The sequence below is a fragment of the Dreissena polymorpha genome, chromosome 2, assembly GCF_020536995.1.
Source record: "Dreissena polymorpha isolate Duluth1 chromosome 2, UMN_Dpol_1.0, whole genome shotgun sequence".
In the NCBI taxonomy this organism is placed as follows: domain Eukaryota; kingdom Metazoa; phylum Mollusca; class Bivalvia; order Myida; family Dreissenidae; genus Dreissena; species Dreissena polymorpha.
The window spans coordinates 123,265,668-123,337,756 of record NC_068356.1 but is presented as its reverse complement, the minus strand read 5'-3'; the positions used below and the strand labels follow the sequence as shown (position 1 = coordinate 123,337,756).

At 35.7% G+C, this 72,089-nt stretch overlaps 3 protein-coding genes across 4 annotated transcripts in view; 2 read left to right on the top strand and 1 right to left on the bottom strand.

Moving 5' to 3' along the window:
* The window catches only part of LOC127870041 (uncharacterized), a 4,112-nt gene extending 1,883 nt beyond the window's left edge, over positions 1–2,229 (top strand). The window contains exons 2-3 of the mRNA XM_052412702.1: positions 1–850; positions 919–2,229. The exon at positions 1–850 is cut by the window's left edge and continues 553 nt beyond it. Coding sequence (XP_052268662.1) covers positions 1–850; positions 919–2,229 — 2,161 coding nt within the window. The remainder of the gene's footprint in view (positions 851–918) is intronic.
* A 27,618-nt stretch (positions 2,230–29,847) lies between these two features.
* LOC127868841 (uncharacterized) lies at positions 29,848–48,003 on the bottom strand. The gene is made up of 12 exons (XM_052410926.1): positions 47,845–48,003; positions 44,756–44,891; positions 43,994–44,175; positions 43,427–43,591; positions 41,147–41,369; positions 40,363–40,455; positions 36,575–36,842; positions 34,438–34,579; positions 33,855–33,931; positions 32,589–32,769; positions 31,173–31,345; positions 29,848–30,671 (listed from the first exon to the last, which is right to left on the bottom strand). The coding sequence occupies exons 1-12, from the start codon at positions 47,963–47,965 to the stop codon at positions 29,907–29,909; spliced, it is 2,526 nt and encodes an 841-aa protein (XP_052266886.1). The 5' UTR covers positions 47,966–48,003; the 3' UTR covers positions 29,848–29,906.
* Positions 48,004–48,317: 314 nt separating this feature from the next.
* Positions 48,318–59,428, top strand: LOC127868842 (uncharacterized). 2 transcript variants are annotated; one of them, XM_052410927.1, is made up of 8 exons: positions 48,318–48,618; positions 50,893–51,004; positions 51,948–52,677; positions 53,235–53,329; positions 53,764–54,043; positions 55,306–55,430; positions 58,431–58,536; positions 58,982–59,428. In XM_052410927.1, exons 1-8 carry the CDS (start codon positions 48,590–48,592, stop codon positions 59,161–59,163), a joined length of 1,659 nt encoding a protein of 552 aa, XP_052266887.1. In that variant the 5' UTR covers positions 48,318–48,589; the 3' UTR covers positions 59,164–59,428. The 2 variants fall into 2 exon arrangements, with proteins under 2 accessions (XP_052266887.1, XP_052266888.1); XM_052410928.1 differs by lacking the exon at positions 58,982–59,428 and adding an exon at positions 56,471–56,511.
* Positions 59,429–72,089: the final 12,661 nt, after the last annotated feature.

Below are 72,089 nucleotides of genomic sequence, written 5' to 3'. Positions count from 1 at the left end.
CATCCTGGAAACAACACTCCAAGGGCCAGTAGAGAAGAAACTGAAGTCTCTGACCAACCTTGTCCACTCTATCGGCAAAGAACGATTTGGTGAGGTGAAACGGAAACCCACCAGAACCCCTGCACAGCCAAATAGAAGACAACGACAGATCACAGAGATTAGGAAAGAGCTGAAGTCACTGAGGAAATCCTACCAAAAAGCAAATATAGAGGAAAGACCCGGACTTCAGCAGCTTAGAGATGAACTCAGACAGAAACTGACCGATCTTCGTAAGGCAGAACAACTCCGAGACAAGCGGAAGAAGCGAGCCAAGAGGCGAGCTGAGTTCATAGCCAATCCATACAAGTTTTCCAAAGGACTCCTAGACAAAGAAAAATCTGGGAAGCTTGAAAGCAGTATGGAAGAGATACAACAGCATCTAAAGGACACACACTCCGATCCAGCAAGAGATAATCCATTAGGAAGCTGTCCAAGAATTGAACCAGTCCCAGAACCCACAATTCCACTAAACATAAAAGAACCCACAATGAAGGAAGTATCTGATGTAGTGAAGAAAGCAAGAAGCGGCTCCGCACCAGGACCAAACGGTATACCCTATAAAGTATACAAGATGTGCCCGATGCTACTACGAAGACTATGGACCCTACTTAAGGTGATATGGAGGAAAGGAAAAGTCCCAGATTGTTGGCAACAGGCAGAGGGAATATTTACTCCAAAGGAAAAGGGCTCCAAACATGTGACCGAATTCCGAACCATTTCACTGTTGAATGTGGAGGGGAAAATATTCTTCGCTGACCTGGCAAGACGAATGACCACGTTCCTGACAACCAATCAGTACATTGACACATCAGTACAGAAAGGGGGGGGGGGGTTCCGGGCTTCTCTGGCTGCATTGAACACTCCAGTGCCATCAGTCAGATCATCCGTGAAGCAAAGGTGAACGCCAATGACCTCACAGTCGTCTGGTTAGACCTCGCCAACGCCTATGGCTCCATACCACACAAGCTTATTGAAGAAGCAATGAAGCACTATCATATCCCAGAGCATATACAGGGTATCATAAATGGCTACTTTGATGGCATACAGCCTCGATTCTCAATCGGTGACCAGACAACGCCATGGCAGAGGTTAGAGAAGGGGATAGTAACTGGCTGCACCATCTCAGTGGTACTATTCGTGATGGGCATGAACTTGATCATCAATGCCGCGAAGAGGGAAACCAGAGGACCAAAAACAGCGTCAGGTATACACCTCCCATCCAGCAGGGGGTTCATGGATGACCTGACCATCACTACCACCACACATGTACAGGCCCGCTGGGTACTAACAGCCCTACAGGACACGGTCACATGGGCACGAATGAAGTTCAAACCCAAGAAGTCAAGGAGCCTGATTATCAAGAAGGGAAAGGTCACCAAAAGATTCACTCTACAGGTGCAAGGGGAAGACATTCCATCCATTATTGACAGTCCAGTCAAGTGCCTCGGCAAGTGGTACGACGCCAGCCTGAAGGACACTAATAACATCACTAGAGTCAAAAACCAGCTCCAAGATGGCCTGAAGCTTATAGACCAGACAGGACTCCCGGGCAAGTTTGAGGCATGGCTCTACCAACATGGGTTACTACCTAGGCTTATGTGGCCCCTTATGCTGTACGAGATAGCTACAACCACTGTAGAAGGATTCGAGAGAGTGATCAACCGGCATCTCCGGAGATGGCTTGGTGTCCCTCCTAGTTTCACCAGCATTGGACTGTATGGCAGAACCAAACAACTTCAACTCCCAATGACCTCACTAGTTGAAGAGTTCAAGGTTGCCAAAGGAAGACTGGTGGTAACCCTCAAAGAGTCATCAGATGACATGATATGGAAGGCAGGCATCGAGACACGCACAGGGCGAAAGTGGTCAGCAAGCCAGGCAGTCGCTCAGGCAGAAAGCAGGCTACGACACAAAGACATCGTAGGCACCACAGCTATAGGAAGACAAGGCCTAGGCAGTTCAAAACCACAACGCTGGAGCACTGCCGGTAAGAAAGAAAGAAGCCAAATGGTCCAGTATGAGATAAGGCTTTCAGAAGAGGAAGACCAAGAGGAAGCGCGCCAGAGCAGTCGGGATGGGAGAGCAGTGCGCATGGACACAACGGCAGACCACAGAAAGACACCTGACATGGGTAGACATTTGGCACTACGAACCACTACGACTCAAATTCCTACTGAGATCCGTATATGATCTGCTGCCATCTCCAGTCAATCTACACAGATGGGGTTAGTGGAAGACCCAAAGTGTCAGCTGTGCGACAAACCAGGCACCATGCAGCACACCCTCTCATCTTGCCAGACAGCGCTAACACAAGGCCGCTACAGATGGAGGCACGACACAGTCCTCAAGGAGCTAGCAGACATACTAGAGCGGGAGAGAAGGAAGACAAGACCTACCAACAAGAAGGCAGTACCAACAATCAAATTCGTCAAGGAAGGACAAACTGCCAAGAAGGCAAGAACCGCAGCAACATCTATCCTTGATGAATCAGAGCGTTGGGAGATGAAGGTCGACCTAGGAAAACAGCTGGTATTCCCAGACATAGTCCATACCACACAGAGACCAGACATAGTTATATGGTCTCCCAAGGACAAGAAACTGGTGATGATAGAACTCACTGTACCCTGGGAGACTAGGTGTGATGAGGCCTACGAGCGGAAAATGGGAAAGTACACTGAGCTACAAGAACAGTGTAAAAGTCGCGGTTGGAGTGCCTGGCTGTTCCCCGTTGAAATAGGGTGCAGAGGATTTCCAGCCCAATCAGTATGGAGAATGCTCAGCAACATTGGGATCAAGGGAGGTGACAGGAAGAGGGCTGTAGGCAGACTTGGACAAGCTGCAGAAAAAGCATCCAACTGGCTGTGGATGATGCGAGAGGAGAAGAGCTGGACGCTAAACCACTGACCCGTAGTGTTTGGCCAACACTACGGATCCACTGCCCGGAGAGTGTCCTGGGATTAAAGGATAGAAACACTTGATGATAGGCAGTTTCCAGCTGATGAGTCAGTGGTTTGTGCAGTAGTATCTGTATTCTACACAATTTAATGAACGAACACAAATAAGGATGAAAACAAACAACCAATTAATTTTAAATATATGCAACATATAGTAGCTGATTTGAACCTCTATATTTGTTACCTTATTACCTTGTTACGTATTAAATAAATTCTCATGATAAATGTTATTGTTTTTATTTAATTCACACCAATTTCGACACTTTTTGTTTCCGCATGTTAGGTATTTGAATGCCCCTTTCTTCATCACAAACCGATTATCTCGTTATGATCGGATACTGTCCAGACAAAGAAAACACGGTGTCATAAAGCCAGCTGGGGACCTATACTTGGGGCTCTGCATAAACCACATGTGGTCATTAAACACAATTTATGATACCTCTATGTCATCTCTTGTCATACTGAGGAGTCATTTAAGCCAAATTTTTAATGCCGAAATAATTTAATATTCAGTTGCTTTATAAAACACGTTGACACCTTAAATAAACATTTAATTAAATTAAATGCAATATTTTTCATTTGATTGTTTGCATCAGTCTTAAAATCGTGTAAGCTTTTGTATTCTGGTGTTTAATTGCCCCTTTGTTTTGCATAATCCAATTATCTCGTTTTGATCAAATATTGTCCAAACTTAACTGACAAAAAGGTTTCATAAAACACACTGGGTGGTCCAGACAGCATTTTTAACCACCCATTGTTTAATTGCCCCTTTGTTCATCACAAACCGATTATCTCGATATGATCGGATACTGTCCAGACAATTACTAAGAAAACAGGGTGTCATAAACCCAGGGACCTATATTTGTATGACTCAGTATGGGGTCATTAACCACATGTGTCTGGTCATTAAACAAAATTTATGATACCTCCGTGTCATCTCTTGGCATATTAAGCCAAAAACAGCTGCTTTAATAACACATTTGAACATATTTAAAAAATAGGCGTACATTTGTCCGAAATGGATTAACAGGAACTATTAAGTATATATATTAACCAGTTTAAACATAACACTTAAGTGTTTTATAATGAAAATACATTAAAATATTGTAGAAATTTACTGCTACACAATTATCGTATTTAACGGGTACCCGCAAATGTAAACTCCGATGTAATAACGTGTAAAGATCGTGCGTTTTTGCAGTGTTCGAAACATCATCGTGAAAACAAGCAATCGCGTTTGATCATAATACGGATATAAAATACTTGGGTAAAATAAATGTATAGATTTATGGTATAATAAAATGCCAGAATTTTATCGCTCATTATCACTACAAAAGAGTTTTCAATATACATGTACATTCAAAGACAGTTTAATTCGCAAAATATGCATGTGTTTGTTTCCATTTGAATGCTAAAATTTATTAATATTTTCATTAAATGAAAACGAAACGAAAATTCATTCAATGTAAAAGAAAGTTACAATTTCATTTGAAGATTGTAATGTATTGCGCTAATTTAGGGTTTTATTTTATAACTGATTCAATGCACCTCTTACACTAAATTTAGATCGCTAATGAAAAATAACACTATCGCATCCACACCACTTATAATTATAATAGAACTATTATAGGTTTTATTATTTTTGAAATATCTATAAATATTTAAGTCTTAATCTAAAAAAGAATACGGGTATTTATAGTTTTGTATAATGAAATTGTCAGTATTTAGTCTTTCGACGACCTTTCCTCTGATACAATATTGTTATTCGCGATTTCCTCCATCAAAATCGCAATCAATTTTCTGGGAGCCGCCATCTTGAAACGTTCGCGCCGAACTTATCGTTCAATAAGACCGAATCGGAAACGAACGATCATTGGCGAACGTTCGCTGTAACTGAACGCACTACTGGTTAACATGTTCGGACATTTTCACCTGCATTTTTTAATTTTCCGAAGAAAAGGCTTTGAGAATTTCAAATGTTTAATTGATTGTCACATAATATTTAACCTAACACACGGATGACACTGACACAAACAGTTTAGATCATATTTTTAATAAAAAATTCGCAAATTCATTACACCTTTAATTTCAAGGCAAGAAAAAAAACGAGACTGAAACGAAGCGGTCATTTGGGTTAAAAGTACACCAACAAAGACTTAACTTAGTTACACATGTACCTAGTTTTCGACTCGACTTGATCAAGATTCAAGACTGGACTATACATTGCCAATATTAATATTCTGATCATGTTTCATTAAGATTGAGTAATTTATGTCGCTTCTTGAATGGTAACACAAATATTGTCAAGAGAAACATTCTGACCGAGTTTCTAGATTTATTTATACAAGTGGCATCCATATTGTAACGTTGTAAGATGTAACATGGTGACATATGATATATCATATTAGAACTCGGCCTTAATATTGTGGCACAGTGTTATCAACAGAAAAGCAGTGGTCTTATTCTTAAATCTAACTTTGTAAATATACGAGAAATATCCAGAGAAATGTATTCATTATTGTTTTATGGTAAAATAAATCAAATGCATTTTTTATTAATTCATAATGACCATTGAACCCCGATACCGGCGCATTTAGCTGCATATTTTGTAGGACCAAACAGAATATACAAGTATGTATATGTGTATATTACACCGCAACAAACTCCAAGCAGAGTTTTCGTTCCTTGCTCTCACATACAATCCCTGCAATCACACGAAAATTCTGATTTGGTAGGATTTTATTTTATTGGTTTAAGCACTATATTATGAAAAGAAGTATCTTTTTTTTACATAAAAGAATATGAAAATATTTGAAAATATTGTATAAGTGTAGGTTCTTAATAATAACAAATAAACCTAAAAACCTAAAATAAAATACGAACGGTAAAATTATTGTACCACGTGGCTAGACTATCATCACGTGGTTGGTTTTTAAGACAGAGATTTGATCCAGCTATTCTGGTTCCCGTCAAATATCTGCGCGGAGGTTGACTACGCAAAAAAAAACATTACTACAGTAAAGTGGCGATTTTCTTTTATACCCGCCTGAAATAAAATGCAATCTTAATTATCTTAATTAAGGATCGTGTATTCTTTAAATATAATCCATGCTTAATATTGTTTTCATGTTGAATAAAAACCAGACGTAGTTTCTGCAAATATTGAGCGGACACGTTAGTGAATGAAAGTAAGTAATTTAAAGTTACAAAGGAAAATATAAGAAAATGGGAGTTTCTTACTTGTCACAAAGGAAAGAACATAATTATAAGATAAGATAAACACACTATTCTGTCACAAAACATCTATGAGAAATTCGAAAAAAATAATATTACAAAATCAACATTAAAAAACGCAAATGTAAGCTTAGTGAATATGTGATTATCTTTATTCTTTAAAATACTTTTATTGAAAGAAAAACACCAATCGTTTATAAAGACGTTTACTTGCTTAACTGTTGACTATTATGTGTGTATAAATATATTCCATGTGATAAAGAAACCTATACAGAAATAAATTAATATTGTTAGCTATTTAAAATTCAAGTAAGAGCAATACCGAACAATATGTAAACGTTTAAAATGATTCAAACAGAACATACAGATATGCGTTGCATTAACCAATTACAGTTAATTGGCCCACTCTTGGCTCGTCCCAGTATAAAGGCATGGATTTGCGTAGCTCTTTTTGCAGCGAATCGATGTTTGCCAACATGTCTCGCGACGAGTAACCGTTATTGACCATTAATGTAGCAGCCATACCAGCAGCCTCTCCGGTGGCGAACTCGGTCGGGTGCGTTCTCGTTGCAGCGTTGGCCATGAACGTCTGAGACATCGTCTTACCGGCTACTAGCAAATTACTATAGCGTTGATTCGTTAGCGCGCGAAACGGCACGTGGAACGGCAGCGTTTTGTAATTATTTATATAACTCGGCCAGGCGCAGTTCGCAACCCCATGGATGTCAGCCAGGTAGTTTCCAATGGCAACGCTATCGGGAAAACGTGTGGCGTATTGGTTGCAATTTAAAGCGTGTGGATTAACATTTGGACTGACTTGCGAAATGTTAGGCGAAAAGCAAACCGGGGTGTCCATATCGGATTTCCTGAGAACGAATCCGTCAAGACCAACACTACGCCTGGTGTCTCTGATGTAAGGCAACTTTGCCAGACCAGTCTGCGTTCCAGCAGAGTGTTGAGTGTCCAACCCTATATATTCCTTTATAGACCCAGACTGGTTTTTGTAAAAATGATACCAGCCGTATGCCCTCGCTTCCCCGAGCGATAGAACGGATACATCGATACCACCCATCCAGTTACTTAACTGACCGGTTGTTTCACTTTTGGAAAGAAGAATATACGAATCCAGAAAATCATTTCCGGTTCCCCAGTTTTGGTTTGAAATTTCCCCGATGTGTGCCTGATGGAACACTAGTCCAGGCATACTTTTGGATCTCCGATAACTCCAAATGTTTCCCCATGGAGAAGCACCCATGCTGTAATCTCCGTGACTTTGTAAAGACGCGCTATCATTTAAGCGTACGTTGTTATAGTTCATATAGAAAGGAATTGTGAATCTTTGTCCACAGCGTTCATTTGTTGCAGAAGAGTTTTCGATTGGGTACTCCACTCCCTGTCGATAGCCGGCTTTTCCGAGCGCGAGGACGTCTCCGAACTCGGATGCATCAATGATCACCGGTGTACCGCCATTGGATCTTTGGAGCGTAATGACAGATTTGGTGAACATGGCAGAGTCTGCTGGAGAATACCAGTCGCGTATCGTGTCTGACAATAAGCGTCCCCATTGGTCGATCCCGTCTTTCGAAGACCGTTGTATTGCATACACAGAGCTAACAGCGTCATTGTCAGTGGTGACACTCTTAACAACGGTGTTGTAGAAAACCTTCAAGTTCGGAAGTCTGGCAACGTTGTCGTTAATCCACACCAAAATATCTTTCGGAAGGTAGCAAACCGTGCTTACCCAACAGGCGCCATGATTCGAGCCCAATGAATTGATCATCGCTTGGAAAGTAGTGGACTGAAACCACCAATTACGATTCAGTGTTCCGAAATCAATCGCACTTACAGCAGATGACGTCAGTTGTCCTCCAAGCCAATCAGAAGGTTCCGTCAGACAAACAACTAAATTAGCATCCGCACGCGCAGCGGATAACGCTGCACCCAGCGCAGCAGTACTTCCGCCTGCAATTATAACGTCACAGGTGTACGCCATGTCACCAAGCACTAGATAATTCATACACAACACTGTCACCAAAAGTCCTATTTGAAAATTCAAGAATTTCATTTTTTTTTTACTCTTCTACCGTTATTGTTCACACTGACATATCACACTTTCGTCAGTTTACAAAACAGATTGATTTTCTGTTGAATTCAAGATAAACACTCTCGACGTGGAAACTCGCTTCATGTTGACGTCTACAGATCAAAATTTGGAACTAGATTCTTTATCGGACTGCGATAGATGCCAGGGCCGTACGAAGGGTTTTTTGATTGGAGGCCAACAGGGGAGGGTGCGGGAGGGGTCGCCCCTCATTTTTTTTTTAATTTGGATCTTTTCAAGGTGAATTTTAATACTTAAAAACTTATTTTTTATATGAATTGATGTAATACAACAAGTAAAACCTTTCTGAAGCCTAAAGCTTTAAACATTTGATTGAATTACACACCAATGTTTAAAGCTTTTACATTTTAGTAATGTATGATGTTTGATAAAGAAGGAAAGCAAACTTTGAAAATCAAAAATCTTGATTAACTATGTATCATAAAGTATGACTGAATACCATAATAGTATTTCCTCTTTGAATCCAAACCTCCTCAAAGTTTCAAAGTAAATTCCTAATGAAATATTAATCATCTACTACATATTTTTACTTTCACCATCATCAACACAGATAAACCTTCACAATCGTCTACAGCTCTGACATAAGATTGCACTTAGACATTTTCTCAATATTAACCTTTTTCCGGAGCTGATTTTTGGTGCGTGTCTACCTAGATGACATGCAGATGAAGTGTAAAATGTGTTCCGGTTCATAGATTTTTGGCGATGTTATGGGCATTGGAATTATATTTTTCCGTAATAACCGTTTAACGGTGGTATTTTACTCAACTCTGATCAGATATGAAGCCGATTTGTATGCCCCCGGTCGGATGGCATGTAGCAGTCCGTTCGTCTGCCCATCCAGCATTTCATTTTTCGGATTATTTTTTCAGAACGCTTTAAGATATTGACCTGGGGGCCGTTTCTGGTACAATGCGTAACTTTACGGACGAAAATGTACGTATACGTATAAAGTTAGTACGCTTTTCTGAATGCGTAAGTGCGTTTCTATAAACCGAACGTAGCGTAAAATTTAGTTGCTATGTTTGAATAATCTCTAAACAGAAGTCTGGTGATTGCGCGGACCTTATAGAGAACATTTGAAGAAATTCATAAAGTAGATTTAATCAAAGACCTATCAACCTTTGATTTAATTTGCTTTCTCTAACAAACTTTCGGTAGAATAAATATTTATACATTTATCCTTAACAAGTACCGTATAAAGAGCAAAGTTCTTTCCCTTGTTTGCGAAATTGCGACGAAAAAAGGGGTCAACTGTACAAAAAGTTCAATCTCTTGATTCTTTTAAAATTAAGTGTGGCCATTCTTTGTTGTGCAGGATATGCTCTTTGTTTAAACAGAAGAGATGATTCTTACTGAAGCAAATCTTTTACGAAGGTTAGTCAGACATATTTCAAACTGGAATTGCTGGAGCAAACTGGAAAAAATGGATGGATAATACTGAGAAGACAGGCATGTGTATTCAGTATTGTAGCTTCCACATCTGAATTTACAGAAACATAATCAAGGAGTTTCCTGACAGGAATTCAATTTACTGGAAGAGTATCTTTGATTATGTTTAGTGAGTCACTGAATTACAAATGGAATGTCCTATAATGAGATGAACATCAGCAATGGCCTCTGTAAAGAAGGTAGTTTTTGTTTTAATTTCATTTACTGATCAATGATAATGTACAGTAGTACAGTATGGTTTTAGAAGAATTAACGAACTCTGTAGCTTGTATTCACTTGTTGCACTTCTAGATAATTTTATAACAATCAACATCATGTTTTTACCATGTTTATATTTATACTTGTGTGCAGCGCTATAGATAACAAGCGTATTTGCGTTATTACGCAATTAAAATAACCAAAAACGTAATTAAATTCATAATAAAGCGTACAAAAACGCAAATACAAATTCAGTGCTCACACTGGCCTTCAGAAAATAATAGCCATAATTTTTTTCCTTAAAAAAATAATAGCCAAAACAGAGGCGGACTTTTTCAGCAAATCGGTACTGAAGGCAAAAAGAAAAATACAATCTATCTCATTTTATCTATGTTTTATTAAATGTATATCTATTGAATTTAAGTTATAATATATATATATATCTTTTTTTATTAAATGTATATCTATTGAATTTAAGTTATAATATATATATATATATATATATATATATATATATATATATATATATATATATATATATATATATATATATAACAAGCATAATATCAGCGTGTCATTTTCTTATAAAATATTATCATGGCTTTACAATAAAGAATACAATCAAGGTTTGTGTGTCACTTAACAAACCAGATATCAGCTACAGTTACATACACATGAGAATCAAGGGCAGAGCCCCCACCCCACCCACAGCCCTTACTAATTATACTGTTTTATTATAGCTTTTCCAATTGCAATTTCTGGTGAATACAATTCGAAATATTATAAACCACACCTTCCGTATCACCGCATGTGTATTCGTCATTCTAATTTTTTCTATTATGAAATTCGAAAATAAATCATAATCGATGACAAAAATACAGTATCCGAAAACGGCAATCCGAAAAATTGTATCCGAAAAATTGTAATTAAATAAAAGGTGCATATCGTTCGACTGCTTTATCTCTTAATACGACGTTTGCCATCGGCCGCTATATTCAGAGACGTCTCTGATATTGTAGGCAGAGGCCAATATCAAATGCAAATGATTTATTCCAACAAGAACACATTCGCAATGACGATCATGTTTACATCAAATAACGTCACAGCGCGTGATTTAAAATACACCACCTCAGTGTAATTCCAAACACGTGTTTCGTTAAAATTAGCTGGCCATGGCATATGCCGGGTCCCTTTGAATTCGGATAAATTCGCAGCGTTTTGACTAAAATTGGGGGATTTGTGTTGTTGCTGTTTTGCTAAAAATGCTTCAAATGGAGAAAAGAAGTGTTTTTCAGTATTATTTTTAACCAGGTTACCTGGCTAAAAATTGAAATCATTATCAATTTATCACACATCAAGAAAAGTTAAAGCAGACGACAAACAGCGGTAATTACGAGGATAATTCGTTGATGGCGATTTAATAATTATTTCATCAAGCAATTTTCAACGGCGTGAAAAACAAAACCAGCCGAAAATATTCGCGGCGATTTTCAATAATGACAAATTATAAATGGCGAAAAATTAATAGATCTAACAGTTACCGATAATTGGTAAAGCACAGGAAGATTAACGACGTTTTTTCCCCGAAATATGTCACTTCTGTCGGACACTGAGAAAAACGCTCTAGGCCACGATTTCGCAGAAGTTATTGACGCGTTTATGACAATACACAGGGTCGAGTGTGTACACGGGTAATCTCGTTATCGATTTTTCCTGCTTAATGGCCCGATTTACAGGCGTTTCGCACTCGCCGGACAACTTTTAGAGGCAATTATTTTTTGATGAAGGCGGATAAAATAATCGCCATTTTTCTAGACAATTTTAAGAAATAATAGCCAGTTGGTTAAAATAATCGCCATTGGCGACAATGTCTGGCAGCAGCGTGAGCACTGCAAATTTAATAACGTAATTCCCGTAAAAAACCTTGCGTCACGAAACGCAATTCTTACGAACACCGGACGTATTTTTTAGACTGGTTATTTTCCGTACACAAATGTACCGGATGGTTAAATGCCGTCCTATGAAGAAAATAATGCAGTCTTTTCAGCGGTTATCAATCTTTGGGGTAGTATTGTAATTATTTGTAGACCCGTCCGATTTCTACTTTAATTTTCTGAAATAATCAAAATGGCCACTCGTGGACGTAAAAAGAGAGTCGTTACACAAACAAACACGTTAGACAGGTATTTACCCCAGAATATTGGAGAAACCGAAAACTTATGTGCTACTTTGCAGAAAGATCTGTTGCGAGATGTGATTATTTCTCCCGAGAATGTAGTTCGCCTGTTATTATCGGAGATTTTGCTACAAATGTTGATTTATTTTTCACATGCATTTGTGATCAGATAGATCTTGTAGTGTACAATTTAAGCCTAAGGACCAGACTTTGATCAGAAATTCAGTAATTGTTTGTTGTTATGTACAGGTACCTTTTTTAAATTCCATTTGTATAAATAATATAGTAACCTAAGTAGATTTTTATTATATTATATATGTCATTCCCTAAATTACCCAATTGAGTTAAAAAATCGGGGGTGAAAAACCCAATTAAGCTAAAAAGTAGGGGGTGACATTTTTTGCTAAAACTCTATTGAATTTACAAAAACCCTATTGTTGTCAAAAACAGGGGGTGATTACCCAATATACCCCAAAAGTTATCTATAGCGCTGCTTGTGTGCAAAATATTTAAAAAAAAACAACAGATTTTTACTCATGAATTCATTTAAAATGAGAATCTTTTTTCTGTGATAAATTAACATTGTCCATGAATGCTTCTATTAATTTGAGACAATAGGCATTTGCAATTATCATTAAGTATGCTTTTTCACATATATAATTATATTTTATTTTTTGTTTAATATTTAAAAAAAATGCATGGATTGGTAAAATATATGTCAGGTAATATCAGTTGTGATTAGTTCTAAATACAAAATTTAGGAAATTGGGATCCATCCTGGGTCATTGGTATGGGGTAATTGGTATGACAAGCGGGCACTTGCGTAAACCTGAATCACTTTACATGCTTTACCAACACAATGACTGAAATATTTTTGAAAAAGTTTAGTCACTCATAATATACTGCAGGGCTCACGCAACTGGGCGACTCGGGCGATTATATCGCCGCGGCTTCCCTGTAATCGCCCTGATCAAAAGCACCGGCGATAACCACTTCGCCCTAAAATCTGGCAATTATCATATCCGCAGCGCTATCAAAGTTGCTTCTGTTTATTACCGAATACACGCCGACGTCAATCAACTGACCGAATCGACGAAACTCCGCCTCCGGCGTAGTACATTACCTATTAAAAATTGATAAGCAACCATTCACAGCGCTCGTCATACAGGTATTTGGTAGGGTTGTCTCCTGACTAATCAGAGCGTGGGTTACAAACTCCATTTCGGCTAATAGATACATGCCGACACCGGGCTAGACACTTTGTTAATTTATGACAATTATCGCATTCAATGTCCCCAAAACAATGTGGATTAAAAGAATGTCGGTCTCTATGTATTAATTGGTATCTTTTCTTGGTAGACAGGTATGTATATTTTATGCTCCTCGCCCGTATTGTCCGTTTTTCAAACCGTGAAAACTTGCTTTTCGCGAGTAGTAGATGGCTTAAAATGGTCCAGGACGGGAAAAGATGAGTTGATGCCGACGAAAAGTGCGAACAATTAACGTATGTCCCCAGTTATGACGAATTTTTATACTCATTATCTTGGTCATGATCATTCTTAATCGAGAACTCGGACTGTTAACACAAAATATATGTTTATAGGTGTCTATCGCAACCGGTGTTTATTTTTGGTGTTATCACTTCATATACACTTATATTTGTTAATGCAGCATCAACATACTAAAACAATATCCCGGAGAGAGAAAAATAATGCATTTAATATCAAGCGTACTTTCGTTTGACAACTGATCATGTACTATGTAAATTTAGTTTTAGTGCAGATTCGTTCATACGACACACGAACACTAACTCCGATCCTTAATAAAAAAGACAGTTACTCTCGGCTTAGAGGGCTGGGGCAGTAATGTGAAATATCGAATATAATACTTTAAGATACGCTGGCCGAAACGCTTGGAGTGATGTTATGCGCATATAACAGTATATGCTATGTTTATAGGTGTCTATCGCAACCGTAAATTTAGTTTTAGTGCAGATTCGTTCATACGACACACGAACACATATCGAATATAATACTTTAAGATACTGGCCTAAACGCATAAAACCAATTTTCGCATGACGCGGCTATGAAAGAGTGATTTAAATGTGTCGAAAAAAAATCTAGGTAGATCAATTCCCGCGTCGTTGCGGTAATGTTTGTTAAAGTTGTTATTGTCATGCAAACTCGTTGATTTAATCCAATGTTTAATGTTAGCAAGTGTTTGTTTTTTAATTGAATTGTAAACAAAGAGTCGGTTAAAGTCTTCGGAAAATTTGCACTCCGTGTGAATTGACAGTTTGACGTCATCAAAGGATAGTCGCTTCCTGTCTGAAGCAATAATGCGACAAATTTCTCGCCGTCAAAATTTTGTCTAGCAATCAACATGCCGAACTAATCGTGTGTTTGTTCCTCATTGGTAATCGTCCAATTAAATAATAGCACGTTCATAGCTCCGCCTTCGATTTTTTTTGCAGAGAACGAAGGTGGAGTTTAACGGTTAATTGAGCAAGTGTTTTACGCAAGTTGAGTTCCGATGTGCCGAAATTATTATGGCGGACGCCCGTGTTTACAAAATTCCTAAACGCATATATCGTAAATAACGGCAGTGTTTTATTAGATTATTTATACTATTTTATCTACTTTAATATCGGGTTTGTTTAATATAATTAACATGTTAAACAATATTAATGCGTCACAGACTCGGAAATAAATTTGATGGGGTCGCAATTTTACTGACGCTGATTTTCCTATTGTCTGTAATTTTTACCCGAAATAAATCTTGAGAAGTCCTTGAAAGTCCGCAAGCTGTACTATTAGTAAAAAGTGCTTTTTGTACTGAGCTGAAGTGCTCAAATTCAAACATACATGTATATATTGAGTTTTATGCTGTGCTCTTGTGTCATATGTATGAACTGATAAATTAGTGCTTATAAAACTGATTTTTCAACATTATTTTCTTATGTTTTTATGCTTATATTTTTGTCAGTAATAAATTTATTAAAAGGAATGATTATATTACTTTAGTTCATACACATTAACAGGTCATGGTTCACAATGGTCCATCGGTGATCGCAAAAGATCCACTTCTCCCTAACACTGCCCCACTTCTCCCACTCCAGAGCTTTGGGAGAAGTGACTTCTCCCAAAAATTGGAGTCTAGCTTGAGCCCTGAATACTTAAACATAATGCCATTCACTAATGGAAACTAATGCATCAATTTAAACTCATGGAAAAGTTTTACACATCTGGCTTAATGTACATATGAACAAAACACAGGGAGAAAGCAAACCATTTTTAAATGTTCCTATTTTTATGAAGTTAAATTTTACTGGTTGAATCATGTCAGGATGACACAATTTATTCTTGCAAGTTCCTAATAATTATGCTATTAACAAATATGTGTCCATATACTTGACAGGGGTGGCGAAATCAAATGTCCGAGTTGCCCGAGTCGTACATTTGCTTGTCTGGGCAACTGATTTTTTTCAATTAAGTTGTCCGTGGACAACAAGTTTTTTAAAAGTCGGGTCCAGGTATACAAAAAAAATACATTGTATTAAAGCTGTAATTAAGTTTTACAAAACCGGATTTTGACATGCGATTACATTGTCAGTGCTATTTGCGGAGCAATCAAGTTTTAATACGGGCACTCTCCTGCGCAGTGAGCTCCCTAATTCTATAAGAGACCAGGAGCATGCCGCATTTTAAACATTCGGCCCGACTGTTAGACAGTGTACAGACTGGTTTCTTTATTTTTACAATCAGACGGAAATAAAAAGTATCAAAGTAAGATAATCAAAACACGGTCTACCTTGTTATTTAAGACGACTTTAATGGTAAAAAATGGAACTTTTTTTTTTCAATCTTCAACAACGGAGCAGAAACCCGAAGCTTTGAGCAGTCCACCTCCCCAAAAAACTAAGAAAGATTATGATAAAAAATATTATCTAAGTAAACGCACCAGAACTTTTCAAGAAACTTGGCTAACAGATTTTCAATGATTACACATGTACCAGTTGATGATAATCAAATTGCTACCAGTAGCGGAGCCTCAGTCTGATGAGGTCCACATATTGGACTTGTTTAATTTGTTAAGATTACGATGTACTATGTTCAACACATGTTTTAATTACACTAGCTTTGCAAGATTAAAAGTTTTAAAAAGTCTTTATATTGTTTATAATATACTGCTATAATGAATGTACTATTGAAATACAACTATAAACAAAACTAGAAAATCATACTCATTTTGGTATATTCCACAGTGTTTTACATTAATCAATAAATGCGTTTATAATTTATATAAACATTAACGGACAAGTGTTGTTCAGCAACGGACAAGTTAAATTTCCTAAATGGTTGTCCGTGGACAAGTTTAGTTTTTTGAGATTTCGCCACCCCTGCTTGATATTAAATTTCTATTACATTTAAAAAAAAATCTGTAAAAATTGTGCTATTCAAATGTTTTTTCATGTGTTTGGGAAAGATACATACTTATGAGAATATGTTAAATCTGTTTTTTTTTCAGTTCAAATCGGTAATAGTTCTTTTTCAATTGATTTTTGAACACATACACTGATAACATACATGTCCGCAAAAAGCTTTATTTAGTGCAAACCAAACAACTTCTTTTGAATTTATATTGTCTTATAAGTTATGTTTTTGACAAATAACTTAATGTGAATAATATGCATAACTATGGTGTTAAAAGTGAAGAAACAAAAATGGTATAATTTAAATTATTTGATTGCAATGGTAGTAAATGCTCTACACAACACAAACATTGTCTATTTTGTTTCTTATTTATTTGTACAAGTTAATGGATTTAAAACATTAAAAAAATACATTACTTATAATAATAAAGACAGTATACCATATTCTAATATTTCCCAACAAAAAATGGTATAAAATAACTGAATGTAAAAAATGAGAAAATTCGCAGCATTGCTTTTCGCAATATAAGATTAAATAAAGTGGGTTTTGCAATGTTTACAGCATTATTACAGAACTTTAAATGGTATAAATGGACATTACAGTATGTACAAAAACACAGTATAGAGTTTCAAGAAATGTGTTCAAAGATATTGGAAAAAAAATAGTTTGTTGATAGTTTTCTGTCAATCTGTGTGACCACCTATAAAGAAAAAAGGTTCTAAATAACTTCTTATGACATAACAATTTTATTTGAACATATCAAACAAACTGCATTTAATGTGTCCATATGGTTTATAGGAAACTAAAAAATTATCTTAAAATTAGTAATTAAATATTTCAGACAGTAAAGATTAACAATGGCCTTAGTTAAAGTTTGACACTGCTTGATCATGGCAACTGCATTTATAATAATAAAATTAAAAATTTTGAATGTTGATGATACCATAACAAAATGAAATGATTTTGTATTGTTCCCATGGTTTGTGTTCTAAAATTTCTTTGTAAAAAACCTAAAAACTCAGAAAAATGATTGTAAAGCATACAGCAACAACAAGGTTTTGCCATCAATATGATATTAATATGATTGATAACCGATGAAATCTGATAATAAACAAGAGCATCGCATATCTGGTGCCACGCTGGACTGTGAAAGCTTGTCAGAATTTTATATTTTTGTAGAGGTCACAGTGACATTGACCTGTAACCTAGTGACCCAAAATGGGTGTGGCGTTTAGAACTCATCAAAGTGCATCTACATATGAAGTTTTAAAGTTGAAAGTGGAAGCACTTTGATTTTAGAGCCTAATGTTAAGGTTTAAGCACATTGCCTACAGCGGCAGGCGGACGTTGGACAACTAGCTGGCTATGACAATAGCTCGGGTTTTCTCTCTCCGAAAACAGCCTCGCTAAAAATACAACTTTGAGCATCTTACAACTGTAACTTACCAAAAACAAATCTCATTGGTTTAAAAGTCATAGTGTTTTGACAGTTTTTGTATAAAATGACATATTTGGTACATTTCAATACATGTTTTCAGTAAATTTACTTCAACAGTGAAAACTTTTTAAACCTACTTTAAAATTAGCCATTACTAATATTCAGATAACTGAAGTTTAAGTTGTTACAATAACCATTGCGCAAAGTTAGCCAAGTGTGTGAGCCTTGACCTTTACTTCCAGTTAATAATTGCAGCGCTTAAACAACTGAAGCTTGATTGGTCATTGTTGGCCCCGTACTACTTTAAAATATACGGGGTACTCTTAAAGGGGCCTTTTCACAGATTTTGGCATTTTTTAACTTATTCATTAAATGCTTTATATTGATAAATGTAAACATTGGATCGTAAAAGCTTCAGTAAAAAATCAAGCATAAAATTTAAAAAAGGAAAAGAACATTGCCCGGAGCAGCTTTCTAACCAGTGACCCCTGGAGTCCTGCCAGAGTCCTGAAGTAAAAACGCTTTAGCCTACTGAGCTATTCCGCCGAGTACACATACTTGATGTATTTTATACCTTATATAAGCAATCTTCGTAGTTTCACAAAATTTAACGACAAAAACAGAACTCTCCAAATTATTCAATCGTTTCGCGTTGCAACGCTTTATAATTTTTAGGTTTTCAAATCGTCAAAAGATGCATATAATGGCTATATTAGACCATGGTAAATGTTCAGTATTACTGTTTCCTCACAAATATCATAACTAAAACGAAAATTTGCGAATCTGAAACAACTTTTTTCAATTTTGTCAATTTACCAAAGCGTGAAAAGATCCCTTTAAGTACACTTCAATGTACCTTGGGTACAGAGTTTTATTCCTGCCTAAAAGCTGATGTCATCAAACGCACTTCCGAATACGAAAAAAAATCCTCTTTGAACAAAACCTAACGCAATATGCTTTTTTGAGTACGAGTTTCGATAATATCATCGCGGAGGCCATTTCACAGAAAGTAAACAGAAACATTATTAATTTGAAAATAGAGCCAACAACAGCAGATTTAGCCGAAGTATTCCTGTGTACAGTATGTTTAAGTATATTTTCTGTACCCAGGGTATATTGTAGCATACATAAGAGTACCCAGGGAACTTTCAAGTAGTACCAGAGCTGACAAAGACCAATCTAACTCAACTGAGCTAACATGTCGACAGGTTGTATCTCACAGTCTCTACAGTATATTTTATTTTACGCAGTTTTGACAAAATGATACATGCATGATATTATTTCCAAAGAAATGGATCTTGATGCAGAATTTCTGCTTAAACTGTAAATGTGCCAAATTCAACAATAAAGTGACAACCGTATACACATAAGAAGCGCTGTTGACATATCAACTAAAATTGTATACAGTAATCTACGTTTTTGTAAATAGTTGCATTTATATTATACTGCTGTGTCAATGAATGACAATTATACAGTAATCTGTGCTAAAATTAATTGAATTAATATTAACACAGATTACTGTATAATTGTCATTCATTGACACAGAGGTATAATATAAATGCAACTATTTACAAAAACGTAGATTATACCATTCTTTTGCATAATTCTTACAGAAAAAAGTAGACTTTTACCCATGTTTACAATCATAACAATGTATCAATTCTATCACTCAGCAAACGTCGCATTCGTTGAGTTCAACTTGACGTCTTGTGATGGATAAAGCCTTGTTCAAAACAAAAGTTGAATGAATTGTCAAAAGGAAAATCGAACAAATCATAACAACAATCGATTCGAACATGTAAAATTTCCTCTTAGCAAAACTCCAATCCACAATTGACCTTTCGACAGCCGATTGATTGACAGGCTTATTAACCAATCAGATTACTGCATAGATTAGGCCCGTTTCTATCCGCCATTTTGTCCGTCAAACTCGCCGTTGTTCGTCACATAAGCTTATACGTAATGCTGCGTTTTAAACAAAGAAAATGGTTAAAAGGTGCTGTTATGGCACTTGTTATTCAGACACAATGTATCCAGAACGGTTAAAAGATGGAACTACGTTTTTTCCGTTCCATTAACCGGGTACTAATCTTAAAAAATGCAAACGTTGGATTCGTCTTTGTAGTCGTCTCAACGAACAGCTTAATCTCAACATATTAAGCTATCGCCCGAAAGCAAAACACCTCGACGTTTGTTCTAAGGTCGTCATAATAAGATACTACGCGAAAATAGAATATGTAAGTTTTGCACCGGACACGCTATAGAAAACGAGTATCACTTTTTACTTGTTTTTCCTCTATATAGAGAAATTAGAAAGGAACATTTAAAACCATATTTTCAAAGGTGGCTAACGTTAAATAAATTTGACATTCTAATGCAGTCGGCTAATAAAAAAATATTCTAAACTTTGCTAACTAGATTATTAATGCTAATGAAATGCGTAATAATAAAGACAATCAGTTATAATTTTTAATAATATCACATAAAATAGAGCATTTTTATTTCTTTCGGTTTAAATCTTCCGAATTTAATGTAGCTAGTTGTATATCGTTAAAAGTTAAGAAACTATTTTAAAATGCGCATGTAATTATCAATAGTTGCCAATAAATGTCATTTTACACCATATGTGGGCTTTCTACTAATCCGTTATCAAAACAGATGCCGCAAACTGTGAATGACCCTTGACACTTTGATAGCCAGTCTGATTAGCGAGTTTTTTTTTGTACATGAAAATTTTTTCAACTTCTTATATTTTAAACATTGCAAAAAATAGTTTAAGAGGAAATTAATAATATATTGTGTATGTTACTTTTTTGACGACATTGACTATGTTACACGATTATAACAATGCTCATGGGTCATTTTGACCAAACGCATTATAGATATGTGTTATATCGGATTTCAATATAACGTTCTTTGTCTTCTTATATAATAAATTTAATTACCTTTGCCACATTTGCAATATTGCCATCGGTTGCAAAATTAACGGCTTTTAATTAAAAAACTGAAACATCTATTACTCAATGAAAAGTATTGTGACAGACGACAATGCATACTGTATGTGATAATTTGCGATAATTGGCCGACTTTGACTATAGATTAACGACTTTTAAGTAGACTTATAAAAAAGTTATGACTATTTCATAGATATGATAATTATATTCAGCATAACTGCCAGGATCGCCATCCTGTGTCAGTAAACTATACAGTTCACTTATTAACAAGAGGCTCACACATTATCTAGACGATAACGACATTCTTGCCGAAGAGCAAAACGGATTCAGAAGCGGCCGCTCATGCGAGGATCACGTTTTCACATTAGACAGTATTGTAAGGGACAATAACTCTGTATTCGCTGCATTTATAGATCTACGCAAATGTTTTGATTTTATCGACCGTGAGATGCTTTTGTACAAACTTTTGCTAAACGGAGTTGACGGAAAACTCTATAACTCTATAAAAAGTATATATAGCCAAACAGTATCGTGCGTGCGGGTTAATGGTCGTTTAACAGAGTGGTTCCAGTGTGACAAGGGCGTGAAACAGGGAGACAACTTATCGCCGACGCTCTTCTCTGTCTTCGTGAATGACCTAGTAGCGGAAATAAACAACCTTGACCTTGGGGTCAAGATCGATGAAAGCTCTGTATCGATGTTACTATACGCCGATGATATAGTCCTTATCGCCAACTCGGAGGCCGATCTTCAGATTATGCTTAACCAAATGCATGACTGGTGTAAACGATGGAGGGTACTCATCAATACAGAAAAATCTAAAGTCGTGCATTTTAGAAAGGGGCGCTCACAACGAACAGATACTGAATTCAAAATTGGATTAAATGTGCTGGAAATTGTAGACAAATATAAGTATCTGGGTGTAGTTATGCACGAAAAGCGTGATTATAGTTTTCATTGTGAAATGCTCGCAAAAAGTGCCGGGAGAGCTCTCGGGTCTATTATAAATAAAATCCATAATATGAAACAAGCTGGCTTTAAAACCTATGAAAAACTATACAATTCGTGTGTGATACCTATATCGGATTACTGTGCATCCATTTGGGGATTTAAACACTTTCAATCAGCAGAAAATGTTCACCACCGGGCAATACGGTACTTTTTAGGTGTACATAGATTTACGCCTATATTAGCGTTACTAGGTGAAATTGGGTGGTTACCGAGCATTTACCGTAGATGGCTTGCAGTGATTAGGTTTTGGAATAGACTTGTAAAACTTGACGAATATAGATTAACCAAACGAGCATTTGAAAGGGATTACAGTTCATCAAATAACAATAACTGGTGTAGTGAATTTAAAACGGTAATGTCTAGTCTTAACCTTACGGATTATTATAACCGTAAACGCCCCATTCCAATGGATTTAGCTAAAGAAAGCATGACTCAGTTTTATTCAATAATTTGGTCTAGAGACTATGAACGTGTTTCAAAGTTAAGAACATATAGAACCTTCAAAACTGAATTTGTTTGTGAAGAATATCTGACACTGAACTTAAAAAGAAATGAACGCGCCTTATTTGCGCAATTCAGAACCGGAATTCTACCACTTAGGGTCGAAACCGGAAGGTATGTGGGTGAAGCCCCCGAGCAAAGACGGTGTAAGCTGTGTCACAGTGGACTGGTCGAAGATGAAACTCATTTTCTTGTTGAATGTGCTCTTTATGAAAACACAAGATCAGTTATATTTGGGAACATTTTGAACTCTGAAGAATATGCTACCTGTCAATCAAATAAAGATAAATTAGTTCTCTTGGTTAAATGTCATCCAAGAAAGTGTGCGAAATTTGTTGTAAATGCTTTTTATATCAGAAGCAGTATTTTATATAAGTAACAATATCGGTTGTATGATGTTGTGTCAGTTAAAACTTTAAAATAATATAATTATGTAAATGGGCTTCTAAGTATCAACTACGAATTACTCATTTTTCAGGCATATGTCTTCTTACTTATGATAAAATTGTACATATCACATTATCATTTAACTCTTGCTATGTTCTTATACATATATTATATAGAAGATGCTAACTTATTCATTGAACTAAGTATGTTGCTCAAATATTTCATTGTCTATTTGTATAATAATGATCACGTTATATTTTACACTGTTGTTAAGGTGACTTATAGGCCTATTAGGCCGGGTGTTCTTGTATGCATTGTATATATGTCTGTTAATCTCCTGTACGTAAACACATGTCACTATAATAAAAGATTATCTTATCTTATCTTATCTTATAACTATTCAATGATAATAAAAAATATTGTATGGCCTTTCTGGTATACCATGAGGCGTTTTTGGTTCACTGATGCGGACTTTTCGGGAAGCCTTTTTGGTAAACGGCCTTTCTGGTACTATATCTTTGAGGGGAGCTAAACACCTATTTGATACATTACATTTAACATATTTTAAATAAAACATGATAGCAATAGAAACATTTCATGTAATTTGGACCGAAATCTTTGTGAATATCTTCCAACGTACCGATTCGCGTAGCCAGTTTTATGACTGACTTCGGCGGAGTGACCTCCCTTGAAATCGGGGGGCGTGGCTTCACTCTCGCTGTCGAAAGGTCAATCGTACACAATAGACCAGTTCACGCGTGACGTCACGCGCACCTGCGTGTTTACATCCGGGCTATATTGGTAGTCAAAAGAAAGATACAATCAATGGTGAGAAATAGAGCGTGATCGGTTAAATTTAAACGATTATATTTAGATTTTATTTTTCAACATGCCAACAAGTTGTTCTACGTTTCTGAAACAAATAAGATTGAACACAATGAATAAATAGATCAAATTCAAATAAAAAACATTTACAAATTAACCATAATGGTATTTGTCTGGGCAGGGACCTTTACCCTGGTCCGGGAAAACTAACATGTTGACACATTAAATAAACATTTAATTAAATTATTAAAATGCAATAGTTTTCATTTGATTGTTTGCATCAATCTTAAAATCGTTTAAGCCTTTGTATTCCGGTGTTTAATTGCCCCTTTGTTCTGCCTAATCCGATTATCTCGTTTTGATCAGATATTGTCCAGACCTAACTAACAACATGGCGTCATAAATCACACTAGATGGCAGATGACAGTCTGGTCATTAAACGCAATTCTGGTAGTATTAAGTAACTAGGCATTTGGTTGAATAAATTTACCACCGAAATACTTAACAATTGCTTAAATTGGTATAATAGGTATCCGGAGAAGCGCCCCCCCCCCCCCCGGAGAACTGCCCCCTTATTTTAAAGGTGGCGGAGAGGTGCCCCCCCCCCCCCATCAAATCGGTAGGGGCGGAGAACTGCCCCCTGTCAGAATTTAGTAGGCGGATATCTGCCCCCCATCAAATCTGTAGGGGCGGAGAACTGCCCCCCCCCCCCCCCGGTGTCATATTAGTTATTAGTTACGTGGTGAAAACAATACTTACGGGTAATTTTACGTTATCTCCGTACACATTTTATCCGTTAACAATTTAATTTCAGTACAAGTATATTACCATTTATCGAACTGAATAACACAAATTGTCTAGAGGCATGTGATAATACTGTTTAAGGCCCTTGGTACGCATCTGCACTACTCACTATACATGAATGCCATGTAAAAGTCGTGTTTTAATAAGAGCGCGAAACATAGTCGAGATCCACACTGGCCATGTGTCGCAACTAAATATAGACGTGCAACTCAGTACTTATGGAGGAAAAGTTACATCGGAATTAATTTACATTATAAAGATAGTATTGACCCATTGAAAAAAAACGTAACTTAACGTATAAAAAAGTAAATTAATAGGCAAAGCAAAGGCAATAATTTAGCTGACTTGAAGAAAAAAGTGAAGTGAAGTCGAATTTATAATCAATGTATTTATGTTGATTAGTTAATTCATGTGACATACAAAATAACATACATAAATACACACATTACATGCATACATACATTCACAGTTACAATCATACATACATACATTCAGACATACATTAAAAAATATATACATGCTTACATAAACGTTCAAAACATACATTCATACATACATGTACATACATTCATACATACAATCTGCAACAGTTTGCATTTTGAGCAGATCATGTCGACATGCCAAACAAACAAAATCGGTAACAGTTGCTTTAATTAGCAGCTAATTAGGCAGGCAGAGAACTTGTTACCGTTAACGATAAGCACCGCGATCTTTTAATCTTTTAATTGGTAGACCGGACCGACCTTAATTGTTAAGAACTTGTTAGCTTTGAATAAAGCCGCATACGGGTTTATTATAATATACCGTCCAAATCCGTAATTGGCGAAAACAAACAAATAAATTATTGTTTTCAGCTTGCATATGGATGGATTAAATTGCATGCTAATTGTTTGTTTTAATTACGGGGAAAATATCAACATAAGCCGCGAAAACTTTTTATTAGCAAAAAGTGATTTGTTTTTCTTTGTTCACATAGACGAAAATCACGTGATTATCAAGATGGCGACGTCCATGCCGAGGCAGATATTTTTTTGCCGTTTTATAACTTTTATTACTTGAACGACTTTATATTACTTTTAAAATTTCACTCAATTTCCAGACATAATAGCAAGAAAGTTACTGGCGTTATTGTCATTATAATACTCGCTTTATATATAGCCGCGAAATTTCTTTAATTAGGGGGCACTTCTCCGGGTCATCAATTCTGACAGGGGGGCAGTTCACCGCCCTATAAAAAAACAGTGAGGGGGCAGTTCTCCGCCCAGTGAAAAATCTTTGGGGGGGGGGGGGGCAGTTCTCCGGGGGGCACTTCTCCTAGAGTCGCTTAAATTAGATATGTTACATAATTATTGTACAAATTTAAAGTCTATAGATTATAGGAAATTGAACACGGTAAAGATACAAGCCCGTTTTATTTATATAAAAATAAAGTATTTATGAATTATAAAATGTAAATAAAAAATATTTAACGTATTTAGCGGGCATCGGTTAATTATAAATACGTCATTCCGTATGAAGATGTAATGTTACGGCAATGCACGAAATACATCATAAAAACAAGAAATTACGTTTGACATCAATGGGGGTAAATAATAATGAAACAATGTGTATATATTATATTATATATGTATATATATTATGTTGTGTGTGTGTGTGTGTGTTTGTGCGTGTGTGTTAAATGTTAGATAGTTGTCCCTCATACTCGATCACTAGTAACGAGTTTACAAAATACATGAATACACAGTTCAATTTGCATCATGTGAGGTTGTGTTTTTCAGTTGAATGTTAATATTCCTCAAGTCATTCTCTGAACAACACCCATCCAAATTAAAACTACATGTAAATACCGTCATGAACTTCGCTTTTAATAGGGCTTTGTAGTACGTTTATTTTCAATGAAACACTGACACATTCTAGCTATCACTAATTTTTTATTATTCTAGTTTACGCATGCAATTGATAATTTTATAATTAGATGTATCATTATTTTTATTGAAGCTTTTCTGCAAATAATTATACGGCTAATGCATAGAGCTCTTTGTTTCGTCGAGTTGTCTGTCGTTCAGTCTTCAGACAATCTTAATTACTTTTATGCTAATGACGCGTTCTTTTAAAATGCAAATAAATGTGTTAATGCATTCTTTTGGCACTAAACATTATATCAACGCAGGATTTCCGTTACAGTATCTTCCCATGCCCTACCAAGATCTTAATAGATAAAGGTTTAAATTAACTAAAATGATGTTGCGCTCGTAGATTTCGTAGTCTACGTTCGGTCCTACGAAATATCGGTGCATACGCCGCCATATTTACGCTAAATTACTGAGTTACGTGAGCCTTTGAGCACACGTAACTTTACGTGCAAAAATACGGTAAACGTAACTTTACGAAGTTTATAGAAACGCTACTAACTGAACGTTTTGCACTTACGCATGGTTTTTGAACGTACGTAGTTTTAAGAAACGGTCCCCTGATATTTGGTGTGTGAGTCTGCCAACATGATTTACAGATGAAGTACGAGTTTCGTTCCGGTCCATTGATTTTTGGCGAAGTTATGGACCTTTCTTCCAACATTATTTGAAACTTGAAACTTGCTAATTTTTTTATTATTTGTTGTTAACAAATTATTAACGTCAGCAAATTTCAGACTAACTACCTCCTGTATCAGTTGCTTCCATTCGTTGCTTCTCTTTATAAAATTACTTGGACAATCAAAAGACGAGTTACACCAACCATCGATAAATGAAGCACTCAGAATAACAAGGGGTAATTGAATGATCGGGGATGTGTGTACAAGGCGATAAGAACTTATCGTCGCTGTCGTTCTCAAACCTCGTAGCTACAAAATGCCAACTTTTCAGGAGAGAGAAAAAACCGTCTCATTTTTTATAGGAAACCTCGTAGTTGCAAATAATAAAAAAATATAAAAACGTTTTTGTCAAATTTGTCCAAACGAAACGACGTACCTATAGGTGAAATGGCGTCGCTACGACTTTTCGCCGGGAAAAAAGCCAACAATCATTCTACAACAATTCGTCACGTCACGTGGCTTTTTCAAGGGCTCTGATTGGCGTAGAGCTACGAGATATAGCACAAAACACGCGCCAGACTTCATATATTCGGAAAAAACGAAAAAAATATTTTTAAAATTTTGGAGCTACGAGGTTTGAGAACGACAGCGACGATATTGCCTATGGGCTTATCTCAACTCGCGAGTAAATTAGCGCTAATCCGCTTGTTTATCAGGGACAATAAATCACATCCGCTCTTTTCTATTGAAGGAAAGTGTACCGTGGGCCCTTTAACGAAAGACACATTTGCAGTAGGACCATTATTTAAACAAGAGCACCGCCTTGCGGGTGCAGACCGCTCATCTATTTTCTTTTTAAAGGTGAAGGGACTCTCATTTTCAATCACAAAGGAGGGAGGGGTGGAGTGAAGAGGGGTGTATAGTGTGGGGTTGTGGACATTTATTACATTATCTTCCAAAAAAGCGAAAAAAAAAAAATCGGGGGCGGTGGGGGGGGTGGGGGGGGGGGGGCGATGGGGGGGGGGGGGGGGGTATTTTTTGGGTGCGATGGTTGGACGGTATTTCAAACATAACCGTTTTAAAAAAAATTGGGGGGGGGGGGGTATAGTGTGAGGGTGTGTGGTGGTAATTTGTGAGATGATCTTAAAAAATAAAAAATAAATAAAATAAAAATAAAAAAAAATTGGTGGGGTGGGGTGGGGGGGGGGGGGGGGTGGGGGTATAGTGTGAGGGTGTGGTGGTCATTTGTGAGATGATCTTAAAAAAAAAAATAATAAGGGGGGGAGGGGGGGAGGGGGGGGAGGGCACGGGGGATGGTTTGGGTGGAGTCTATTGTGGTATGTCAGGTAAGAGTAGTTTCGTCAAAGTATCAATCAAATCTAATCATAAATAAAGAAGTTATGGCAATTTTAGCAAAATTTAATAATTTGACCTTGAGAGTCAAGGTCATTCAAAGGTCAAGGTAAAATTCAACTTGCCAGGTACAGTAACCTCATGATAGCATGAAAGTATTTGAAGTTTGAAAGCAATAGCCTTGATACTTAAGAAGTAAAGTGGATCGAAACACAAAATTTAACCATATATTAAAAGTTACTAAGTCAAAAAAGGGCCATAATTCCGTAACAATGACAACCAGAGTTATGCAACTTGTCCTTTTACTGTACCCTTATGATAGTTTGTGAGTGTTCCAAGTATGAAAGCAATATCTATGATACTTTAGGGGTAAAGTGGACCAAAACATAAATCTTAACCAAATTTTCAATTTTCTAAGTATAAAGGGCCCATAATTCTGTTCAAATGCCAGTCAGAGTTACATAACTTTGCCTGCACGGTCCCCTTATGATAGTTAATAAGTGTTGCAAGTATGAAAGCAATAGCTTTGAAACTGTAGGAATAAAGTGGACCTAAACACAAAACTTAATCAAATTTTCAATTTTCTAAGTATAAAAAGGGCACATAATTCTGTCAAAATGCCAGTCAGAGTTACATTACTTTGCCTGCACAGTCCCCTTATGATAGTTAGTAACTGTTGCAAGTATGAAAGCAATAGCTTTGATGCTTAAGGAATCAAATGGACCTAAACACAAAACTTAACCAAAATTTTCAATTTTCTAAGTATAAAAAGGGCACATAATTCTGTCAAATGCACGCCAGAGTTATCTAACTTTGCCTGCCCAGTCCCCTCATTATAGTAAGTAAGTGTACCAAGTTTGAATGCAATAGCATTGATACTTACTGAGAAAAGTGGACCTAAACGCAAAACTTAACAAAAATTTTCAATTTTCTAAGTATAAAAAGGGCACATAATTCTGTCAAAATGCACGCCAGAGTTATCTAACTTTGCCTGCCCAGTCCCCTCATGATAGTAAGTAAGTGTACCAAGTTTGAATGCAATAGCATTGATACTTTCTGAGAAAAGTGGACCTAAACGCAAAACTTAACCGGACGCACAAGCCAACGCCGACGCCAAGGTGATGACAATAGCTCATAATTTTTTTTCAAAAAATAGATGAGCTAAAAATTCCTAACTCGACAGCCACCTGGGAGGGGGCGGGCACCTAGGCCCAGGAACTAGGTACGGGTCTGGATACCTAGTGTCAACAATGCAAAGCATTTTGCTTAATTAGCGTTATTATATACATGTAAACAGTTCTTAATTAATGCTGTATATTTTATTATATTAAAAAAAGGTGTTTTATACGAATGAAATGTAACTCTTATATACATATATTTGAACAGGAATACCTGTACAACAAGAACAATTGGCAAATAAAAAAATAATGCACAACTCATTAAAAATAATATTTTATTTAACTACAAACCGACTACTAAACTACAATGTCGATAACTAGTAGCAATCAACCGCATTATTCTCATCATCACTATCGTTCGCAGTTCTGTCTAAAGAAGATATAATGTCATCAACAATGCTGAGTAAGTGCTCCTTTGGATCCGCCTGATGTTTTGTAGCAGCAATTGACAAATATGCCCCCAGTAATTGTTTCCAGAGATCGGGATAATTTGAAGCAGACAAACCCGTCTTGGCGTCAACTCGTTGTTTTGTTTGCTCATTTGCTGCATTCTCATTTGTAGTTGCCTTAACGTGCCTTATGTCATCCCCACCTGTGATATCTGTTACTCCGCCCAACACTTCAATGTCGAGATTCGAAATATCGCACGCTATGCTAGATACAAGTTTATTGATCAACAATGAAGCCTTTTCAGTTACTTTATCGTCATAGTCTTTCAAGCAGTGAATCAAAACATCAACGAGGCCATCTTCACACATTCTGTCAAACTGACCAATGCTTACAAAACAACGCTCCACATCTTGATCAAATGAAATGACCCTCGCAACGCCTGGTAGATGTTCATTTAGCCAACCAAGCGTCTCAGATGCTAACCAATTATCTACATAGTCCAACAACGAACATTTTACCTCCCAATCGAAGTCGTCTTTTGCTCTTAATATGTAGGTTCTTATTTCAGATTTGGCATCAGCAGAGAACCATGTTAACTTTGACCAATCCACAAAGCATTTCACTGCCGCTCTTCTTGCAAATCCTTCACTGTCTGTGTGAAGAACCTCTGCAACCTTTGCTATTATATCTTCCTGTAATTATAGGGATAGTTGCATGAGCAGGGGACGAATTGCGCAATCGGTGAGAGCTCCTTTATATATGACAAGAAACCAAACAATAGCTCGAATATGTTTAATTCAATATAATATAGAGTATATAAATTAAAAAACAAGAGCTGTCTCCATAGGATGACAAAAGCCCCCCGAAAAACGCTTTGATAGAAGTTATGAGCATTTTTCGAAACCTAAACGCAGATTTCGAAATCTAAACACTGACCCTAAGTTCAAGGTCAAGGTCAAAGGGGTCAAAATGTGTATGCGTATGGTGTGCCTTGTACATATACACATGCATACCAAATATGAAGGCTACATCTGGAGCGACATAGAAGTTATGAGCATTTTTCGAAACCTAAACGCAAAGTGTGACAGACAGACAGACGGACAGACAGGCGGACAGTGTAATCACTATATGCCCTCCTTCGGGGGCATAAAAATGTCAGAAACCACTTAATCCATTCTGTAGCTTCTACCTACCAAACTAAGTCCAAGCTGACTGCGTAGAGAGGAGCAAATGTTGTCAATTTGGACAATTTGTGACAACGACGTAAGGGCTGCTCCGCGCACATAACTTTCTCCGTCTTCTAGTGACAGCCACACTTGTGTGTGCAGGCAATGACTCGTCAACCAGTCATGGATATTGGAGTCTTCTGTTGACACACAAACAGTAGAACAAAGTTGAAAACATTACAGAAAATGAAACTGTGGGATTGCGTATTGATTTTCTATCCGATTCAGTGGATACACAATCATTTTCAGACTGTGACGTCTTCACACTGTAATCTGTATTATAGCTCTCCTTGGAAGGTGAATACGTTTGAAGTTGTATTTACCTAAAATGCCAATAATTGATAAACACACAGACACACAAACACAAGCTCTGTGGTCATAGACATATGCCCTCCCCCCAGGGTTTCAAACTAGTGACCCCAATTTCAAAAGGGGTCATCTACTGTCCAATGCAAATGCATATGTGAAGTATCAAGTCAATTGGTCAATTTGTTTACGAATAATTGATTAAAAACTTATTTCACACTTATTGTGACACTGACCCTGACCTTTGACCTAGTAACCCCTATTTCAAAAGTGGCCATCTACTGTCCAAGGCCTATTCACATGGCTGGTATCAAGCCAATCAGTGAATCAGTTGACAAGTTATTCATCAAAAACACTTTCACACTTAGTGTGACAGTGACTTTGACCTTTGACTTAGTGACCTCAATTTCAATAGGGGCCATCTTCCTCCAACTCCAAAGCACATGGGGAGTATCAAGCCAATCAGTTCCTCTGTTCACAAGTTATTGATCGGAAACAATTTTCACTCTAAGTGTGACAGTGACCTTCACCTTTGACCTAGTGACCCCAATTTCACTAGGGATCATCTAATGGCAAAGGCCAATGTACATGGGAAGTATCAAGTCAATTGTTCAATCTGTTCACAAGTTATTGATGGGAAAAATTTTCACTCTAAGAGTGACAGTGACGTTGACTTTTGACCTATATTTTAATATATTTTAATAGGGGTAATTTAATGGCAAAGGCAAATGCACATGGTTATTATCAAGCCAAATGGTCTATCCGTTCACAAGTTATTGATCGGAAATGAACTGGCCTACAGACAGACCAACAGACCGACCGACATCCAGGAAAACAAAACAATAAAACTCGGGCATACAATGTAGATTATATCACCACCAAATCATTTGTAACAGCCAATAGATTATAAACCTGCCCATATAATCGAGTTGAATGAAAGAATGTATAAAAACTAAAGCCTCGCACTTGTTAAATCTTCGATTAATACCAAACTTGTCCAATGACTTTATTTTAATACAGATTTGGAATGGAAATCCATAAGCAATTTTCATGCTGAAATATCTAGCTAAAACGAACCAGGGTATTCCTGAAGTAGACGTCCGATGAATTCCAGCGCGGTGTCTCTGACTTCCCAGCAGACAGCCGATAGATGACACTGCAAATGACCCGAGATGCTGTCCAAGGCTTCTTGATTTTCTGTCTTTGCAAGGACTTCCGGTAGCCATTTTGTAAGGCAATCCATGCATGCTTTGTGTACCTTCAACATGCGTCGCATTACTCTCACAACACATAAATACGCGGGTAATTTTGATCAATAGGAACATCATGGACTACATCGCTCATTTTATGAGGATTTATATAACTCGACTGTTAAGAAGTTTATACTATAGCCATATAAGGAAAAATGCCTCCTTGGCTGCTATGTTTTTCTACAGACCAGAACCATTTTCAAACTCAGCAGCCATGTTTTTCAACCAACCTAAACCAATTTCAAACTCCTCCAAGATTTTGTTAGGACAAATCAAGATTCACGATGATCGGACAATAAATGTGGCCTCTAGAGTGTTAACAAGGTTTTACTATAGCCATATTAGGAATACATGCCCCGTCCCTTGGCTGCAATAATTTTTAACCAACCAGAACCATTTTCGAACTCGTCCAAAATATAACCTGCAAAAATCTTCTGACCAAATTTAATAAAGATCGGACAATAAATGTGGCATCTAGAGTCATGAGAGTGTTAACAAGCCAAATGTTGACACAGCACAACGCACGACAGACAATAGGCGATCACAAAAGTTCACCATGAGCACATTGTGCACAGCAAAGCTAAAAAGAGTACAGCAAAACGTGTCCCTTTGAACAATTGATATTAACAAACATTACAATATTAATTAGAACCGAAGAACTAATTTGTCTTTTTTCAATACATTAGGTTGCTGTTGCTAATGAAAAGAATTAACTGGCGTCAATCCCGGCTTAACACCGATTGTGATGGACCGAGTCCATTACAGAAAAATGTGACCAGTTGGTATTTATTTGGTATTTATGAAAAACCCAAGATGTTAAAATGAAATGATCAACATGGCCATGCGCAGAACTCTGTAAGACTTGCATTTCATTAAACCTTACATTTAAACAGAATGCATATTAAGCAGAATGTGCTCCTTGTACGCTACTTCCAACATTTTTAAAGCAGTTTAAATTGAAAATAAAATCTATCATAGTACATCGAATATCAAATTTACTCTCGAATAAATTGACTGATATCATGGCCAAATGGAATATTTACAATTTAACTGATGATAATGTATGGCATTTATTAGTGCACGCTCTACATACCACTGTGTCCAGCCGCCCACTTTGCAGAATGGTCTCGACGGAAGATACCAAATCCAAGAAAAAAGGCAAACCGAGAGCTAAAAAATGAGTGAACCATATATTCTGGTGACATATTTTTACTGTTTGATAAAAGCAACGAAATGCATACTTCAAAATGTGACCAACAAAAATTGACGTTAAAATGATGCAGACTCCAAAACATGACCAACACACAATGGAAGTTTTATTGTTAAATTCGAACAAACTACAGAATGTGTTCAACACTAAATAGCAGTACATGTATTAATGTTTAATTCATGCATACTACAGAATGTGACCAACATGAAATAGCAGCGTTATTGTAAAGTAAATGATAACAACAGAATGTGACCAACACGAAGTAGCAGAATTAAATTGTAAAGTTCATGATAATGACAGAATGTGACCAACACGAAATAGCATTTTAGTCATCATTATTATTATAAAAATGTCATGACTTGATCACCGGTAATTTGTATACTAATGTATCTAAAATTGCAAATAAATAGTTGAACAAACAAAAATATGACACAAAATAGAACGAAATAATTTTAATGATATGTACCTTTCTTGTTGTGGAGGAAGTACTTCAGGCATTCAGACTGCAGCTTCTCGTTGTTAACAAAACACCGCTGACTGGCGAGAGTCTCTGTGGAAAAAGGCTTTACCGTTCTCTTTAACAGCTTGCCAATTTCTTTATGCAAATCCTGAAGCCAAGTTAATGAAGTTCCATTTGTTGAAGCTTAAAATAAGCAGTTATTTATAATACAAAGGGTATTGGTAACAACAAACGTATCAATTTACCAAAATTATTTTCAGTTGCTCAAGTATAATAAAAAAGAGTTGTCACCAAAGGATGACTTATGCCCCCTATAAACGCTTGATAGAAGTTATGAGCTTTTTTTCGAAACCTAAACACAGATTTCGAAACCTAAACGTGGACCCTAAGTTCAAGGTCAAGGTAACAGGGGTCAAAATATGTGTGCGTATGGAAAGGCCTTGTCCATATACACATGCATGCCAAATATGAAATTGCTATCTGAAGCGACAAAGAAGTTATGAGCATTTTTCTAAACCTAAACGCAAAGTGTGACGGACAGACGGACAGTCCGATCACTATATGCCCTCCTTCGGGGGCATAAAAATTTGAAAAGAAGCCGTATTTCACATTATAGTTGACGTTGACTGCTTTGTTTTTACCAATGTACTAAGTTTCGTAAACTATCTGGTTTTATTCTTGATTTAGAGAGAAGTCTAAAAATTAACAAGATGAACATCATGGCCCTTTAGCGCTCACCTGAGTTCACGAAAAAACAATTGTTGAAAACAATATCTAGTTGTTTATCACACTTGACCCAAATACACATTGGGCCTTTATATTATCGAGATAATCATTTTGACCAAGTTTTAGTGAGACTGAGTAAACAATGTGGGATCTAGATTGGTAACAAGGCTTTTAAGATTTGACCTGGTAACCTAGTTTTTAGAAGCACTCGACCAAGATTCAAACATTACCTTGATATTGGCAAGATAAACATTCTGACAAAGTTTCAAAAAGACTGCCTCTAGAATGGAAAGATTTTGTAACACGAGCATCGCATAACAGGTGCCACGCTCGGCTGCGAAAGCTTGTCAGAATTTTTTTTTTTTTTAGAGGTCACAGTGAACAGCCTATGTTAAAGTTTTATACTAGAGGTCACAGTGACCTTGACCTTTGACCTAGTGACCAAAAAAGTGGCGTGTAGAACTCATCAAGGTGCATCTACATGTACATATGAAGTTTCAAAGTTGTAGGTGGAAGCACTTTGACTTTAGAGCCTATGTTAAAGTTTTATATTAGAGGTCACAGTGACCTTGACCTTTGACCTAGTGACCCAAAAATGGGTGTGGCGTGTAGAACTCATCAAGGTGCATCTACATATGAAGTTTCAAAGTTGTAGGCGGAAGCACTTTGATTTTAAAGCCAATGTTAAGGTTTTAGCACGACGCCTACGGCGGACGGCTGACGGCGGACGACAAGCTGGCTATGACAATATCTCGGGTTTTCTCCGAAAACAGCCGAGCTAAAAATACTTGACTTGTGACCTACTTTTTAGACGTACGTGACTCAGATTCGAACTTATCCTATATAATTTCAATATTAACATTCTTGCTTCATCCAGATTGAGTCATTAATAAAGCCTCTGGAGTGTTTTTTTCCCCAAAGATTCGACCTGGTTGATCAGGTGACCCATATCCCAACTCGGCTTTGCCCAGATAAACATTCTGACGAAGTTGTTTCAAGATTGGACAAAAAATGTTGCTGTTAGAGTGGTAACGAGCAAAAAGTTGACAACGTAAGCCACATGACGACGGATCCCAGAAATAAGGCGCTCACAAAAGTTAAAGCAGACATTAACTTTATAATTGTTTACTGCATAAAGACAGCCTTTAAGCACTGCTATTGTTTTTAATAAAATCAATCAAGCTAAAAATTCAGGGCATAGCTTCAACGTTTGGAAATTATAAAAGAATGGAGGCCATAAGTAATTATATTTTTGTTACACTTTAGCATCATACATGTTAACAATCACTATTGACGCACAGTAGTAATCTTCAATACAAATTTGAAATATGACATGGACTATACCAATTTAGGAATTTTTTATAAGCCATCAGCAAAAATAGCCACTTGTAGCTCTAACAGAGCTAAAAGTACTTACAACTTCATAATTGGCTGCTTTTCCAATACAAACACACATAAGGTGAGACCATAATGTCTTCTTATTCAGAAGAGAGATCAGAAAATCATTCTTGAAACATGGCAAAATAGTGCCATTTTCTGAATTTTCCATCTCATCACACTGCGGCTTTTTCTCATTCACTGCCGGCCCAAATGTCTTCATCCATTCTTCATTAGCAAAGAACCTTAATGGTTGCATGAATACGGATTTAGCAGATAAGGAAAGGTGAGATTGTCTATTTCCAATGCTGCAAATATGAAAAAAAAAACATGGGTTACAATTATTATACAAATATACCGCTTTTATTCCCTAGAGTATAAATTAATTCATATACAACTAGAAACATGTGTTAAGATAAGGACTAAACTAGAAAACTGCCAGTAAGAAACGGATTCTCCAACTAAATGCTACAGACAACAATAAAAATAGATGAATTTAAATATATTTCAAATCCCTGAAAAGGTAAATTCAAGTTTAATGAAAGGCGTTTATAAAGTTCTCTAACATTGCACGTTTTTTAGCTTTATTAAGTTTGAAAATTGACCTTGATGGAAACAAGTCGATTAATGCAACATGTGGTACAAATATGGTGATCACATTAGTTCTAATTATTTTGGAATTCAATAACGCATGATTAAGAAATGGGTCAGAAACATCTAATCCGCTATATACATATATAACGGGTCAGAAACATCTAATCCACTTTATACATATATTACGAAAGGAATATTCACACAATTCAAGTGATCATTGAAAACTTTACGTTAAAGCAAACAAATTAATTCCTTTGGTCCAATTGGATTTTTTGTTGTTGCTACAACTTGTTTCAAAATACCATCACCAACAAATTGTGACAATACATATGGGCCGGACAAAAAATTTCACAAATTTACTTTCACTGTGCCCATACCACGAATATGCAAAATACTCGGTCTGCAAACTCATAAACAACCAAATTGTGCACATTTGGTGGAATCCGAAACAGATTGGGAGGTAACCTAGACAAGATTGGAAGTAAACCTAGACCAAATTGGGTAGTAACATGGATAAGATTGGGAGGTAACCTGGACCAGATTGGGAGGTAACCTTGACAAGATTGGGAGGTAACCTGGACCAGATTGGGAGGTTACCTAGACAAGATAGGGAGGTAACCTGGAGCAGATGGGGAGTTAACTTGGACAAGATTGGGTGGAAATCTGGACAAGATTGGGAGGTAACCTGGACCAGAATTAGAGATAACCTGGACAAGATTGGGAGGTAACCTGGACCAGATTTGGAGGTAACCTGGACAAGATAGGGAGGTAACCTGGACAAGATTGGGAGGTAACCTGGACCAGATTGGGAGTTAACCTGGACAAGATTGGGAGGTACCCTTGACCAGACTGGGAGGTAACCTGGACAAGATTGGGAGGTAACCTGGACCAGATTGATGTTAACCTGGAAAAGATTGGGAGGTAACACGGACCTGATTGGGAGGTAACCTGGACCAAATTGGGAGGTAACCTAGACAAGATTGGGAGGTAACCTGGACAAGATTGTGAGATAAGCTGGACTACTTTGGGAGTTAAACCAGGACAAGATTGGTAGGTAACCTGACCAGAATGGAGTTAACATGGAAAAGATTGGGAGGTACCCTTAACCAGATTGGGAGGTAACCTGGACAAGATTGGGAGGTATGCTGGGCCAGATTGGTAGGTAGCCTGGAAGAGATTGGGAGGTAACCAGGACCAGATTTGGAGGTAACCTGGATCAGATTGGAATGTAACCAGGACCAGATTGGGAGTTAACCTGGACAAGATTGGGAGATAACCTTGACAAGATTGGGAGATAAACCGGACCTGATTGACAGGTACCCTTGACCAGATTGGAAGGTAACCTGGACCAATTTGGGAGGTAACCTAGACAAGATTGGAGGTAACATGGACAAAATTGGGAAGTAACCTGGACTGATTGGGAGATAACCTGGACAAGATTGGTAGGTAACCTGGGCCATATTTGGAGGCAATCTGGACCAGATTGGGAGGTAACCATGACGAGATGGGGAGGTAACCTGGATCAGATTGGGAGTTAACCTGGGCCAGATTGGGAGGAAACCTGGGCCAGATTGGGAGGTAACCTGGACCAGATTGGGAGGGTAGCCTGGACAGGATTGGGAATTAACCTTGGCCCAGATTGGGAGGTAACCTAGGCCAGATTGGGAGGTAACCTGGACCAGATTAGTAGAGCTGCAACGATTCACCAACAGCTCGATTCGATTCGATTTCGATGTCAGACACTCCGATACCGATTTTTTCGATTCGATTCGTCTCCAAACCTAGTTTTATCATATATTCACTCTTATGCATCAAAACTAACATTTCTGTTCAAATGTGATTTCAATAAAACACATAAAAAAGAATAGCAAATTAGGACTCAATTTTAATATAAAAACTTCTGACTAGAAGATTGTGTTGATTACACAATAATATAAAAAATAAATAAATAATCATAAGAACGTATCTGGAATCAGTTGAATGGTAGTACTATCACTATTACACCTTTACCCAAAACCGCTATAAGCATGTCTACCACTGTGCCATGACAGCATCACCTGGTACCTGTAGGACAAATCACATTCTCTAATAAACTTAACAAAACTCCAACAGAAATAGAACTAATTTTCTGGCTGGCGACTTGAGTAGTTGCACTTGTGCGACCTCTTTGTCTTGCTAAATCAACGTTATGTTTGCGTTTGACATATTGCATTAAATTAGATTAGTGGTTGAGCCGGACTTAGCGTACGCCACATCCGTGAAGCACAGTTTACACGTTGCTTTATTGGTAGGGCTACCATCCCGAAACCCAAAATACTGCCACACTTTTGATTTTAGCTTCTTAGGCGCATCTGATAATTTCAATTTGTCGGCAACAACTTGTTCAGCCATTTTGACGCTTTTTCCGAAAGTAGAACGTAACGGGCTTATTGATTGGATGACTAAAGTAATAAGCAACCAATCGCGCGCGTCGTAATTACAGGTAAAGATAAAACCTACACCTTCCTGTGTCAATAGTCAGAATACAGCGCGTTTTACGTATCAATGTATATATATATGTATAAATGTTAAAGAATCGAATCGAATTTGGTAGGTTTGGTATCGTAATCGAATCGAAGCATTTCGAATCGATTTTCGATGAATCGGATCGAATCGTTGCAGCTCTACAGATTAGGAGGTAAACTGGACCAGATTTGGGGTAACCTGGGCAAGATTGGATAGTAAGCTGCACAAGATTGGAAGGTTACCTGGACCAGATTGAGAGGTAGCCTGGGTCAGATTGAAAGTTAACCTGGGCAAGATTGGGAGGTAACCTGGGCCTAATTTGGAGGTAACCTGGACCAGATTGTGAGGTAACCTGGACCAGATTTGGAGGTAACCTTGACCAGATTGGGAGGTAACCTGGACCAGAGTGGGAGGTAACCTGGACCAGAGTGGGAGGCAAAATGGGTCAGATTGAAAGATACGGGGTTCGCATGTGTTCAATAAAAATAGTTGGTAAAGTACATGTTCATATAATAAGATCGTTTTTATTCAATAAAGATTATATACAGACTTTAAAGAATATTTTACAATGCATGTATTTAAATAAATTACGTATATTTATTACAAATAAAAATTATGCTAATAAGCATATTCAAACACATTCAATATTGAATTTAATGCTAGACTAGTGAGTCAAATATGGACGGGTATTGACAACAGGAAGCAATATAAACAAACATGTGTACCTACCAAACTTTTGCTAACAGCAAACTTTTCTGTACAGATCCTTCAATGCAGAGGTTAGACAGAAGAGCTGACACTGCTTGCTGAACCTCAGGAAGGCTGGAAATGACATAGTGGGTGAGGTAGCAGTGATTTAGCAGTGATATTTTTTCTTGTTCTGCTCAGTGATTTATTCTTTATTTAGCCTCAAAAATATATTAAAGCTCATATACAGGCTCACATTATTAAACGGTTTATAATGGTTTAACCATCAGAGACTTATCAAAACACGTCTTTATTAGACATGACATACAAGAAAACTGTTAATGAGGATTTAATTTATAATCATAAACTAACTTCAACTCAGAAAATACTACGAGTTAATAATTATATTGTTTAAGTTGTTTAGGTTTATAATAAGAAAATATAATTTACTAATAAAATTGGGTTGATCAGCAAAAGACAAAAAAAATAACACCAGGTTTATCATTAAAAAAATTGTTTTAGTTACCATCACCTTTTGTTGACCATCAAGTATTACGATAATTTAGAAAAGACTTTGTATTCATCAGATAAAAGGATTTATTAAATACAATTTGCTCATCAAAATAAGGTTAAATGGCACTTTATACTTCATGCACAGCAGCTAAGAATTCTTCAGAACAGTTTGTTCATGAGAAAACACTTCAGTTATTATTCTGTTTTATAAGCAAGTATATAATGAGACTTCTTTTTTCTTCAGCATGAAAAAATATATTGATTATATTATAACTTATTCTATTTTGTAATGATAAGCAAACAAAACAAATACTTTTTGTCTATCAGTAAAGCCAGGACATCTGATACCGCTGAAAAGCATGCCATGTTCTCTGTGAATCTCCATGACATCAGATTGGCAAGGAATGTGTCATGGCTGACAATATATGTGCATGCTGGTTCAGACCGCCCACACACAGAGGAAAGTATTGAACACATGTCCTTCAAGGATTCTGCTACCTGGGATGCGCTCTGGCCACATTTTTCAGCTTGTATCTCTTAAATCAAGAAACACTTATGCTAATGCATATCTACATTTCATGAATGTAAAGAGTTGATATAGCACAGCATAAAGGGGTATTCAATATCCATCAGGTCAAGAATGATCAATGCATCAAAAAATGAATTGTGGATAATTTTATTTAATGCTTGCTGTTGATTCAGCAAATACATTGTATTTTGTATATTACTCTTTGGAGAAGCATCTAGCTTTTGTTCTAATCCATAAAAACTTAAAAACAGAGCAATTATGATATTGGAGCGCTCACCTGAGTTCAAGTATACACAATTGTGACCTAGTGACCTTGATTTTGACCCAAATTGACTCATATTAAAACACAGCCTTGATATTGTGAAGATAAATATTCTGACAACGTTCATTAAGATTAAGTCATAAATGTGGCTTCTATAGTGATTTTCCTAAGATTTGACCTAAAGACCTTATTATTTGACACACCTAACCAAGATTCAAATTTAACCTAGATTTTGTCAATATAATGATTGTGACCAAGTTTACACTTTCATTCGAATTGAGTAATAAAGGTGGCTTCTTGAGTTGTAACAATGTTTGTCTCAAATTTGACCTCATGTTTTTGTTTTTGGAAGTACATGACCAAGAATCTATCTTGGCATAGATATTGTCACAATAAACATTCTAGCTAAAGTAAAATAAGAAGTGGCTTCTAGAATTGTGACAAGATGTGACATGATGACCCAGTTTTTGACACATTTAACCAAATTTTGATCCGGGCTTAGACATTGTCAAAACAAGGGCTTTTGTAAAACATGCATGCCACCCCCCATATGGGCTGTCAGGTGTAGTGGCAGCCATTGTGTGAATACGTTTTTTTGTCACTGTGACCTTGACTTTTGACCTAGTGACCTGAAAATCATTAGGGGTCATCTGCCAATTATGATCAATATACCTATGAAATTTTATGATCCTTGGCCTTATTATTATTGAGTTATCATAAGGAAACCATTTTACTGTTTCGAGTCACTGTGACCTTGACCTTTGACCTAGTGACCTGAAAATTAATAGAGGTCATCTGCCAGTCATGATCAATGGACCTATGAAGCTTCATGATCCTAGGCGTAAGCAATCTTGAGTATTCATCCAGAAACCATTTTACTATTTCGAGTCACTGTGACCTTGACCTTCGACCTAGTGACCTGAAAATCAATAGGGGTCATTTGCCAGTCATTATCAATGTACCTATGAAGTTTCATGATCCTAGGCGTAAGCATTCTTGAGTTATCATCGAGAAACCATTTTACTATTTCGAGTCACTGTGACCTTGACCTTTGACCTAGTGACCTGAACATCAATAGGGATAATCTGCCAGTCATGATCAATGTACCTATGAAGTTTCATGATCCTAGGCGTAAGCGTTCTTGAGTAATCATCCGGAAACCATTTCACTGTTTCGAGTCACTGTGACCTTGACCTTTGACCTAGTGACCTGAAAATCAATAGGGGTCATTTGCCAGTCATGATCAATGTACCTATGAAGTTTCATGATCCTAGGCGTAAGCATTCTTGAGTTATCATCAGAAAACCATTTTACTATTTAGAGTCACTTTGACTTTGACCTTTGACCTAGTGACCTGAAAATTAATAGGGGTCATCTGCCAGACATGATCAATGTAGCTATGAAGTTTCATGATCCTAGGCCTAAGCGTTCTTGAGTTATCATCCGGAAACCATCTGGTGGACGGACCGACCGGCGGACCGACAATACACAAAACAATATATCCCCTCTTCTTCGAAGGGGGGCATAATAAATCTAAGTTTCATCAAAGATAATGTGGCCTTAAGATTGTAAACAAGCTACAGTTTGACAGACAATGCACAGCACATACTGCACAACAACAGACGCCAGACATAGAAACATTTCAAAAGATACCCTTTCATGCTAAGGTGAGGAATAAAAAATTGACAAACTTAAATTATGGGTGTATACACTTTTATGTTTTTTTTGTTTCGGCATGTTTAGGACAGGATGAACATATTTATAAAGAGAGTTTTAGCCAATGTCAAACATGTATTCCTTACTGTTCCCACGCAGTTTGTCTACAATCTTCTCAAGCAATCTGCTTCCAAAACCACAATAATCGCTTTCTTCCATCGCGTTTACAATCAGTTCCGCTGAAAACTTGCATTTTGCACTCCTCAAAAACAGCCCTGACTCAGTTGTACTTATGCAATTCTGAATTATTTCTACAATGACAAATGTACAGTAAAAGATTATGCATACAGCCGTTTAAATACAAACAAATTGTATTTCAGAACTAACTTATTTCATAGTTACTAAAAAAACTTTCATCTTTTCTGTACATACATGTACATGTTGATACAAAATGTGTGTACTTGTGTACTATAAAAAGAACTTAAAAAAATGGAATAATTTTTTTTATAAATCATGGATAAAGGAATTTAATTTACTTTCTATATAATAAATTAACAATTCTACTTTTAATTTGTAAATAAGCAATTACAAATTGTAACATGTGGGTTTATAATATAATAACATGATTTTTTTGTACATTTAAGCAATTAAAACAAGCACAATATTCATTTTCAACCATAATGAAATCCATTTACAGCACAGTGATTATTTACCAGTCTCTTTATTTGCAAAGAACTGCAATCCATCCACATGATGGCTCATTTCCTTGCAGCAACAATATAAGGCAGTCAGTACGGAGACATCACTTGTGATACTTGGAAGCCAACTCCAAAACTTGCTAACGAGATCCACGACATGGGGCCATGCAACTGGCAAAAGAGTTTGGGAACCAGGGCTGCAATAATTTGAATGAATGTACAGTACACATATAATTGCAGGAAGCAAAACCAAATAAATGATTGTAAATTACCTTCACCTATACATGGAATATTAAGTTTAACTAACAGTTAATATTGTTTGTAATTTTAAAATTGAAAAGAATTACATGTAATCGTGCTGGTAACCTCTTTTCTAGAAACAAGTGATAAAGTTAGCAAAAATGCAAGGTAAACATAATGCAAATGCTTATGACAGTAACTGACTGCTGAATCTCAGAATAAGGGAAAATAGCCTTCAAAGCTATTGGATGGCAAGTCACATATGTTATGCCCCCAGGCTGTGATTTAAACTATTCATGATCAGCAGAGCTGCGTTCTAGGAAAACTGGGCTTAACGCATGTGCATTAAGTGTTGACCCAGAACCACCTATCCTAATCAGGAAGGACACTTACTGCACAAGCATTTGGCCTAGTTTTCATAGAATGCGGCTCAGTAGATTGACTGGCCAGCCCTCTACCAGCTGAGCATGCAGGCTTTGTTGCAATATATATATTTGTTGCAATAACATTTAATTGGAATAATGCTACACATCCTACTTTGAACTTGCCAGCCAGGTGGCAATCTGTAGAGCAACAATGGCTGCCTGTCCATCTTGACATTCTGATGTTCTGCTGGCGATGTTATTAAAAAAATTAAACAGCACCGGAAGTATTTTGTCAGTTTCTTGTGTAACTGAAATTAAAATATTCATGCTTGATTGCATAACATACTATCAGTGGGTATAGTGCAATAAGAGGTAGCAGTAAAGAGCTTTTGAAAACTGTAGCCTAATTTGAAATATGTTCATTTAAGTATGTTGATGATGAAAACATGTTTTGAACAAGGTAAGGACTGCAGGCATAGGAGGATTTACAGGGCCTGAAATGGCTTACTACACTCCTGAAATGTGCAAATTGTTATTGTGTGATTTACAGTTCACAAAACACCGCTTATAATTGGATTTTTTTTCTGTTGTTTCGGTGTGCCACAAGATTGTCTTTTAATACAAAAAAGGTATCATATTGCTTGCATCATGCATGATCAACAATTCAAGATGGTTGCCAACATTTGGCAGTCATATTTTAGATGGATTTAATAAATGATGTTGCCTCAAAGTTTTGAAATGGTGGGATTGGGTTTGTTTATTCACCCGCATGTAAGACATTTCACAGCAACTTTCAAATGACATAATCATAAGCATATTACCTCATAAAGTTAAATTTATCCCTTAATCTGTATTTGTCGGACATGTTTAAAGGGATCTTTTCACGCTTTGGTAAATTGACAAAATTGAAAAAAGTTGTTTCAGATTCGTAATTTTTCTTTTTAGTTATGATATTTGTGAGGAAACAGTAATACTGAACATTAACCATGCTCTAATATAGCCATTATATGCATCTTTTGACGATTTTAAAACCTAAAAATTATAAAGCGTTGCAACGCGAAACGATTGAATAATTTGGAGAGTTCTGTTTTTGTCGTTAAATTTTGTGAAACTACGAAGATTGCTTATATAAGGTATAAAATACATCAAAATGTGTACTCGGCGGAATAGCTCAGTAGGCTAAAGCGTTTTTACTTCAGGACTCTGGCAGGACTCCAGGGGTCACTGGTTCGAAACCTGCTCCGGGCAATGTTCTTTTGTCGCTTTTTTAGTTTTTTTCTTGATTTTTTACTGGAGCTTTTATGATCCAATGTTTACATTTATCAATATAAAGCATTTAATGAATACGTTAAAAAAATGCCAAAATCTGTGAAAAGGCCCCTTTAAAGTCTCTATAAATCAATGAAAATTTCATAAAGTATTTCGTAAAATAAAGTTAACACCTAAACAATCAGTGTTCCTTATAGCAAGAGCCACAATTTCAACGCTAGATGTGGTATGATTACATAGATTTTTGTAGATACAAAATGCTAGTTTTTATTTATTTGTGACCACAATAAATTCCATGTAAATTTCCTGCGAATATATCTATTGATACAACACACGAACACTAAAATGGTACCATGTTAAAACCATAATAAAAACAAGGGACAAAATTGTCACAAAACCAGGTTTTCATTGTGAAAAAAAAATCTGATAAAGGGAGAAAACTCAAACTGAACTTTTGAAATGACCAAAAAAAATTAACCCCCTTTATAAGTTTTTTTTTTTTTTTAATCTATTTTTAGTCGTGGCGACCTTGACATTGGAGATATTGACGTGATTCTTTCGTGGGACACACCGTCCCATGATGGTGAACAAATGTGCCAAATGATTTTAAAATCTCACAATGAATGACATAGTTATGGCCAGGACAAGCTCATTTATGGCCATTTTTGACCTTTGAACTCAAAGTGTGACCTTGACCTTGGAGATATCGACGTAATTATTTCGCGCGACACACCGTCCAATGATGGTGAACAAATGTGCCAAATGATTTTAAAATCTGACGATGAACGACATAGTTATGGCTCGGACAAGCTCATTTATGGCCATTTTTGACCTTTGAACTCAAAGTGTGACCTTGACCTTGGAGATATTGACGTAATTATTTCGCGCGACACACCGTCCAATGATGGTGAACAAATGTGCCAAATGATTTTAAAATCTGACAATGAACGACATAGTTATGGCCCGGACAAGCTTATTCCGCCAGCCCGCCAGCCAGCCCGCCCGCATTCGCCAATCTAATAACCAGTTTTTTCCTTCGGAAAACCTGGTTAACGAGCATTTTGTATCCACAAACATCTATTTTACCAGACCACATCTGGCGTTGAAATTTCGACAATGGCCATACGGAACAATGATTTTTAATTGTTTAGCTTTATATTACAAAATATTGTACGAAATTTTCGTTGATTTTGAGTAGTAATATTACTTTAACAAAATAAAAAAAAACACATACATGTACATCACGACTACAATTGCTTATCATTATCATCAATTATGTTGTGAAACTGCAAATAGATTCTTTGTTTTGATATAATGTCCAGTGTGCATTACATTTGCACAGTCACTCTATGTTCAAACCAGCTCCTGTGATTGATGTCCCAAATATTTAGTGCATTTAATTTGAAAATTAACTCAATCCACGTAATGAAGCTTTATTCAATTTTGCGTCCAGTTTTAAAAGTTTTCAACAAATAAAGGGACTTGATAATGAAACTGAAAAGGTACATTCCCAATGTGCCTACTATCGCAAATTATATCCGAGTTATTGAATTTAGTCAGTATTCAAAAAGTTCTTCTGGAATTTAGTGTTATCAAGAAGAACACTGAGCTGTATGTATGTACTCATAAAAACTCAGACCATTCAAGAAGAACTAACAAAACAGAGACCATGTAGGATTATTTGACATTGATGCTTCATTCACAGACACAGGTGTTAAAAGGATTTAAAACTGCAGTTTCTGGGTACAATTTAAGACCAAACGATTATTAACAGACATGGTTTGACAACATCAATAAAATCAGAATGCGAATTCACATTTGTTTAACACAAAAACACAAATGACACACACTGAATTGAGGCTTTTATTTGCAAATTATCATAAAATGTGACAGCGGGTCTTATGAAAAAAAATTCAAACTGTCCGAATACTACTCCAGTCCCCATAAAAATTCAATAATCAGCTTACTGCCAAGATATGTCTTGTTACTCACCATTCACTTTGAGGCTATCTATAAACATGTGTAAAATAGCGTCATCGTGAACCTCCTTTCCTTTTTCTAATAAATGCAGCAATAATTCTATTTTACTTTCCAACGTTTTGTTTGCATCCATTTCTTCTAATTGAAGAGTAAATATTCGAGATAATAGACCCAAAGAGTATTTATAGCAAAGAGGTTACACTAAACTAAGTCGGAAAATTGAATACACCGTATTACAGATAAAGGAAATGAACGAACCATTTACAATTAAGTTAGTCGCTTTCTCGATCGCACAATTCCTTGATCAATCGAGCCGCTAGGCATTTATCTTTTAATACAAGCGGCAATCGTTAATGAACTTAATCACTATCACAAACTTATTCGATTACTTTCTGTAACATTTCTCTAACATGTTACTCTCATATGTATAGTGGATACGTCATTCTATACATAGATGGTGACGTCACTACGTTATTGTCAGTAAGACCGGTGTGACACAATGGTGGATACGTGACAACATAAAGAATAATTACAAAAGGAATCAACGTTTATTACCAATGGCGAAAAAATAAAACATAAGAAACAATCAAAATTTAATAAATCAGTCAACCAATCAAAATAGAAATATCGACACGATACGGAAGATTGAACTATTGAAACCAGACTAGCTTGTGTAAATTTAAACCCTTATGTACTATTGGGTGTTTAAGTAGAACGTACACTTGATAAAGCGAAATCAACAGTGTCAATTTAAAGTATGTCGGAAAATGAGATCACTTCTATACGGTATGTTTACATGTAGAGCTTTAACGTCAATATTTGTATTTCCATGTGTTCAATTAGTTTGTCTAGAGCTTAGTTGAGTTAAACCTCGATTGAGCTTTGAGTTGTACAAATGCTAAAAAGGACCTTTTCACGTTTTGGTAAATTGACAAAATTAAAAAAAAAATGTTGACGATTCGCAAATTTTTTGAAGTTATGATATTTGTGAGAAAACACTAATTCTGAACATTTACCATGCTCTTTACTATCAGTATGTATGTATCTTTTGACGCTTTAAAAACCTGAAATTTATCAAGCGTTGCAACGTGAAACGATTGAATGATTTGGAGAGTTCTGTTGTTGTTGTTTTGTTTTGTGACACTACGAGGATTGATTATATAAAGTATAAAATACAACATTAATTTTATTAGTACGGATGGCCGAGTGGTCTAAGCATTAGACTTTTACTCCAGGGATCAGTGGTTCGAACCCAGTTGAGGGTTAGTTGTTTTTACTGAAGCTTTTTAGATCCAATTTTTACATTTATCAATATAAAGCATTAAATGACAAACTTCAATACATGCCAAAGTCTGTGAAAAGGTCCATTTAAGTCTACAGTATCTTTTAGCCAGTATGTATGTTATTCTAGTTTTGTCATTCGAACTCGAAGTTAATTTATCAAATTTACAAATATGGCTTCATCAAACAATTTTCTTCATTCATGACACAGGTGATGATGCAAAAACAACTAATATATTTAGCAAAATACTTTTAATAATATGATGATTAGTACAGCGAACATTGTTGGATGGTGTTGTCTGCCTGGCCCTGGCATGGATCAACATTTGATTTGGGTTTATTTCGCATTTTGGTTAGATTCCACACTCTGATGTTAATCCAATTACCAGAGGGATCCAATCATAGAAAATTATGATTTTCAAACCGAATTCCAACAATAACTTACTGCAATCTTTTCTGTTTCCCGTACATATGGCAGTAAATGTGGATGACATCACAAAAATACCACTTCATACGATTATATAAGTATGTATATATACGACTTTTATATCAACATTTAATTGACTCAAATAAAACATGACTACGGAAGTTTATTAAAATGTACCCGGTAATTAATACACTTTGAATGATTCCTTAAATCAATATTATTACCGATGCTTCAATGAAATTGATAACTATAAAATACTTCTTAGTTCTGCGCCGATATCAGCAAAACATTCGTATTTGTCGCGAACCAAAAATTACGTATGTTTCTCGTATGAAAGATTTCCGAACATGTTCTTTGTAATGAAAAAATATGTTTATCTGTAGATCTATAAAATCTCCATTTGTATCGGGATTCTGGCATCATTTGTAAACGATCATTTTAACGATTATTCCACTTCGTTATTACCGGTAATCAATGTTCAAACGTATAAGCAAGTAAGCTCGTATGATTACACTTTCAGACACGTCTCAACATAAAATACCGGTAATAATTCAATCGTTAGTCTAACACAGATTACTTCATTAGTATTTATGTTTTGTTCATAATACGCGAGTCATATATGCCCGATTGAAACTAGTATGGCATGAAGTAAACAGCCAACACAGTATTGAGATTGTAAAAGGGCATTTATTACAAATGCCCTAAAAGTTAGGGCATTTAAAACTGGATGCCCTAAAACAATGAATGTAATACATACAAAACATTGTATAAAATATGTACATTCATAAACAAACAAAACATATTAGTAAATGTTAACATGCAAGTTGTGTACAGAATGCCATAATGTGCGATAGATCGAGAACCTCCAACAAAACATAAATTAGTAAATGTGAGCATACAAGTTGTGTACAGAATGCCATAATGGGCGATAGAGAACCGCCTGTAAACATACATGGCAAGAATGAAATGAGAACACTGGTTGATTATAAACCTAAAATGGTATGTGGCGGAGGTAGGGGAGGTGGTGGTTTTGAAGCGTAAACTTGGCGGTACTGCACTAATTTAGCATGTAAAGAAAGGTATTGAGAATAACTTCTACTGAACAAGAACAATTATCACAATGACATAAAACAACTTTATCAGTGCATACACTTGTTTTTATAATATATTTGAGTCAAACAGAACTATTGAACACTTAAATTTGCTTATGCAGGCACGTTAAACCAATCATCATACTATCATGTGTGCCATTGTTATTGTTTCTGTTGTTTTAAGTTAGTACTTGTAATAATGTTTAGTTTATCTGTGCTTAGTGCACTGACCAATTTAACTACAACTATTTGTAATTTAAGAAGCCGGACAAGATGGTACGTGAACTTTGCAGACTTTGCAAACATGGCGAAGGCATTTATTGGGACAAATTACCTCAGTGTTGGGTTTGCCTTTGCACAGAGTGGATTGCTCGTACGTATGATTATTTAAAAGCAATTCCATAACACATTTACAGGTTGCAGGATCAAGGGGGTTCACATGGGTTTACACATGGACTTGACAGAATTCGAACTACATTTTTGCAAACGTCTCAATTTATTTAAATAAACTTGCATAAATCTTTAGTGCATAAAAGACAGTTTGTCTTGCAGTTTGTGTCGATATCGTATGATTTAAAAATAAATCATTGAATACGTCTGAAATCGGTGCGAAATTTCACGTTGCATGCAGCATATATGTGTACATAAATTAAGTGCACATTTAATTTTAAGCCAAGGACACAGGCTTATTAAGTAAAGTAATTGTGATGTATTTCACTTTGCCATAAGCAGTATTACAAACTTTCTTTTATGCACAAGTTGAATTTCTATAGAAAAATTGTTTAAATGTTAACATCCATTGACGTTTAATTGTAAACCCCACAAAGTCACGTGATGCTGCAACCTAATTTTGTAGCCCATGCATTTCTTTTTTTATAACCATCACGGCACGCCAGGATTTTAGTATATTTTGAATGTAATGAGCCAATGATCAGTTGCTTGTACAAAATAAAAGTTACGGCTACACAAATTTAATACACAAAAACGTTTTATTTCCGTTAGTTAGCCCCTCATCACACTTAGTTTCCGTTCAATATTTTCAGAACCATTCATAATTCGTACGTTTACTGGTCTTGATACGTTTAAAATTTGAGTTAAGTTGTTCAAAGGTCAAGTTCACATGTATAAATATACAAGATCTGTCTTTCCTTTGCTTTGAAAATTGATCTTTTTATAAATAAAACATTGTTCCCTTCAACATTAAAGCATAACCCTGCATAGTTGATCAGCACAACAATGAATCTAATTTTTAGATGAGATATGTTTGTTTGTCATTGCGGTCACAATTGTGTCATCATTTTATTCTGCTTGTTTAGCTCGGAGTCGGTGGATTGTTGCTCATCGCGGTTCTAACGGATCACTGTTGCCTGCTTATTGTAAAAACTAAAAATCACGCAATAAACCGGATAATAGCAAAGTACAAGAAAGATTCGAGCGATCAAAGCAAGGGCTGTAACACCTTTAACCGGACAAATCGAGGTTCGGTAAATGACGATTATATCCAATCAGAATCTGATTATTCGGCTCATTTTGGCGCCAATGATCTGGAGCGAAGAAATGTCAACAAGTCAGACCACACTGTCATGCAAGAACAGATAAGCCGTTCCATGAGTTACGGCGACGTTGGATATTATTGTTATGGAACGTTCGGCCTCGGAATAGTGAACTTTTTCATAGCGCTCACGCAGTACGGATTTTGTACGGGCTATTTCATTTTTATCGGAAATACTATTCATTCCTTGTTCCCATATAACAAGTGCGCCACAGACTCGTTGAGTCTCGCACAGACATGTACCAAGGATTACAGCATTGACATATCGAACATTGCCAACATTAGCAACGGAACAAACTCCACTGGCATCACGATAAACTATATAGATTTTTCGCCCGATTTGAGACTACTTGTGATAAGTCCTATTCTGATATTTATCCTATTTGCACTGATCCGAAATGTACGATACTTCGGAGCGATCAGTGTAATAGCAAATGTGTGCATATTGTTTGGAATAGTCTCCGTGTTTGGATACCTGGTCCTTTTCATAACAAGTAAGTTAACGTTATTGCCAATGTTATGGAAACAGCCGTTGAATTTAGAGCAAAAACGATCAGACCTCTGCTAGCACATGCATAACATTTCTTCATCTAGTTTATATGTATTTATTTAAATGCAGTGGATCCTGAGATATTGTTTATGTATAGACTATAGACAGTACAGTCATTCTTGACAAAAGTAAACACCAAGGGTTAATCAAATGAATATTAAATACACAAATTATAATTGCAAACTCATATGTGGACGAGAAGAACTAAATTTATTTAAGTATTAACATGTTAGGGCTGTTGAATTATTTCGCTTTTAGAATATTATGCAAGAGTAGTATACATAGTACATGGTGATATGTATAGTAGTTTTCATTCGCCAAGCCTGAACTATATTTCAAGATTATACTACAATAACATGAGCTTATAAACACCTGTCGAGCGATAATCTATTACCGAATATAACTTAATGACGTCGCGCGAGTCCTATGCTATAGATTTTAAGCCTTGTAAATCTGTTTAGCTAAATTTCTTCACCTAATTGTGTTATGCTCGAATTTCAGAAAATGGATTAACAGACAAATTCGAGTACTATAACTTGCAGCATTTTGCAATATTCTTTGGAATGATAACAGGGGCTTTCGAAGGCATCGGGTTGGTAAGACAATTTTATTTGGTTTAAAAGGTTTTTATCACAGTTAATTAGTTTATGTTTTAAAGTACAAAATAAATTAGTTTTCTGAAGTACCTTACATCTCAAAAATCAGTTTTGAGAATGTCTTTAAACATAGAATAAGATAGAAATTGTTTAGCACCTTAATTAGTTTCGGAAAGATTCTAAAATGTGTTTCTTTTTTTACGAACACTGTACTGTCATAGTGTTTACATTTGTGTTTCTGAAAATCCGGAAATCATGCGTCGATTTTGGGAGTAAAAGGAAAGTCCTGTATATAAGAATATAAACTGAACAGAACACATACATTTTTTATCAGAAATTGTGAAGTTTGCGCTTAATATATATTTTTTTTAATTCTAAACCTTCATGCATGTTCAATGCATACTTAAAAACCATATGATCGTGCTTCTTGTCAGGTGATTCCAATCGAGTCGAGTATGGTGGGTAATCGTCACCTTTTTACCTGGTTCCTGCATGGCGCCATATTTGCTCTCGGCCTCGTTCTGGGGACACTAGGAATTCTGGGATACCTCGCCTTTGGCAATAATATCCAGCAGATGCTTAACAAGAACTTACCATCGGGACAGTTCTTGGCATTGTTCGTCAACGTAGGGATATGCGTCGGCGTTATTTTGACATTCCCACTTCAGATATTTCCTGTGATAGAAATAATTGAAAATTACATTTTCTCAGAAGGTACGTTAATGTTATATGGTGTGTCAATGGTAGATTATGTAAGTCATTTAGGGAATACTTTACACGCTTTAATAATGATTACGAATTAAATCAAATTAATTTGGAGATAATTGAAAAGCAGACGTGTGTTACACTGTAAAGGATACAAATTCACTATCAAAGACTGGGGAAAATAATGCGTATGCAACCCTGAGTACATGAGCTCGACCTTAATAAATCAGAGGCCCTTGACCTCACGTCACTAAAACTTTGGTTTGGATATGACCTTGGAGTTGGAAGCGGCAGACAATGAGAATAAATATATGCATTTAATTTTCGACATAATCATGGCAAGCGTTTCGCACAAAATAAACAAAATGTGGTGTTCATATATTTTTAACTTTTTCTGCCAAACAAATTCAAAGCTTATATACCGCTTAAAGTTACCTGTTTATAAAATTTGGTCTAGTTTTCTCACGACCTAGGCTAGTTTTGAAAGTTTCCTCGAGTTTTGGAAATGTTTGTTTTTGTGCACTTTGTGCAGTATCTATTTGCCGCATAAAGAAAATACACGTTCGTTTTCATCAATTCAACATATTGGCCCGATATTCAAAGTACGAAGCCATGGTCAATGAAAGAATACATCTGCTGAACTATAAGTAACCATAAGTTAGTCTCAGATGAATAAGACGGAAATGACATTTTAGTTTAATAAACAACAAGAGAGCTTAATTCTGCCATTGTGTACTGTGTACTCTTTTTACGAAACATTGACAGTCTATGTCATAAGATATGTTGGCTCAAAAAACAATGTAGAAAAAACAAACAACTGATATGAAAAATGATCTGGTGAAAAAAATCCGACGGACATGTATTCGTTTCGTTGTTGCCTGATAATACAATAAAGCTAAAATATTTCTAACCCATGTATACATACGTTGTATATACAACACATATTTGCCAGATTTTTGTTAGAATGAAATTAATTTTTGTTACCAACGTTTATGTGCTAGAGCGTAATAAAATTGAAGGAAACATACATTGACCTCTTTAATGAAGGGTGTCACACCAAAATCATGTACATTGCAGTATCCGCAGGGCACATTTCCGTTGACCCACATTTCGACTATTCGACGATCGAATTTCCATAACTATGATATATATGACTTCTCTGAGTCTTCAGATACTTCTGATTCTTAACCTTTCGAGTCCTAAGGAAGGCGTTAACACAATTTAGTTGATGAATAGTTATATAAATCACAGATGTTTATAAATTATTCAAGGTCGTTTATGCGGGCCGAGCAAGCAGCAATCAACGAGTGAACACGAGGCTTTGATATCAGAAGATGTCTCCGACTCCAGAAACAGCGTGACGGGTCAGCATGTATCTATGGCTGTACCCGATAGTGTAAGTTTCAAATGTTTGTTTTATTTGTTGATTGGTGGGCGGGGGTGTGGCAGTGTTTTGCTACTCTTTTCGCAATTGCCGCTTAACCCTTTACCCCATTTTTTGTGTTAAAGCGTTCTGTGATTTTTAGGCGTGCATCTGTCGGTACTCATATAATGAACTCAGTATTATAATGATGATTACATAGCCTTCGTACGTTCCAGCTAATATAATCGAAACAGCGTATGGATTAACGCGAATTAAATCGGTCATTATTGTATAGGGATTTAAGGGCTTATTTTGGTCACACACTTTGTGCTATTCGAAATATGCTTAAAGGTATATACTCTATAATGTCCAATATATTTACTTAGTAAATACCTTATAAATGTGATCTTAATTTTTAAAAAATGAAAAAGGAAACTTCAGTTCACAATCAAGGCATTCTTTAACAACCCCTGCATTTGCCTAATAAACATTCATTTGTCAGCAGAATCATATGATATATTTTTTGTAGAAAATACAATTATATTACCGTTGTTTCTTTTTAGAAAAAAATCTGCGCTCGACATGCATAGTAACTAAATTGTCCGGAACAACCAAAGTATAGGTCCGAACAAGTTAAAAAAGAATCTTTAAGTCCGACGGGACAAGTGGGAAAATTAAGCACTTCTTTTTTCCTTAGTAAGTCGCAAGAAATTGATTTTAAATTTGCAGTTATCTGACTGGAATTTCCTTCCATAGCTTATTACTGACATTGAAGCGGAAGATCGCTAAGGAACAAATAGGTACACACACTACAAAACCGTATTAAAGACGCCATACTCGCATGCATTTATTACCCTCATTTATTTTAATATATACATTAATTGATACTCTTTAAGAAATTCTAGTCAGATTTGTACGTTTATAAACGAATTTGTTTGTTTGCAAGATAAGTTTTCAACTATGTATTCTCTTATAAAGTAGGTATTGCAACATTAAAATGCGCGACACAATGGTTAATTGATTGTTTGCAATCAGTAATTTGCATCATTTATTTGTATTATATATACTTACAGATTTTGGGACAACATAAGGGAACTCTCTTCTTCTAATTTAAGTATGCTTATTCATGATTTGTTTTTAAATAAAACGTCTGATAAAAAAGTACCATAGATAGTATCTGTGAAATAACTGAAGACGTTCATAGTATATTATGATAGTAAAATCTGGACATGTACATTGCGTAGCGATATGGAACATGTATGACACTAGTCCGACTTTAAAAGTGGATTTTAAAGTTAATGTCTAAACATGTTTTCTAAAAATTCCCCACATATAATGGCATGTATTATTTCTTAGCTGTTGCATTTTTAGCTCATCTATTTTTTGAAAAAAAAATTATGAGCCATTGTCATCACCTTGGCGTTGGCGTCGGCGTTTGCGTCGGCGTCCGGTTAAGTTTTGCGTTTAGGTCCACTTTTCTCAGAAAGTATCAATGCTATTGCATTCAAACTTGGTACACTTACTTACTATCATGAGAGGACTGGGCAGGCAAAGTTAGATAACTCTGGCGTGCATTTTGACAGAATTATGTGCCCTTTTTATACTTAAGTTTTGTGTTTAGGTCCATTTTATTCCTTAAGTATCAAAGCTATTGCTTTCATACTTGCAACACTTACTAACTATCATCAGGGGACTGTGCAGGCAAAGTTATGTAACTCTGACTGGCATTTTGACAGAATTATGTGCCCTTTTTGTACTTAGAAAATTGAAAATTTGGTTAAGTTTTGTGTTTAGGTCCACTTTATTCCTACAGTATCAAAGCTATTGCTTTCATACTTGCAACACTTATTAACTATGATAAGGGGACTGTGCAGGCAAAGTTATGTAACTCTGACTGGCATTTGGACGGAATTATGGGCCCTTTATACTTAGAAAATTGAACATTTGGTTAAGTTTTGTGTTTTGATCCACTTTACCCCTAAAGTATCATTACCCCTAAAGTATCATAGATATTGCTTTCATACTTGGAACACTCGCAAACTTTCATAAGGGTACAGTAAAAGGACAAGTTGCATAACTCTGGTTGTCATTTTTACGGAATAATGGCCCTTTTTTGACTGAGTAACTTTGAATATATGGTTAAATTTTGTGTTTCGATCCACTTTACTACTAAAGTATCAAGGCTATTGCTTTCAAACTTCAAATACTTTCATGCTATCATGAGGTTACTGTACCTGGCAAGTTGAATTTTACCTTGACCTTTAAATGACCTTGACTCTCAAGGTCAAATTATTAAATTTTGCTCAATTGCCATAACTTCTTTATTTATGATTAGATTTGATTGATACTTTGACAAAACTACTCTTACCTGACATACCACAATAGACCCCACCCAAACCATCCCCCGTGCCCCCCCCCCTTCCCCCCTCCGAATCCTCCCCCCTCCCTAATTTTTTTTTAGATCATCTCACATCTCACACTTTACCCCCACCCCCCCCCCCCCCCCCAAAAAAAAAAAAAAAAAAAAAAAAAAAAAAATTTTTATTTTTTTTGAAACGGTTAAATAAATATTTATTTTCATTATTTTATTTTTGAAATACCGTCCAACCATCGCACCGAAAGATTCCCCCCCCCTCCACCCCCACCCCCGAAAAAAAATATTTTTTTTTGCATTTTTTTTCGCATTTCTGGAAGATAATGTAATAAATGTCCACACCCCCACACTATACACCCCTCTTCACTCCACCCCTCCCTCCTTTGTGATTGAAATTGAGAGTCCCTTCACCTTTAAAAAGAAAATAGATGAGCGGTCTGCACCCGCAAGGCGGTGCTCTTGTTTTGTAATTTAAGATGGATCTAATAAACAGGATATTAACATGGTGATGCCTGTACTTCCATCTGGAACAAATTAGCATAGAAAAATAGTATAAACTTGCCTAAAATGTGTAAAGAACGAATCGGTTTTCAGTATTCTATAAAGAGGCACGTATTAAATTCTAAGAAATTTGGCTTTACTTGGTACATGTATTTCAGATTCCGTCATGGAAGCGGAACATAGTTCGGATTTTAATCGTGATGACTGCGGGCGGACTTGCCGTGCTTCTCAGGAATAGCTTTGCATATGTTGGGGGATTTGTTGGTGCGTATTTTTTTCAGTACCTAGTTGTGTTTATTATTGAAAGATGAAACTTCTGTACATACCAGCACACAATTCGTATTCACATTTTTTAAATAAATATACGTAGGGAATACTTTACTGAGCAAATATTTACCTACATAAAATTTAGGTTTACAAAACTTTCCTGATCCAAACGTAGCATGGTCCTGTCTATACTTGCGACGAGTAAAGTATTAAATTTCTTTAATTTGTGCAGTTAAAAAACAATGAGGATCGGTATGTTACTGTAAAATGACAATTCTAACATAAAAAAAATCACCATAAACAGAACAATTACATCGTTATACTGAAGATCCTATTCCGTATTCAACAAGGCAGACTACTGCAAATTGTATCCGATGTGGGGGTTTTACGTCATAGCAGCTTATATAATGCGATAATATATTTCCTTAATTCTTCTCGACAGGTGCCGTGGGAAGTACAGCTCTAGCGTTTATACTTCCATGTCTGTTCCACTTGAAGGTCTGCTGGAACGATATCGGTGTCCTTATCAAGGTCAAGGACATTGTTATCATCGTGTTTGGTGTCTTCGCAGGCGTTGTCAGCCTAATCTCTGTTGTTCAGAGCATGGCCACCAGTCACGGATAAGACTGAATTAACCACTTCCGATTTGTCCACCAGTCACCGGTTAATTTATCAGGAGTAAATGAAAGCACATTGTCAAATTAAGATTTTTCAATATTTTTCAAACTTATGCACAATATGAATTCGACAAATAGACAGGCAAAATAGACACTGTTTTTTGCAACGGGGTCAAAACACAAGTTATATACACATCATATGTGATTTCTTATTATTTATGGGATATATGCATTTTCTGTACTGTGTGATATTATAAAGCACTCATTATTTACATTGAGTTTCTTCCATAATTACTTTGCTTTCAACATTAAGTATGTAACATGTTGTGCTACTAATGTTTTCAGATAGCTGATATCACGCATATGCCAGTTGTCTGCTTTTTTTATGCAACATATGTTGCGAAATTACCTGATTTTTTGTGTTTCGATTTCCAATTAATGAAACGATAAGCATCGCCCTTAGTTTCCCTGTACGATATTGATCGTTTGCATATCCTAGTCCAGCAAAGTAAACACTTTGACTTATAAGATCAAGTCAAGGTATGATCCTATTTTTCCGTATTATGCCGTAAGTGGTTCAAATCTGTTTAGTTAACTACATGTGTGTTTTGTTTTTTAATTTCAATGTTTTAGATAGCAGCGCTGCTTCACCGCTTAGATTCCTAACACTCGTATAGATTACTTTTCCCAGCTTATGGGAAATAACCATTGCAAAAGTGATGCCTATGAGCGGAGGCATGGTAGTCTGCCTTTAACACCGCAACTAAAATGTTTTGATTTTTTAAGCAGATACTACATCAATTCGGCACGAGTTCTAGCAGTAACACTGTTACACGTAGACAATATGACTACATGTCAATAACACTGAACACGTTAACCTTAAAAACACATAAATATATGCAACGTTCAATTAATAGCACATGAACAAATTCAACTCGGGATACGAGACTAGTCGTTTAAAATGTGTACTACCAAAACAGTGTTTCTACATAATTAAAAAATCCTTCTTGGTAAATTAGTTGCGCGCTTTCTTTGTTTATTAGACGCCCGTATTCAAACTCCAGCTATATTTTTATTTATCGTATTTGTTCCATGTTTTTAGCTCACCTGATTGCTCAGGAGAGCTTTTGTTACCGGTCTTTGTCCGTCGTCCGTCCGTCGTCCACATTTGGTTTGTAAACACTCTAGAGGCCACATTTCTTGTCCGATCTTCATGAAACTTGGTCAGAAGCTTTGTCCCCATGAAATCTCGGTCGAGTTCGAAACTGGGTCTTGCCGGGTCAAAAACTAGGTCACTAGGTCAAAAAAAGAAAAAAATTGTAAACACTGTAGAAGTCACATTTCATGCTCAATCTTCATGTAACTTTGTCAAAATGTTTGTCTTAATGATATGTTGGTTGAGTTTAAAAGAAGTGGGCGGGGCAGTTTTCCTTATTTGGCTATAGAGAAACCTTGTAAACACTCTAGAAGTCACAATTTTTGCCCAATCATCATGAAAGTTGGTCAAAACATTGGTTTTATTGATATCTTGGACGAGTTCGAAAATGGTTCAGATCGGTGAAAAAACATGGCCTCCAGGGGGCGGGGCATTTTCCTCTATATGTATATAGTGAAAACATGTGAATACTGGAAGTCACATTTTTGGCCCAATTTTCATGAAATTTGGTCAGAACATTTGTTTCCTTGATATGAGAGTTGAGTTTGAAAATGGTTCCGGTCAGTTGAAAAACATGGCTGCCGGGGGGGGGGTTCCTTGCTTTTCATGATCTTTTACTTTAATCAGTTTTCCTTATTTGGCTATAGAGAAACCTTGTCAAGTTTCATCATTATCAGGATGTTTGTCTGGACAATATATGCAACGTCAAGTTTGACGTTTTGTAAAGATTTAATGAACCGACTCCTCTCAGGTGAGCGAACTAGGGCCATCTTGTTTTTAATTAGTCACAATCCTTCCAAAAATTATAATTTCGTCAGTAACTATATTTAAGGACTTTTATTTCGAAAATCTGGTAACAAATCTCTTAAAATAATACGAGTATAAGGTGAACGAAAAAGTGGATGTTGACTGCATTAACATTCGCGATATTTTTATGCCAGCACTAGAAAAATAAAAGAGGGTGTTTTACTGGATTTACTACGTTTGACACATACATGATATGATTCAAATTTCCCTCCAAATCTAAATAATAAAAATAATGTGCAAAGCCCTCCTAGCATTGCTTTTTAAGGGGGGGGGGGGAGTCAATATTTTCAGGTGGTAATCGTTTAAAAACTCATATCAAGGCGATCAGTATTAATCTACATACACTTTTTAGTTGTGAGTATTAGCTCACAACTAATGTAGAGAGGCAGTTTTGCAAGTCAGTCTGCTTTAGCTACGCTAAGAACGATAACTGAAAGTCAGTCTGCTGTGAGCTACGCTAGGAACGATAAGCACTGCCTGTCTTCACTACCTGCAGTAAAATTATGCAAACGACGAATGCTAGGAGCGTCTGTTCTACTATTGCAGTGTTTGTATTTAATCAATAGTGTTTAACAGCTTGTAAGACGACATTGGCAAGTCTTATGTTTATCATTGAAATCTGCACATTTTGGCTGCTTTCAGAGAAAACCGGGCTTAATGCATGTCAAATAAGATTAGCCTGTGCACACTGATTAGCCTGTGCAATGCACACAAGCTAATCAAGGACGATACATGATTTTATGATCTTTTCGTTTAAAGACAGGCTTTGGTACTGGGATGACAATTAATGCACATGCATTAAGCCCTGTTTTCACAAAATGAAGCTTAAAGTATCTTTTTTATTAATGATTTGAAACAAACAACACATCTCACCTGTGCTTTAAGACACACAAATTTGAATGGGGTGTGCTCATTTCAAACTTGCGATATAAAAAGCTATAATGTAATTTTGAAAACTGATTTGCGTCTAAGATTATACAACAGCGAACAACTTCAGTGCTTCAGCGCTTTGATTCTAGTTTACCAGGTTTACCAGTATTACATGTTCATGCTTACGCAAAGGTAAGGGCTAAACATATTATTTCTAGACAAATCCCCGTTTTGTGGATCGATCAGGAAACCGCAGGATCCTCCGATTTGAGACAGTTGGCGGTGCCTTTGCGCTCAACCCTTTACCACTTAGAAACGTATTTTCACGCATTTGCAGTCCCTTAGAAAGTTAAATGTTATTAAAGACCTTTCTGACTAGTTTCAAGTTTAAAAGGTTTCATTTCCAACCCTTAGATACTGATGGGCAGCAGACGGAATAAAAACTGAACAGACTGCGAGCTACTTGCAGGCTGTTCTGGCTTTATGGTGTTTGCACATAGGCATTTTCACTTTGTCTCTGAGTGGGAAAAGGTCAAGTCATATCTGCTGAACACTTGAATGAAAGTATCAAACCCGAAACTTAGATTTAAGTTTCACTAAAGGATGTGAAAATGTGTATGAACTTGACCTGAACTTCATCCAGATAAGCGGAATTCAACAAGACGGTTTTCTGGATCTCACCGCTTTGGAGGTATAAGGTATATCGACAAATGTCTGAACATGATTTAACATTTGCACCGTACTTGTTACAGAAATCATGTATGACAAACGCCCGCAAGACTTTTGGCGCATAGCAAGATTACGCTCACTATCAGTCCATATACATTTTTGAAGACACTGACGACGAAAATAAAGCATCTGAACAGCGTTTTTTTTCTAAATGACCCTATATGCAGGAACCATTTTTTATGCAAATGGCTTCGAGTAAATCGCATTGTTATTATATACATCCTGATCGGAGAAACACATCTATTGATACTTATTTTCAAACAATTTGATGATTTTCATAAGAGAAATTTCATGTACAGTTACTGATCGATAAAAGAATTACACTCAATGCGAATGCACTCGACGTCTTGATTTGTCGAACAATGTTTTTAACAATATTGACCGTTTCCAAATATCGATTTTCTTTACATATCCAGTCGTAACATAATGCAAATTGAAGGAAAGTCATTATTCTATCGTTCTTTGAAAATCCTGCGACTGGACAAATAATACGTAGAGTATCAATATTCGGACAGTGGGGGATAAAATATATGTGTATATTTGATATCATTAAACACCCTTAATTTATCGGCAAACGTTATTACGATTTTGCAAGCATCGACGTTTTCGCCACTGACAAATTTGACAAATCTAGATCTAGCTACAATAATATTGTCAATCTCGATGCACTGCAGCTTTCGTTAACACACTTGTTACACATAGATATACACGTTAATTACCTTCACACAATTGTCATAAATGTTCGGGCACGTTTAGAGATGGGTGCTAACAAAGGAAATTCTACCTTCAGAATTGACCTACGAAACAACTCGTTAGGTTATTCGTATTAAAACCAATCATAACAGGTTCTATAAACATCACAGCAGCATGAAGCCGTTCGAATTATATGTTTTTCGATTTGCAGTTGATAGGATCATGGATGCCTCATTGTTCACATAGAAACTTACTGTTGATCCTACACGCTTTAGATCGTCCTGTGCTGTAACGGCCGGATATCTTCAGTACTGGCCACAAGTGTGAGTGGTGTTATATACCGACATCGCTGGAAACTCCGATACCTTCTGTTTGTGTCTAGGAAGAGACTCTTTGATTACTGAAGATTGCCGTACTACACGCTAATAGAAAACTACATATTTGATACGTGTATTTCATATGCAGAGGACGATTTCAAATTTATTTTAGATAAAGTAATTCTAAGAGTTGAGACGGAAAAACGTTTCTATATGTCTGCATCAGCACGCCAACCATAGTAGTAGAAAGACCATCGTCAGTTTGTCACAATCCTTTATGAGGAGCAAGTGGTGCCTGTATGAACTAAACATGACGCAAAAGGAAGACCGGGCGTGTCAAGTGATTGTTATGTTTGAACGCATCCCTCATAAAAAGATGCCATTTAAAATGCTTCGATGATTCAGGAAAACAGTTATATAAAATATAGACATGAACCAGACGGTAATATAATGTATTGGGAAAGCATAAAATTGGCAATACAGTAACAATATACCGTGTTGACATTACAATTACATCGTTAGGTACTTTACCGATAAAACTACATAATGAAAACATTTACGAACACATATAACATAATTCAAGTTGCTTTTCAGGATCTTTTACTTTAATCAATATCATTAATTCTAGCTCGCATATGAATATGACTAAATATTCGATGTATGTATAACAGTTAAGGTGCAAGGCTGTTCAGCGACAGACAAAATATAACAAATGCGTGTATGTTTTTTTAATATATGACATTTGTTTGGTTTTATGGTCTGTTTAATTGACATGTAAAATTGTGATTTAAATGTGCAATATGGTTTGTTAATCATTATAAGTTCTTATTTGCGGCCCGAAACTCTCAACGAAATGCCATAAAAGGATCTCGTTGCGCTGGTACATTTTTATTTCGTTTTGATTGCTACTCGATTTTTGCTTTGTGTCAGTGTGTTGGGCATTGTAATATTAATTGTATATTATATGAGCCACACTCTGGTAAAACTTGGCCTAATGCATGTGCAATGCAAGTAACGTCTCTGATTAAATTATGAATACCGCATAGGCTAATCGGGGACGACACTTTTCTATTATATTGTGCCGCATAATCTGGCAGCATATAATGGGCGTCTGCATTTGAATCAGCGAATTATGTGTTAGCGTGTTTGACTAGAAATAGATCATTTCGTAAATTGTACGTTTAAGACAGGTTAATACGTGAACGTATCTCTGTTTCCATTGGTGTCTAAAACAAGTCATACATATCGACTATAAGACAGATGTTTAAAGGCGGTTCAAATCTGTTATGTGTTTTTTTATATACCTTTATTATAGTCTGGATACGATTTTTACTCTTCGTGTGGAACTTGAGTTTTATGTTGTTCATACTTGTATGTATGTCTGTTGTAGTTAAAGTTAATTATCTTTGGCATTTTATACTAAGTATTTCAAATTTAAATTTATGCGTTACACTTAATGAAATTCGCCCATTTGACTTCTTAAACAGAATTCCGTCAAATACGTTTTTAACATCATTCTAGCTTAAAAAGTGTATGCATGTTCATGACATCAAACATGTCAACTAGCTAAACAAATACTAGGTCATATACACCACATATATAATTATTTTGAAATAACTGTTTGAGACTTTACACATACTTGTGGGCAGTCCATTATGGTCCGGTCACTGTTAGGTCTCAAGACATACTGGTTGGCAGTTTATTATAGTGGTCAATATTTGGGACACACTTCAGCCTTCCAGTGGGCAGTATAAAATATCATAAAATGGCTGTCCCAAAATTCACACATGTATTGTTTTCCCTCTAAAACTTTGAAGATTTAACAATTTAAAGCATCTTCAACATCATGTTCATGTTGGCAAGTAGAATTCCTATAAGTAGGTTTGATAATTGAAAGTCCTTCTGAAAGGAAATACTTCTAATCGGTCAATTTACGTTTTAATGTGTATGTACCAATAGCAATTCCATGTTTGAGTGCACAAGATCTATCCGAGTTAACATCAGCATTACAGGGGAGCAACCAGAGTTATTGAGCGACGTTACCATCAGAATAATTATATAATGTTTGTGGTGGGCTGGATCTTCAATAATTTGGTCTGTTGTAAATTTTCTCGTGAGAGTCGTAACTTTTACACGGATGATATATCAATGTTCGATATAATGTAATAATTATGACTTGTGGCCATTAGATCAAGTTCATCTGGGATGGAAACATCGTCTTTACACGCTCCAAAATGCTTTAACCTATTATCGAACTGACAACTATATTCATATAGGCCTGCTTTTTATGGCATTAATGAATGGATTTCTCTCTTTGCTAATACAAGCGGAATGCATTAAATAACCCAAAATTGCCATGTTTACCATTTGTAACAGATTTACAATGCAATCATTATTTTGTTAGGTTTGAGAATATACTGGCTTTGACTAACAAAAACAGTCTTACTTTAATTCAGCTTTAAATAAAATACATACATTGTTCGCCAAAAGTAAAGAATTAACTTGTACATAATCAAATTTGTGTTGTGTCTCTTTCAGATTTTTGTTCATTTACTGTATTTAATCGGTAACGGAACTGGCATTATTATCGGTTTGTTAAACTATGCAATGTCAGATGTATAGGTACTTATACATACGTATATGTTAATGCAAAACCTGTGATAGCAAAGTTTTTGTTGTGTATGTTTGAAAAATCTGAATGAAATGATTGACCAAAAATCCGTCAACAATCATATGAAATCATTCACTTAAAATAACTGTACGATCCGTTTTGTGTTTTTGAATTATTTTAAGCAACACTCTTAATTCCACTTTAATTTTGCCCATTGACTATCATCCTTGATATCTAATGCTATGTTCATATCTGACTCCAACATCTACTATTGTTCGCGATATAGAAGTAGCTTTTAAAATGACAATGAAGCTTTTAAAATCGACAGAAAATGCGGTTAGTGGTGCGACCCGGTGTGGGTAGACGAAGCTTAACGAAGAACTTATTGACAAGAGTAACACGGATACTAAACGCATTTACCAATGTTAGTCGAAAGTAAACGGTATTTCATACTTACTTATACAAAGAAAAGTATGCAGAGAGTGGAAATACACTGAGATTCATATTTCGGGTGAAAGGGTAAATTGTGCAACTGTTCCAGGCAAACTTTGATTTTTTCAACAAGTTTAGACATTGAATGTTATATTAAGAATTAAACATTGGATATAAAAACAACTATATTTCGATCTCAGTTAACAACATTTGTTTTCTGAACGCGTCGTGAAGTGGAGTTTTTTCAGACATTTTAGGTCATTAAAGCTAACATAAAGATTTCGTGGGCAACTTGACATGACGGTAATTTACGTTATCATGCAAGTTCAAGAAAGTCGAGTCAATTCTGTATAAACTAGCATTTGGTAAACAACGTTTTCAAATATAAACACGTACAACTTCAGATAGCTGCACGAGCAGTAGAAAAATAGGAGTAATGGGGCAGTTAAATATGAGATAATTTTGAAATCATAATAATTATTATTATATCTTCAATCGGAAACACATTCATTTCAATGAAAAGTTCATTATCAGCGTAACACGTACCAATTTACCAACGATGAAATGAAGCAAACGTATGTCATTTTCAATCAAAGGCCAGCCTCTCTAGTTTGGATTAATCTTGCTATTCGGTATTAAATATTAGTTCTTCGCCCAAATGATTAGCTTCAGACGTCTATGTTTCTCGTAGAAAATGAAACATTGTACTTAAAACAAAAATGTCAATTCTATTTCAGGATAGTTCGTTGTCAGTTCGGATATTGGATTGTACTTGGCATCTGGTATCTGCCACGCTGCTATCTAAATGTGTCGACATATTATACTGTTTATTTAGCAGACATATTTGAATCAACGAGTTCAATATTTGTTTTAACATTCCACTAATAAGTCAATATTTTCTCGTTCAAAATGTCGGAATATCCCTTTAAATAACTCTTTTTATTAAACCGCCAAGTTATTGGTGAAAATGCTTGGTTTATTTTAGTATAGTATAGAAATAATTACACGTAGGTTCATTGTTTTAGGTTCAGCAATTTTTCCATCGCATTGATATGTGTGATAATAAATACAGGCGCGCACTCAGACGTGTCGCCTTGAAAACATCAATCAACTTTTTCTAAGCATACTCATATGAATCACGTTTCCATAGTGTGGTAACCTGTCAACTATGAAAAGGAGAATATATATAGTATATATAGACCAGTTGACGAGTGACGTCACGCGCACCTGCAAAGTTTAGACTCCGCCCACTGGTTGGCAAAAAGAGGTAGAATTCATATAAGCGCATATAGAGAATGTTGACAAAATAATCGTTTTTAAGGATAATCATGCACAATATCAACTATAATTTTACTAATTATGTCTAAATAAAACATTAGCATGCAAGGAAATGCATCATGGGAACGATTATATTGTTGTTATTATTTTTTTTTACTAACAACGAACTCGGCAGTGGAACACAATCTAAGAGCTCGATATGTGGTAACCACAAAACCTCTCTACTTGGCACTTCTTCGCGACCATTTTTAGTTTAAACACTCTCAGAAATTGAAATTATTTCAGAATAAATAAAATTTAATTAACGAAAACAAATAAGGATGGTAACAAACAACCAATAGGTCAATTTTATGTACGCAACATAGGGTAACTGATTTGAACCTTTATATGTCTGAAAAAAAAAACAAAGACCCATAAAATGTATTTTATACGTGTTTGGAAAAAAACAAACCTTGTTACAAATTAATTAAATTCTCTTGATTAATGTAATTGTTTTATATAATTGTTCACACTAATTTTGACAATCGTTGTTGCAGCATTTATATCCCGGTTTTTAATTGCACCTTTTTCATCACAAACCGATTATCTCGTTATGATCGGATACTGTCCAAATAATTACAAAGAAAACATGGTGTCATAAACCCAGGGACCTATACTTGGGTCCCTACATAAACCACATGTGGCAGAGCAGTGTCTGGTCATTAAACACAAGTTACGATACCTCCATGTCATCTCTTGGCATATTGAGCAGTCATTTAAGCAAACTTTAAAAAACATTCAATAAAATATTTTAACATTAAAAAAAAGAAGACATTTGTCGGAAATGGATTAACAGGAACTAGTGTATATATATATTTATATATATATATATATATATATATATATATATATACCAATACATAGTGCCAGTTACGCGGTCTCTGTAGTTTTCAGACTGTACTTACGAGGTCAATAAAAAAAACGGGGTCTATATACAACCCCGCAATCTAGGCTCCTTTAATTACTATGAGGGGGGTGTAGGGGAGGTAATGCAATCAAATCTCACAATAAGGTCTTAAATCGAAAACCACAATCACGTCTGAAATTGAAATTGTATATACCTCGCAAATAAGTTCGCTATATATATTCCTTATATAAGACGTTAAATAAATGGCGTGTTCATAAATAACAATATATAAGGTACCCTTATATACCTTAATTCGTGTTAATATCGGATAAAAAAGGGTATGGAGATACACGTGTTTAAAGTGGGAACCCCATGACCTATGTCTAAATCAGAGACCCCGTAACTGGTCATATGTGTGAATATATATATATATATATATATATATATATATATATATATATATATATATATATATATATATATATATATATATATATATATATATATATATATATACATTAGCCAGTTAAATCATAATAATACAATGTTTAATAACTATACATTTTAAATATTGTGCATTTTTACTGCTACGCAATTAAGGTATTTAACGGGTACCGGCAAAAGTAAACTTCACTATTACGTGTAAAGATGGTAAATTACTGCAGTGTACGAAACACCATCATGAACACAAGCAATCACAATAGGGAAAAAAATAATTGCGTTAAATAAATTACATATATACAGTTGTCATAAAACGCTTGATTTATATCACTCCTTATTACTAGTAAAGAGATTTCAATATACATGCAAAGACAGTTCAATTTGCATAATATGCAGGGGTTTTCCGTTTGTATGCAAAATTGTATTAATATTTTCATTTATTGTAAACGAAGCGAAAATTCATTCAATGTAAGATAAAATTACCACAATATTTAAAAATTGTAATATATTCCGCTTTTTAGGGATTTGTTGTATAATTGATTAAATGCATCTCTATCGATCGCTGATGAAAAATAATACTATCCACACCACTTATAAATATAATACAATTAATATATGTTTTATTATTGTTGAAATATAATTTATTTAAGTCTTACTATCAAAAATAATACGGCTAATTAATTATTTTGTATTGTGGAATTGTCAGTATTTAGTCTTCCGATCACGTTTACTCTATGCTTATAACTACTTTGTATTTTTATGAAGAGGACATTTTATTTGTGAATATACATTTATTTGGTGCTAAATATGATATATTTGCACTATTTTTAAGAGTTTTAATGTTTATTTCGGTTTTATTACCAATTTATTGACTAAACAAAAGCCCTTTATACATGTTTTACGTTACTGTAACCAGTGTTTTTGCCAACCAGTCAGTGCGCATGCGCGGAAAATCCCGAATGTAAACAATAACATTCAACTGGTCTATAAACAACAATCGCGATATTCAATATCGTGTGGACATCTGTACATGTTAAAACGTATAGAACTCTGTCTATTTCAAAAAGGGAATGTCCATGAATCCCCATTTAAAGGGGTATTTTACAGGGGTTTTCTACTTAAAAATCCATTTTTTGTGATAATTTCGACATGCTAATTTATTGAAAAAAAAATGTTACGCCAGCTTAACAAAATCCATTACATTTCAACTCAAAAGTAAATCGCAAAATTTAAAATGTTAGACCAGCATAACAAAATTCCAAACATTTAAACTCCAAAAAGAATCACTTGCATTTCAAATGATTTCTTATTCAAAGACCAAAACTTAAAATGTTATGCCAGCGTAACAAAAACTCCAAACATTTCAACTCCAGCGTGAATCACTTGCATTTCGAATGATTTTTTATTTACAGACAAAACTTAAAATATTATGCCAGTGTAACAAAATTCCAAATATTTCAAATCCTAAGTGAATCCCTTGCATTTCGAATGATTTTTTATTTACAGACCAAAACTTAAAATGTTATGCCAGCGTAACAAAATTCCAAACATATTAAATTAAAAGCAAACTGCTCGCATTTCGAATGATAACTTATTTACAGACCCAATCTCAAATGTTACGTCGGCATAACAAAATAAGTAATATTTCCACAGAAAGTTCATTGCTCTCAAGCTTCCCATCATCCTTTTCCACAGACCCAAATTCAAAATGTTATGCCAGCATAACAAATTTCCAAACATTTCAACTCATACGTTAATCCCTTGTATTTCCAATACTTTCATGTTCATAGGCCCAAACTTAAATGCTATACAATCGTAACAAAATTCATAACATTTCTACAGAAAGTGAATGGCTGATAAATTTCCAAACATTCCCTATTACAGAAAAAAATGTTATGCCGGCGTAACAAAATTTCAAACATTTCAACTCATAAGCGAATCTCTTGCATTTCCAATATTTTTTTATTTACAGAGCCAACATCAAATGTTACGCCAACATAACAAAATTCATAACATTTCAACTCAAAATTGAATTGCCCATACACAATGTATTTTGAATTGTGTCTTATTAACAAATATATAATCATAATACATAATAATAGTTGTTTCTGAAGTGTAAAGCTATAAACATATGGTTGTAGTACATGGGATTGTGTTTTATATATAGATTAATATTCTCTAAAAAAAACAACTTCAGAGTTTGTCTGATGTATTGAACATCTAAAAACCCATCAAAAATGAAAAATAACATACATAATTTAAGTTATCATATTCACAAAACAGCTGTACATGTATGTTCAAATTATAATCCAGACGTGTTTCTTGCTCATTTAATACCCAGAAGTAACAGTCTTGCATACAGTCACACCTAAAACTTGTACATACTTATATTCATTAACGTGTGTAATTAAAGGTCTATTTGTAGTACTGTAATAGTGTCCTTCGGGTACATAAATTGTTATATACATACATTTATTTTTAAATATTATTTTGCAATTTATAACACAGTGTCAATGTGCAAAACAAACCAATCAGAATACCCAATTTCAATGTATTTTTCTTAAAATAACATTTACATAGTGAGATTATAAGAAATCTTTAAATTATTCGTGATAACGAATAAGAAACATTTGAATCATTTTAAACTTATTTAAGTTTCTTTAACTTTAGCTAAAAGCCTAAAATACACACATACCATATGCATTCGCCAAGA

Excerpts from the sequence above, each read along its gene's own strand:
- LOC127868841 (XM_052410926.1), bottom strand. The coding sequence starts at position 47,965 with ATGGATGCAAACAAAACGTTGGAAAGTAAAATAGAATTATTGCTGCAT. Across the intron at positions 33,932-34,437 it reads CTTCCTCCACAACAAGAAAG|CTCTCGGTTTGCCTTTTTTC; the intron begins GTACATATCATT and ends CTCATTTTTTAG. Across the intron at positions 32,770-33,854 it reads GTGGGCGGCTGGACACAGTG|GTACACAAAGCATGCATGGA; the intron begins GTATGTAGAGCG and ends CGCATGTTGAAG.
- LOC127868842 (XM_052410927.1), top strand. The coding sequence starts at position 48,590 with ATGTCGGAAAATGAGATCACTTCTATACG. Across the intron at positions 51,005-51,947 it reads TTGCACAGAGTGGATTGCTC|CTCGGAGTCGGTGGATTGTT; the intron begins GTACGTATGATT and ends CTGCTTGTTTAG. Across the intron at positions 54,044-55,305 it reads AAATTACATTTTCTCAGAAG|GTCGTTTATGCGGGCCGAGC; the intron begins GTACGTTAATGT and ends AAATTATTCAAG.